This window comes from Curcuma longa, chromosome 4 (assembly GCF_044706935.1).
Source record: "Curcuma longa cultivar G26 ecotype Majalengka, Jawa Barat chromosome 4, ITB_CL_G26_1.1, whole genome shotgun sequence".
NCBI lineage: Eukaryota > Viridiplantae > Streptophyta > Magnoliopsida > Zingiberales > Zingiberaceae > Curcuma > Curcuma longa.
The window spans coordinates 1,729,416-1,792,471 of NC_133864.1; the positions used below are offsets into that span (position 1 = coordinate 1,729,416).

Consider the following 63,056-nt stretch of genomic DNA (forward strand, 5'->3'; position numbering starts at 1 on the left):
GTGACAGCTACAGTGCAACAACAAATCGCTTTTGTGTTAATCATACTTCCATGGATCAATTATTAACTACGACGCACTATAGATTGATTTTTTCTATTGAAAAGATAACCTTAGAATATTAGCTGCAGAGCAACGTGTCATTCACGCTTCCCAATTTACCTTGATGATTGATGAAAATTTTTTTAGGAGTCAGGTTGGTCACTTTTAGGATTAGTCGATTTGAAGAGCTAGACACTTGGATTAATAAAAAATAGTCAAGATTTGGATGAAGAACTTAGAATATGAGTCAACACAAATATTTATTATTGTTGTACAACTTTATTTGGTTTATGCTTTTGTATATACTATCATAGTTGGCGAGATACATGACATAACTTTACAAGAGGTGATGGATGAATGTATTACATAGTTGCTCAAAGGAAAGAGAAAGTTTTTTTAGTGTTTTGAGTGAAAATGTAGCAGTTAGTGCAATTGTGCCTAAGTAGTTGAGTTTGACCATATAATTTTGATGTGTTTGAAAAAGGGCTTAAGTTAGGTTCATATTATTGTTACTAATGTAGTGTGTCAAAGTGTGCAGGTATAGGTTATTTGATATTAACATTATAGGTGCAATGAATGAAATCATATTGGGTAGAGGTAGATCACACATTTGGCAGAATAGGAAAGTTCAACATGTGTTAGTAGATGAATAAGGACCAAATGGATTAAGGGTTGATTGGATGTTTAGTAGAAGAAAAAGTCCAATAGGTGCTAAAAGATAAAGAAGTTTAATAGGTATTGAGAGATGAGGAAGATCTAGAGGTGAGGCATCTCAATAGATGAGAAGTCTCGATAGGTTAAAGGTTGATTAGATACCTGATTCATGAGAAATTCCTCGAGGTTAGATCTTTGGGCATGTTGAGTTGTGAGAGACTATGAGTGACTTGTAATTTGGGTGTTGGATAAATCTCTTATTCAGGCATAGGCTCAACTAATAAACAAGTATTTCAAGGTCAAAGTCAATGACTCAGTCGACTAATAGTCATATACAACCAATTGTTATCATAAGTCAACCAAGAAGTCAACTAAAAGCAAATTGCTCACAAATAGAAATATTCTATTTCATTTTGAGTTAACTAGATGACAATTCAATCGACTAACACATGATTAGTTGAAGGCAATTAATAAGAGATTTATTTTTTTTACAAACAATTAGGTTTTTGTTCCAAGATGAGTCGATTGTATTGGATTGTTTATGACTACTAGAGGGAGAGTGAATAGTATAATAATATAAATAAATAAATTGAGTTATCAAAGTATGAAAATCAAGTCAGATAGTATGTAGCGAGTACAATAGAGAAGTAAGCATACATAACTAATACAGTGGGATAAATGAGCATAGTGGAAATAGTAAGAATGGTATATGTGGTTAAAGCATTATGACAATTTAAAATTGTTAGGATTAAATGCTCTAGAGGAGGTGAATAGTGCTCGTTCTTTTTTCTATCATTCTTATCTATAGATTAGTACATAGAAAAATAGATAAATATAAACAAAACAAGATTATATACACCAAATTTAATGTGGTTCGGCAATCCTCCAAGGTTCATACTCCACGACTATGCCTTTGAACATGAGCACTTTCTTTTTCTTCTTTTCGGACATCTTTAAGAGGTGGAGAAACCTCTTATAGATTTATCACAAACACAAGCAAACAATAAAATAAGTTACTGATCCTTGATCGCCCTTGGAGATCCTAATGTAGAGCGCTCATTCTAAAATCTCCTAGATCGATTGGATAGCACGGAATGAGAGCATAGAATGAGTTACAAGAGAACAGAGATGATGTTATTATTTGAACCTCGAACCCTTGCCTTCCTTTTATAGCCTTTTTCAATTGTTAACGTGTCACCTATCTTGTAGCTTGAAAGTCTTCTGGGCGCCTGGACTCTTGCTAACACAGCAACTGATTTGATCTTAACTAACTTTTAGATCTTGACATCCTTCTTTTTTAGGAATTTGTTTTTCCTCATTATCCTCTTAACAAAGTGTGTCATCTCACTTGAAGAATCACTTTTTCTTTCATGTTTTGATTTTGAGGATGATGTAGTTTCTTCCTTCTTTTTCACTTTCACTCTTGTGTTCCAATTTTGAGGATGATGTAGGTTCTTCCTTCTTTTTAGATTTCTTCTTTCCTACAATCAATGTTGTATTCTTCTATTTTGACTCAAGTTAGCTTACTCATGTAGCTCAATTTCACAAAAGGCTACGTCGATGACACCTCATAATAGTTTAAAAAGGTGAAGCCAAAAGTAAGGAGAGCAAGCATGCAGCTTTCATGGTATTATATGAAGGAGTTGAGAGATCGGGCAAAGAAGAAAGATCTTGTAGATATGAATCTTCAAGTGAGAATGAGGTATATGTTGGGACCAATTAGTGAGATGGTAGGATATGCTAGAAGGGGTGAATAACAATTATACCTACAAATGTGAATTATAACTACTCATGTTAATGTTTAGCAAGGTTACATATGACTTAGTGTAGCAAAATAAAAAAAAACATGCAAGCATACCAAATGATAATATGGGTGTTTATGTGATTCAAAACTTTGGTTTCTCCATGGCCTATGACTCATTAATGAGTCATTTCCAAAAAGCAAATATTTTTCTCCTTCTCAGTAAAATACTAGAGGTGGAGAAACCTCTTATACCATTAATAATTGTAATCACTTAGAAGATCAGAGAGGTACATTTATAATTTTTATTGGTGTAGATAATTGAACCTGTGTTTTGATGATGATAAAGGATTTATTGTTAAGCCTTGAGATTTGATGTGTGTGTTGAGTGTACAAGTCACTAAACAGAAAAAGTTCTAGTGGGTTAGGATGATCAAACACTAGGCAGGGAAGTCTTAGTGGATCAAGTAGACTAGACATAGGCAAAGGAAGACCAGATTGGTTGATGATCTGGACATTTGGAAGAGCATAATTTGTGGGTCAGCAAGACCGGACATCAAATAGAAGAAAGCCCTAGTGGATTGATCAAACACTAAGCAGAGGAAGTCCAAATGAGTCAGCAGGATCAGACATTTGAAATCTAAGAAAAGCAAGGTATAGAAGGCTATGATGAGCATCTTTGCCTTGGGATGGGGGTAATTTTACATCTGGGCGTTGATCCGACCAAGAAACCAACATGTGTTTCAAAGTCGAGTTCAGACATTTTTTACTATCAATTAGAACATGCATTTTACTTATTAATATTTCTATTTATGCAAACTTTGTTTTGCAGAACTACTTCTATTATGTGTTATGCTAACTCTATTTTGCAAGAGTTACACTTTCGGTCGATCGAACAAGAGAGTTCAGTCAATCGATGTCGTGGCAAACTAAGCCAACATGGCATCAGATGATTGGAGCATGCTGCATGGAAGAAGATAAGATCGAAGGCAAGATGGACGATGACCAAACATGGATCCAATCAGCAGATCGAGCGGGATGTCGAATAGACCTTGGATGGAAAGTTTATGATCAGTCTACCATTCCTGTTCATCGGGTGATCAAAAATACATCCAATCAAAGGATTGAGTGGGATGTTTATTTGATCCACAAATGAACCTGGATAGAAAGATAACATAAATCTTTATCGATCGATCGAACCTATTGAACATCATATTGAGTAGGATCATATCTTTATCAGTCTATCAAAAAAGGTTTATCAGTTGATCAAAAAAACCTATAAAAGAACCATGAGCTAGAGACTGATTGAAAAGCAATCCTCAAAGCATTCACATATTCTTTCTCAAGCTATGCTCCTTTGCATTCAAAGCAACTACAAGTCCAAATCCATCAAGCTTTGAAATTCTGTTCATTTGGATTTTGGTAACCTTTATTTTTTTGCATTTCATTTCTAGAGATACAATAACTCTTTACCATAATCTCATTGAATTGTAAAAGGTTTCTTTGCCTTTTAAATATTTTTGATAAAAAGAAGATTCAGAGTTGATTTTCAAGAAGCGATCCACCTGGTAGATCGTAGTTCTTGAAATAGCAATCCTAGGGGATTGTAAACCAAGTAAATCTTTTATCTTGTGCCACCTATTTTCTATTCTTTTATTCTACTGCATTCTGATTTCATATTTTGAAAAAGAAAATAATTTTAAAAATATAAGTGATATTCACCCCCTTTATTGCTATTTTCGATCCTACAATTGATATCAAGTCAGGATGCTCTAAATTGATTTAATCATCATTCGAGTATTCAATTTAAAAAAAACCATCTTATTTCTTTTGGTTTTTATTTCTTTAATTTTTTTGTGTGTGCTACTTACCCAAGATCGTAAAAAGTATTGGAGAAATTGTGTATCAAAATCAATTATTTATAAGAAATGACCCATCAAGTGGGATACATCACAGTATGTCCTCCCCTATTCGACAGAAGTGACTTTGACTACTGGAAAGGGCAAATGGAGTATTTTTTAAAGACACAAATTGAGATGTTGTTCATAGTGAAAAGAGAGTTCATACTACTAGTCGACGAGCATGGAGAACCCTCGGAATGGGAGAAATGGACCTCGGACGTCAAGAAGAAGGTCGAAGTTGATGCCAAGGTTATGACTCTATAGTGAAGTGTAACCAAGGAACAACTCAATTGAGTTAGTCCATTCAACAGTGCCAAGTTACAATTAATAAAGCGTTACCAAAGGCTAAGCAGAGGCAGTTTCGCAGTGTCATTGCATCTTTGAAGCTTGAGCATGTCGTCTCAGAGACTTGGATTCGTAAAGAAGCACTTGGACGATTGAGGAAAGAGTTATCTTGAAGTATTGGTCGATCCCTACTTTTATAAGGTAGTTCGGGCGCCTAGACCACCTCTAAGCGCTTGGATCACTGATGTGGTAGCATCTGGACGAAGCTTTATCCTCGTCAAACTTTATCTATTCCCAGGTGGCTGGAAGCTTATATGTACCATCCATATAGTGCATGCCAACTCATCTTGCTCATTGAAAATTGCCCTTTCAGGTGCTTGGAGCACATCCGAGTGCCCAGACCACTCTAGGTGCTCGAAGCTCCATCTAGGGCGATCAGAATCAGTGATTCCGGCCAACTTCCGATTTGAGTTTGTGCATCATAGAGTTAGCACAAACATAATATAACGAGTATGAATGATAGCTTTCTAGCAATCGGGTCTCAACTTTTGATCTCCCATAAAACTTTAAATTGGATCGACGTCTACTGCTCTCTTTTCGAGAGCACATCCTTACTACTCCCCTCAGGAGAGTTTATTTGATGTCAAATCTTGATCCACCCAATTTGTTTTGACTTTTGCTCAGCTAATCTTGACTCTCGGGACTTTCGCTAGACCTCTAGTCTCCTCGACCCCATCTAAGCTTCCTCCTATTTAGACTAGGATTTAGATCTTGTTAGGTTTAGCTAGTTTGACTCATTTTGATTTGTCTGATATTGACTCATTTTGACTACTTCATATGTTGTACTTAGCTTATTTGTTTAGATGTTCTATTATTCACTTTGACTTGACTTCATTTGATTTCAAAGCTACTTACCTACTTGAGTTTTAATCCTTTTTGATTTCTAGTTTATTCTGCCTTCTTAAGCTTACTTGGGTTTTTACTTGAGCTCATTACTTATTTGATTTTACTTAAGCTCATTGCTTTTTCAAACTCATATATAAGAATTTTACTTAAAGATTCAAATTACTCATTTAAATGTTTTCCTAATTATTCACTTATCCAGAGTCATTTTATTTAGCACTTAACATGCCCACTTGCTTTGTTCAAATGTTTTAAGTATGTTCACTTACTCATTCAAGTTAATATTTGCTTATTCTATTAGTATTTATATTGCTTATTCAATTTATCTTTAAGTCGGTCATGTATCTTACTTAGAACTTGTTTACCTCTACTTACATGACCATTTAAAAGTCTATTAATTATTTAAGTTATGTTAAGATAATTATCATTTAAGCCTAAGTTATTAAGCCTAAGTTATTAAGTCTTGCCTTGATTAAAGTCTAATGCTTACATGCTTGATTAATTCTTCAACTTGGTTTGACTTATATGAATTCGTATTAACTTGTAGTGACTTTTAGTTGAATAATTTTGACTTGTATAGAATATGTTTGAGCTTATTTATATCACTTGCAATCTTATGTTGACTACTCTATTTGTAAATCCTACTTAGTTTTAACTTTTACTTGATTTATTCTTAGTTATACTTGTCTCACTTGCATAAAAATTAAATACAAACATTGACCAAAATAATTTTCATTTCAGAATGTTTTATTTACATTGATAGCTAGGATTCTTGTATACATCCCAACAACATTATTCACTCCACCTCTAGCATTAAGTTCGATCCTACATAGACCCGACCATGGGCCGGATCAAGCCCGGACCCGGCCGGGACTCGGCCCGGACCCGGCCCGGGTCAACGTGTCGGTTGGCCCGTTGACCCGGTTAGCCGGGCCAAACTGGAACCGGCCCGGTAGGATGTCGGGCCGGTTACGGTTCAAGCCTTTTGGAACCGGCGGACTGCCGGTTAACCGGTGGGTTGAACTGGCGGTTCAATCGTTTAATTTTTTTTTTGGTGTTTCCCGTTGGAATCGACGGTTCCAACGGCTCTGAACCGCCGATTAACCGGTCGGTTCAGAGCCGTTTGAGCCCTTTTTTTTATTTTTTTTATTTTTTTCCAACGGTTAGGATCATTTGACCATTTTTTGATCAATGGCTATGGTTTAATATCCGTTATGATCCAAATTCTATAAATAGGGAGTTCATTTCATCATTTTCACACACTTTCTCTACTCTCTAATTCTCATTCTCAACTTCGCAAGTTCGCGTTCTCTAATCTCTACGCGTTTCCGAGTTCTGACTCCATCTTTCGACTACAATGGAAGGAGGCCGCGGTGGAAGTTCTTCACATCGATCTCAGAGGGAAAAAGAAATAGCGCACGAGGATCCCATTCCCAACATTCAATCCACCGATGATGAGATCGAGGCCCAACACCTTCCGACGCCCGAAACACAAGGAAGTACTAAAGCAATTACTTCTAAGGTTCGGGATAATCCTCCTCTAAAATCTTCTATTTTCACTAAATATTTTGAGAAAGTCACTCTTCCATCGGGAGAAATGCGTGCAAAATACAAGTTCCAAGCCGGCGGCGGCTATGGATCGTTAAAACGACATGTAGAAACGAAGCACCCGACGGAATATGGACTCGACTTTTCTCAAACACAATTATCTAGATTTTCTAGCGGTAGTAGTACTGATTTCGGTTTATTTTTATATTCTGATAATAAATTAAGAGAATCATTAGCTAAATTTGTTTCCGTAGAACATCTTTCTTTTAGTTTTGGATCTAAATGCACATTTGAAAATTTTTGTAAAGAATCTCTTAATCTATCTGCTAAACGTGTTCCTAGGACTATACTTACTCGTACAATTAAAAAAATAGTAAAATAAGGAAAAAAGAATTTAATTGATGAATTTAGTAAATTAAATAATAAAGTTTCTTTATGTGTCGATATTTGGAGTGATCATTGGCAAACTCATTCTTACATGGGTGTAACTTGTCATTGGATTGATAGCTCTTGGATCCTCCAAAAAAGGTTAATAGCTTATAGAGTTTTTGATGAATCACATACTGCCCATAACATTGCACAATTATTATGTTTAATTTTAGAAGAATATGGATTAACTCATAAAATATTTTCAATATCATTAGATAATGCTAGTTCTAATACCGCTTCTATAGATGAACTAAAATTTGTTTGCCAACCTGTTATTGGTGGTTTATTTTTTCATATTCGTTGTGTATGTCATGTTTTAAATTTATGTGTTCAAGATGGATTAAGACTTTTAGAAAATTATATTAAACCAATTAGAATCGCAATTTCATATTTATGGTCTCATCCATCTATGATGAAACAATGGGGTAGATTTTGTAAAGCTAATGGAATGAGACCTAAAAAATTTCCACGTGATGTACCAACACGTTGGAATTCCACATATCAATTATTACAAGATTCATTTCAATATAAAGATTTATTATGTTTATTTTTTACAGAAAATAGTAATACTAATATATATTTATTTTCACAACAATGGAATATTTGTAGTAATATTTGTGAAATTTTAAAAGTATTTAATGATGCAACCGAACAACTTTCCGGTGTTTATTATCCCACTGCTCATTTAGTTTTAGTGAATTTTTGTAGTATAGTATTAATTTTAAATGAACATATCAATAATGAAGCTTTAACTTCTTGTATATTAGCTATGAAAACTAAATGGGAAAAATATTTTTATTTAATTCCTGAAATTTATTTAGTTGCATTTGCTTTAGATCCTAGATTTAAATTAGAAGTTTTACAAGAAATGCTAACTTTATACTATGACGCTTTAATTCCTGTTAAAGATCCTTCTTCTCCTGATCCAGCTAGTATTATATATATTATTAGAAATTATTTATGTGATATTTATAATCAATATTATGTGAAATATGGAATACAAACTAATATTTCTGAAACACAACAACAAACTATTAGTACTAATTTAAAACTTTCAAAAGCACAACTTTTATTAAAAGAACGGACGAAACGTCCACGAGGATCCTCAAGTTCCACACAGGAACTTGAGAATTATTTTACCACTTCTTTTGATTTTAATGAAGCAGATAGTGAAGATTTCGATATTTTAAAGTGGTGGTCACAGAAGGCTCAAAGCTTTCCCGTTCTCTCCGTAATTGCCAAAGAAATTTTAGCATGTCCAGTGTCAACTGTTGCTGTGGAGCAGACATTCAGTGCCGGCGGCAACATATTAGATGAACGGCGATCAACTATGTCTCCCGACTCATTGGAAGCCCAAGCATTACTCGACGATTGGACCAGAGCCGAGAAAAGAATCCAAGGAATGCAACTTTCAGAAGACGAAGCCGAAGAATTTGATACGGAAGGAACGAATACAACGGGAGGAACGGGAGGAAATGGAAGTGAGTGATGTAAAAGGGTGAAAATGTAAAAGAACTACGTGGGCTTTGATTCCCCTATACCCTAAGGGGATACGTAGGCAACTTAATAAGTGCAAGCCCTTTTTTTAATAAATTTTAAATTTTAAATTTTAAAATTTTTAATATAATAATCTCGAACCGTCGCGAACCGTGAACCGGCGGTTCCGAACCGTGAACCGGCGGTTCCGAACCGTGAACCGTAACCGTCTTGGGCGGTTAAGGTTAAGGGTCGACCTGCCATGAACCGTCGAACCGGCGGTTCCGAACCGTCGAACCGTCGGTTCTGAACCGTGGTCGGGTCTACATAATACCCTACAAAAGCGCACACTTGCAGATGCCTCCCATGCCACCTATCTGTCATACTTAGGCATGACCTCTTGCGGTTATATGTATGTATGATCTCTTACGTACTTGCATTTATAAATACATAAGTATCCATCGGAATGGAAATAAAATCTAACATATGCTAATACTTTCTGCATTCTCGTTACTTTTGCTGCAGTTACTTAAGATTGGAGAGAAAATTTATATATTCCATAATAAGTATTAAGAGGAATAATAAAAAGATTAGAATTCTGAATAAATATTTTAAGGATTGATTTTTGAATATACATATCTTTAAATTTACCTAGTATGCAAGTCAAGGAAAAGTCATTTACTTTTAATATTAATAGGATGAGCTGCATACCTATTAAAATATATATATAAAGAGAGAGAAATACGACGGGTATTTATGTGACCGTGCGCGACACCCCCGGCCCCCAGCCACTGCCGCCGCAGTCGCTTCGCCGTCCGACCACCGCCGGCCGCCAGACCGAGCCCAGTCGACGTGCCACTCACCGGCGCGCCAATCGACACCGGATTCCGGCCGGATTGTGGCCGGAATCCGACCGAATTCGGTCGGAAACCGCCGAACCAGCACGCAGGCCACTGAGCCACGGACTTTAGCGCATCCGTCAGTGGAATTTTTCTGGATTAAAAAACTGACTCCTACGGCAAAACTCCCTGTCAAAGGGACCCTGGAGCCGCCGGCTATGATATTTTTCTGGATGAAGAAGTATCCATACCAGCAAGAATGCAAACATTGGCACGAACAGGAATTCCGATAGAATTTTCTAATAAAATTTATGCAACGTTAGCACCAAGATCTGGAGCAGCTCTGAAGTTAATGCTGGGCATTGGTGCTGGAGTTATTGACTCTGACTTCCGGAGAAAAATACGTATTCTAATTTTAAACCATTCTCATACAATAATATCTTTGGAGAAAGGTTCATGTGTGGCGCAGGTTATTCTGGAAAGAATTATTACACCCCTAGTCACTGAAGTAATGACATTGGAAACAACAGCACAAGGGAATGGTTGCTTTGGCTCAACTGAAGGCTATCAAGGGTCAATATCACAAGTAATTGATATGCATCCATCCCTCCATAACACAGGAATTCTCTTTTGCAGCACCAGTAAGGTCTTTAATCAACAAACTCTACAATATGGAAATCATACTTCCATATACCAGGTATCCAAGATACAAAAATCAGAGCAATATTGGATACTGGAGCAACTACATGTTGTATTTGTAAAAAGGCTTTACCTGAAGCAGCATTTGAGCCTATTAATTATAAAATAACTTTCTCAGGAATCAATTCCCAACAAGAAACATCAATGAAAGTAAAGAATGGGCTTATGTCTATTGGGGTTCATAAATTCAGGATACCCTTCACCTACCAGCTGAATATGAATCTGAAGGATGGAATTCAAATGTTGCTAGGATGTAACTTTATTAAGTCTATGGCTGGAGGACTTCGAATAGAAGGAACTGAGGTAACTTTCTATAAAGAAATTACCACTATCAACACTACACCTGAAGTACAGGTTTCAGCTTATGCTATTCCGGAACTTGAAATGGAGGAAGAGGATGTAATCAACCTGAATCTGAATGTGCAAAATCAAGCCTTAATTGGTACGGACTTTCAAAATGCATTTTGCACCATTAATGCAAAGGTTGAAGGAAGCAGGCTTTATTGGGGAAAATCCATTACAACACTGGTCAAAAAATAAGGTAATCTGTACCTTAGACATTATTAATCCTGATTTAACCATACAGGATAAACCTTTGAAAGCACATCACACCAGCAATGGAAGCGTCATTCAAGGCCCATGTTGATATTCTTTTAAAGCTCAAGGTAATACGCCCAAGTAATAGTCGGCACCGTACTATGGCTTTCATTGTCCAATCTGGTACCACTATAGATCCTATTACTGGTCAAGAATAGAAAGGGGAAGGAACGACTGGTTTTCAATTATAAGACTCTGAATGACAATACCCATAAAGACCAGTATTCCTTGCCAGGCATTAATTTGATTCTGAAGAAGATTGGTGGTAGCCGAATATTTTCAAAATTTGACCTGAAATTTGGTTTTCATCAGGTCATGATGAATCCTGAATTTGTGCCTTGGACTACTTTTCTGGTTCCTCAAGGATTATTTGAATGGTTAGTTATGTCATTTGGTTTGAAGAACGCCCCTGCTATCTTCCAACGGAAGATGGATAATTGTTTTAAGGGGTGTGAAGATTTCTTAGTCGTCTATATTGACGACATACTGGTTTTCTCTCCCTCTGAAGAAATGCATATACAACATTTAACCCAGACACTGGATATTTGTCAGAAGGAAGGGCTTATACTCTCTCCTACAAAGATGAAAATTGCTCAGCCAGAGATAGAATTTCTTGGTGCTGTTGTGGGCAACAGAAAGATTAAAATGCAACAGCATATTATAAAAAAGATACTGGACTTTGATGAAGGGAAGTTACAAACCCTAAAGGGATTAAGATCTTGGTTGGGTATTGTAAACTATGCAAGATCTCATATTAAGAATCTGAGTCAGTTATTGGGACCATTATATTCAAAGACATCTCCGCATGGTGATAGATGTTTTAAAAACTCAGATTGGGAAATAGTAAAAAAAATCCGAGCGATAGTGAAGAATCTGCCTGATCTTGAATTACCACCACCTGATGCATATATTATTATTGAAACTGATGGATGCATGGAAGGATGGGGTGGAGTTTGCAAATGGAAAAAATCAAAATTTGACCCAAGAAGTTCTGAGCAGATTTGTGCATATGCTAGCGGAAAATTCCCAGTCATCAAGTCCACAATAGATGCTGAGATCTATGCATGTATGGAGGCCCTTTCAGCCATGAAGATACATTATCTGGATAAAAAGGAGATAACATTGAGGACGGATTGCCATGCGATAATCAAATTCTTCAACAAAACGGTCCAGAATAAACCATCTCGGGTAAGGTGGATTTCATTTTTAGACTACATGACAGGTACTGGAGTAGAAATCAAGCTGGAGCACATTGATGGAGCTAACAATGAGCTGGCCGATGCATTATCAAGATTGGTCCATCACCTGACAATAGTCGTATCAATTCCAGAGGACCAAGTGGTCTTATTCCATCAAATCGAAGGGTCCATAGAAGAGGTGGCCAAAGCACCAAAGGAGATAAAGGAATGCCTAGGACATACATTATTGTCCTTGATTCCTGCTTTATCTGTCATCTAGCACAAAAGCCAGATTCCCTGTAAATAAAGTTGTTTAAAGGTTTGTGATCAAAAGGAACTGAGCCTCGGGAGCCGTTCTTTTTGAAGTGTAGTATTTGTAATCAGGGGGTGCGGCACCTGGTTTTGCCAGCTACCCCCAATAATAGTTGTCTGGAGCATCTGTAAAAGGAGATATGAAAAGATGCGATGGGGCCTAAAACGTGCACCCGGTCTTTCATGTCTACCTTCACTCGCTCCTATAAAAGCAACCAAGTGTTAAGCTTAGCAAAGACAGACGAAAAATATCCGGAGTCTTACTAAGAGTCTTAGTTAAAGCCAAGTTTGAGTCTCTGAGTTCAAGAGCTTTTAATAGCCCATACTCTGAAGGTCCTGTAAAAATCCTTTATTCCAGTATGAAAGTTTTATTTGGTATCAGAGCTTGGTTTCAATATGTTTCTTGGCTAAACCTTAAAGATATTCTAGGAAGGCTTCCAATGAGGTAATGATTTCCAATCTCAAAGTTGTTTATGAATTTTTTAAAGGCATTTGAGGCATAAGATTTATTAATCACTTGTTTTCATAAACCCTATATGGAGTCGGTACTATGTTTTAGTAAGGTAGGAAATGGCCAGGGAGCCAAAAGAACCTGAACAAAATAGTGCTGATAGCTTGAAGGGTGCATGAAGCATGTTAATTAATAAAAAGAATGCTTTTGAATGTCGGAAAGATTTGAAAGAACAATTACAGAATGGTATCAGAACTCTAGGACAGCTAACCTAGAGTATCTTAATCTAGAAACTAAAGTTACAGTAAAAGGACTTTTTCATAATTTAGACGTGTTATATGATCGCCTATCATTACATGCTTATGTTTCAAACAAGGAATTTCATATCTTGCTTGAATCCCTAAAACAAAATCATATAGAAGTTACTGAATCCTTGAAAGAAGTTTTGAAAATTCAAAGAAGATTGCAGGAAGCTGTTGCAGATTTACAAAAGGACTACTATTAAGCAAGCCACTGACAGTCTTGGATATCAAAATCTGGTGCTGGAAATTTCTAAACAACCTAAATTGATAGAAGAGCAAGCAATCGGGCCTGATTGAAGAGGTTAAACTCGCAAGTAAGAAAGGAGGAAGTAATGCAAGAAGTCAAAAGGCGTGTTTCATGAGTGCAACTCCACCGCCTGGAGCAGCTCCCCCTTCAACCCTTTCTGAGGACTATGACAAGGCTCTACAAGTTACTCAAAAAATCAGTGCACCAGCAGTCGGTTTTGTGGTAGCAGGTCATGCCACAAATAGTGACATAAACAGACAAAATAATACGATAATCGAGCTTTTGTTAGCAATAAACAATAAGCTTGATTTACTTTTGAAAAACCCAACTGTTCGTGATACTTCTGTACAGGTTGCAGACCTTGCTAAACAATTGCAAGGACTCTCGCTTGGAGCTAAAGCAGTCTCCAAGAAGCAAGAACCCTTCTTTGTCTATAGAGATCCATTGAAGATCTTAAAAGAAGAAAAAGAAAAACTCAAGAAAGCATCTGAAGATGGCAGTCAGAGCTAGACCCTCTATTACGGAACGAACAACCACGGATGCCCTACAACCAGTAACTTCAGCACAAGAAGACCAGATCCGTGATTATCGAAGAATGGCGCGGCTAAGATATCAAGCGCAACGAAGGCTGCCTGAGCCAGGAATGGCCCCAGAACCCTAGAAAGCCAGCTCAATCCTGAAGCTGAGCTAGAATTATCACAAAGAAGACGTGCATCACTTGTACCTACAGAGACATTATATAGCGCGAACTGGTCTGAAGCTCGACATAGGGTTTATCAACATTATTCGGAAGCAAGACTACTAGTAACAAAAGGACAGTAGAACTTACCTTTGATTAATCAAGAAAGTTATGCTATACTAAGAAGAGAATGTATGCAGATTATTCATTTAGGGTTAGTAATGATCAGAATACATGCTCTACATCGCAAGAATGCAGGCACCAATGCCCTAGTTGTCCTCAGGGACACAAGATGGAGAGCTGATTATTCGATCATTAGAATGATGGAAATTGACCTTTCGGGAGGTACGCAACTGGTTTATATAGCTCCCAATATTCTAATCAGTGTGGAGGATTTCTTCCACCACATTGAGTTAGCCATTCAAACACATGGATATGAACAGTGGAATTCCACAGAAAGTAATTTATTAATCACAAGAGGACTAATTGCAAGGCTAACGAACACCAGCCATGCTGGGTTTCGTTATAATATTCAAAATGTAGCAGATTATTTAGCCAGCAACAAAATTCGTGTGGTATCAGCCGCACCCCGTACAACACTAGAACTACAAGGAATGCGATGGATCCTGCAACCACCAACTGTACCCCAGATCCGCAATCCGGAAGCGGTAAGAACAATAACTTTACTAGATGGGTCAATATCTTTGGCTTTCTCGGGATATCATTCTACAGGAAATCCCAGACCCCGAAGAATGAATGAATTTGATGTTGAAGATCCTAGTGAAACCGCCCAAGAAGAAGAATTTGCAGCCCCCTTATTTGAAGAAATACTTGATATTCCTGAAGTAAAAAGTACATGAGATTCTGAAGCATGATTTTCTACAAATCAACACAAGATAGTCCTTGGTCCAAATAAATTAATGGCTTCACTAGGGGAACCTAGTGGAAAATTTGATTATTATGTGGACTATTCAATACCACAAATTGTTAACATCCCTATCATTCCAACAGGATGGGATGATGATGAACCCAAAGACCCAGAAGAATATCTAGTAACATTTCAACAAAAAATTCCTATTATTCCAGAAGGTTGGGAATATGATGAGGTGCCAAGAAACAAGAAAGAACCAGAAGTGAACCTCAACAAACCGGTGTCTCAACCAAAAATACCTCCAGAAGGATGGGAGTATGATGATGAAACAAATAAAAGACCAGAATCCTCAACACCACAACAAAAAAGGAAGTTTCCTTGTTATGGATGGATAAGCGAAAGTGATGAAGACGAGGAGGAGTGTGCTCTTCTTAGCATATAGGAAGATACACCCTGGGAAGATGATCCTGAGTGAGATCTGGATGAATTACCAATGCCAGATTCTCAAAATTCTCAAGTTATATATGAAGAAGAAGAAGATGAAGACCTAGGTGTTCATTTCCTTGGTCTTACTGAACAAGAAATGGAGTACCCTATCTTCATACAAGAAAATGAAGAACTTCAACCTTATTTGCAGCAAGATTCCCAGCAGTATCAACAACCACCAAATTGGGAAGACACAGACATAGATTCAAAAGCATATTGGCAGCAAGTGGTAGAACATGTGGAACAGATAGAGGCACAACTTCAAGGAACACTGCCTCAACACCACATAATTCCTAAGGAAAATGGGTACTATAATCCAATTCCTCAGGAATCATTAATTATTGAAGACTTCCTGCTGCAACAAATAGAAGAAGCCTCTTATTCACACTGAAGAAGAGGTAACCCTACATAATCAATTTGATGATTTATCTATCCAAGAAACACATGTGGATGATCCCCCAGAACAGGAGGAGGTGGCTCATGTCACTACACAAGCTGAAATCATGGAACAGATGGAAAGGATGGAATATCCAATAATGCGCTCTTTAATGGCTACTGAACGAGCTTTATCTTCATCAACAATCTCAACCTACAATCTACCAACAGAACCATTGATGGGGCAAATCAATTATTCCCCAGCTCAATCATCATAATCTCCATATGAAGCACCACGGGGTCTCAATGGCAAGGTAATTTCAAAGGTAGACGTACATACCAACAACCCTGGACTTTACCTTCAGCACAACAAACAACTGGAGCTATTCTAGTACTCCCAGATGATATTGGACAGTATGCAGATGTGATTTCACGATGGGAATCTATTACTAATAATTTGGTAAATGAAAGAACCTGGATAGATAATAAGCAGAAAGTTTAATTTATTGAAAATCTCCTTGGTGAAATAGAGAAGAAGATGTGGATTCAATGGCGCATGGTGTTTTCTAGAGAATATGAAGAGCTGGTCCAAATGGCTGGAGAAACACAAAATATTCTGTCAGCCATTAGAAGGTCAATTCTCCTAGAAGATCCATATCAAGGCTATATATATATATATCCTACGTGATTTATCCTGCGCAACTCGTGCACGACACCTCTGAACCTCCGATCCACTATCGCTGCCGTCGCCCTCACTGTGCCGTCCAGCCACCGTCGCCCGCCACCTCGGGCGCGATCGACGTACTGCCCGTCGGTGCTCTGTCCGACAGCGAATTCCGGTCGGAATCCGACGAATTTGATCGAAAACACGACCGACAGTGTCGAACATCGGATTCCGACCAAATCGCGGCCGGAGACCGACTGAGGAAGGACCGACATCACCTTCCTCGGTTGGTCTCCGATCGCGATTTAGCCAGAATCCGATCGCAATTTGGTCGGAATCCGGTGCGTGCCACTATCGACCGCGTTTCCAACCAAATCGCTATCAGAATCCGCCATCGAACGGAGCGCCAGCGAACGGTGCGTCGATCGCATCCGAGGCGGCAGGTGGCGGTGGTTGGACGGGACGGCGGTGGCGGCGGTGGATCGGAGGTGTCACGCATGGGTCGCGCGGGATAAGTCGCGTAGGATATCAAATTTTCTATATATATATATATATATATATATATATATCAGCGGTTGAAAATCTACAAGGAGTAGAATGGACGGTCCGAGATTCGTCTCTACTCGCCCTGATTCAGTGTGTGTGCCTGTGCAATTGTTTTGAGGCCGTTTCGTAACTGGCCTTGTGATTAGAGGAAATCGTGGGTCCCACATCTTGTCTTCAATGATAATGGAAGTGATTGACTGTGTAATCAAATCAGGTGTACTCCCGTTTTATTATTTATTCCTTTTTCTACTGCCGCTTCTTTCGTTCTCTTCCACGGATTCCCCCGAGCAGAGAAGACGACCCTCGTCCTCGTCCCTGTTAAAAAGTTTGGTTCTTTTCGGATCTTTCCGAATCACTCTCGCAGCCGCACACTGCCCCTTTGGAGCCCTAATTTCGTCTCAGGTGATTGGATTCCCCTCGATTAATCATCCACTCGCAATCTCCCCTTTTTAGTCCCTCTCGATTGTCGATTTGGAAAATTTCTTGAGCATTCGCCTATTGCACAGCGTTTAATTCTCGTTCGTTCGATCTCTCACTTTTCTTTTCAGAATGCGGTTTTGTGCCCCTTGTCACTCGTAGAACGGCGTTGTTTTTTCCCCCTTGTTTGCTTCTCATGCTGGATTTCTAAAGGTAAAGGTTGTTTTCGAGATCTCTGTCCGTTTTCTCCTTTTTTTTCCCTCGGTCAGGTAGCTTGTAGATTCATTTTTCTTAAATCTTAATCTCGGAAATCCTAGCTAATCCTAGTATTTTAAACACTTGTTTTTTTGCAGTGCGTTGTGGTTCCCTTTTTACGTTTCGTTTATTGATGTTAGATAAAGTGATGTGTTCATGGCTTGTCCTTGGTATCTGAAATTTAGGTTCACACAGTCTACAACACTTGATCTTGTCCCGTTGATTATTGTGTTATTTGATACAAGTGGCATTTTTTAGGCGTTTTCATGAAGAGGAGGATGCTGTAGACGATGCTAACAGACTAGTTGGATATGTTATCACCATTTTAAGGGATTATTTTCCCCCTTTGAACTCAAAAATTTTTATGAGCAGTCATTAAATCACTTGGACAATTTGTTTGATAAAAAATCTTGTTAGTATGCGGTCAAATTGCTTCTTCTATCATGCTGATGTTCGAGTTACAAATTTCTCGTTGGTATGCTGGCTCAACTTGCTGCTAGTTCATGTTCTAGTACCTAGGCATTTCATTCATTCTATTGCTATGCATATTCCACTGGATTTTGATGTGCACAAATCTAGTTTTCTAGATTTTGGAAGGTCCATTAATGGTCTTTAAAGTTTGTCCAATTAATCATGTTTTAAGTTTTTTCCAACTGTTACAAGGCACACTCATGGATAAGATATTATATTGTTGTTGCTAAGGAGGAGAACATGCACATTATGCATATAGGACAGAACTTATTTATAACTATTACTACATATTGTATGACTAGTAAATGAAGGACCTTTCTTAAATGGATTAAACCTATTCAACATGTAATTAATATGCTATTTTTTATTCTAACACCTTTCTTAAATGGGATGGAATCATTGTATGACTAGTAAATGAAGGACCTGATTGTGTGCTGGGAGAAAGAGTAAGGAGAATAATACATGTCATTGAAAGGATATGGATTGAACAAATAACAATATTTATTGAATAGGCAATGAAAGATATATAAAGAATATTTTTTTTGAGTCTATATTTGATGTGCACGTACGTACACTATAAATCATAAACAACTTATATTGTTTTGAATGAGAAGTAGTTATATTAGTAATAAATCAATACAATTTTACTCCTTTCTTGATCTTATCTAGGACTTGAGTATTTATAGACTTTTCCAAGCCACCAAGGTTCATAGGCCTTCTTAGTCATATGATGGACTAATTAAATTTAAATCAAATTTAATTAATCAATTTTTTTAAAAAAATATTTAAATTAAATATTATTTTAAACTATTAATTAAATAAAATACATTAATTAAGTTAAAAATAAATAATTATTAATAAATATAACAATAAGTAATTCTTAAATAATTTTTTAAGTTATTACTTGAATGTAATTAATTATTTTAATTATGCTACCTAGGTTGAGAGTATAGGAGATCATCATATTCCTACTTTCATAGAAGTGATAAAACATTGATTGTCTCCTTGAGAATGCCCAAAGGATGAAAGGAAACTCATAAAGAAGATACTCCTTGATAATGCTCAAGAATAGGTGTTGATGTTGGCACATCCGCTTCTGGCTTGTCCACCTCTGCATAATAGTGAATCCCTCACCTTAAGCTCTCTCCCTTTCAAAATCATAAGACTCCATTTCATGTCTAAATCTACACATTTGGACATCTCCACTCCTGTACTTTGGTAAAGATTCTCAAGTTGGAACTGGAGAAACCAAAGCATTACTTGATCTAACTAATTTCAATTCAAGTTGATATCTCTAGTATGCCAACTAATTGTGACCAATTAATTAAAATTGTGCTTTAATTTGACCTTTATTAATCAACATTTCACAAACTCAGATGGGTGCCCAATTTCTTGCCCAAAATTGAATGGGCATTACTTGATCTCAATCCATCTCAGTCGATAGGCTGATTTTTCCCACCATGATTCGAAGCATTTTAGACTATTTAAGATTAATTGATTTCTCTTGCAATTAGGGGATGTGTAGGTGTCAGTGAAAACACTTTAAACATCTTGAGATTGATCGAGTTCTCCACTCGATTAGATGATGGTTAGGCACTAGATGGAGGTACTTTGGATGCCTTGAGATTGATTGATTTCTTCAGCTAATTAGGTGATAGTTGAGTGGCAACAAAATGGACTTTAGGTGAGTTAAAATCAATTGATTTATTGCCCAAAGTAGAAAGTATTGATGGAACCATTGATGAAGTAGTTGAAGTAGTCACAATCTCTTTCATCGTCATTATTATGCTTGGAGAGGGAGGAAGCATAAATGAAGCAATAAAACTTGCACTCCACCTTAAAGGATGTTAGAAACTCAATGGGCAGAGCATCACCATCAAGAGTCTTGGCTTGCATTGGCGACAATGGTGCCAAAGGAAGCAGTTACAAGTAGATCTCAGATATAAGGTTCAGGAAAGAGATTAAGTCTCCTTTTGGTGTTGTAAAATGACATATAGAGGACCTCAGGCATAAGGTTTGGAGAGTAGCCACGAGATAGGTAGAAGATCTCAAAGATAAAACTTGGAAAGGAGATTGCATCTACTGACAAGTACAAGTGGACTTTGCTCTTGAAGGGAATCACGTGAGAAATTTTGCTTGTGAGGGAACCATGATAAGATGTGGCAGATGAGCATCCACTGGTAGGTGGCTGCAGTATGGAGAATTGGTCAAGATCTATAGCAGATTTACTACATCTATGAAGAGACCTAATTGAAGAACCAAGATGAAAATTTGAGAAGTAGTTGGTGATGTGTTGGAGGTGGAAGTGCATGTGGATGTATAAGATTGTCTGCAAAGTTGTTCCTATTTAGAGGGAGGTTGATAACGTGGAGTAAAGACTAAAGAGGATGAAAGGAGCAGGCATTGATCACTAAGCATTATGGAGGAAACACTAGTGATAATGGTGACCGGTGTAGAGATTATCTCGATGAACAAACCAACAGCATCGTGATGTTCACAACAGTTGGTATAAGATATAGGGAGAAGCGAACATGGTTAGCAATGTATGACTAGAGGCGTAAGGATGTGTCTGTGCTTGTGGGAAAGAGGAGATGATTATAGGCCTATGTACTGGGGAAGATAGAAAGTTTGGGAGATGTATATCATGAGAAATAGCAAATAAAGGGAAGAAAATCTTAGGAGTTGTTTTTTTAGGGAAATAGAACATAATAATTGTTAAAAGACCATTTAAACTCTTTTTATTTGCTCCCACTTAACACAGCTAAAACAAGTAGCTCACTCGCTGCATGATTTTACTTGTGGCCAACCCTTGCTATTGTGAGAGTTGTTTGTTGTGGAAAAGAGGTGAGGATTTCAATCCTACATTGTTCATTGCCCGACAATTGCAAGCACTTGAATTCAGAGCTCATGAGCATGCTCATCAAAAGAACAGTCATTACTCAAGACACATGTTTCATGTTGTAACTTAGTTAAGAAGGGTACACTATTGAGGAAGTCTTTAACTTTTGACATAGAAGATTGGGTCAACAATGCTACTAACAAGATTTAAAATTTTGAGTCATGTCAGAATTTCAGTTTATGACAAGAATGATACAGTTTTGGTACCGTATTGTGTTGTGTCGATACAATTTCGATACTTTTCTAAATATAAAATTTATTAATTAAAATTTTTTTTTATTAATATTTGATTGCTATAAATATTTACTGTTGAGTTTATATTTGAGATGTTGAATGTTGAGTTCAAGTTTTGATATTATCTTGTAAAATATTTGATACTTATTGAGTCAAAGTCGATCATTAGTTAGCTAAAGTCCACCAATTAAAGATGGCAGGATCAAATAAGTTTAAATTGTATTTAATTTGGATATATTTTAATCAGTTTAAAATTAAATCAAATTTATATATAGAATAATTTAATTCATTAGTAGTAATATATTTTATAAGGTTAGAAATTATATCATATTTATTATTTTATCTTTTCTAATAATATGTCTCCTTTTTTCCCCTCTTTGTTTACCTCATGGACAAATAAAGGAGGGAAAAAAATTAACCATCCTTGAGGTTGAGAGATTTTTTTTGTCTCTATTTACCCTTCTTGATGGATGAAAGAGGGAAAAAATAATAGATGTGAAAAAAATAACAATGAAGGAGAGAAAAATATTAATGGAGGGAAAGGAATTAACTGTGGAAAAAATAAAAAATAAAGAAAAAGATGGAAATAAGGGGAAAAAGAAGAAAGGGAAAAGACAAATGGGGTTTTGGTGTTTTCGGAATGAAATGAAAATGAAAAATGCAATGAATTAACGAAATGCAATTGAAATCAAGTTACCTCCTAATCTTGAAATGCAAATTCAAATCAAATTGATGGTTGAAACCCAAATGCACAAATAAACCAAAACTATCATAAATCCTAAACTATCGGAAACCCTAAAAGCTTAAATCGTAACCTAAGCTTAAATGCATCCTAAATGAATTTCAGTGCAATGGATGTAAGTAAGGAAACAAACCAACTAGAATTACTTAAAACTAGTTAACTAACTCTAATTCTAAAATGTAATCGAAAGAACTAAACTAGCTGAACTGTGATACATTAGAGAAATTGGCACGGAACAGTGCAATTTGGCACAAAACAGGAATTCAGATATCACACAAGAAATGGAAATCAACCTTAAAACAAGGAAGCTAAGCAAAATAACACTAGAACACATCCAAAACAAACTTGTCTAGTAATAGGAGTTAACCCTACGAAACCAATTTAAGAGTTGTATGGTAAATCTGTCAACTACAATAACAAGCAGAAATGAGAAAATCGTAGAAACAACATCAGAAACATCCCAGGATTCCTCTTCCCTTGCTCCTTCGATTTGGTGTCAAACAAACCGTTGAATTCAACAATGTTGGCTTCAACAATTCCTTTGGAATCTTAAAGGTGGTTGATGGTCTTGTTGCTCGCAGCCGAACCCTAAAAAACGCCGAAGAAACCCTCTGTGGCGCGAACAGAATCTGCGTGAAGCAATTTGAGCTGCAAAACTGGGATTCCTCGCATCCTCCTTGCTCTGATGGTCTTTCTGAAGCCTTGGACGTGCCGCGCGATCTTCCGAGAACCCCTCGTCTACGCGCGGTGTCAAAAGATGCAACAGCTCACTAGAACTCAAAGGAACAGGGGTGGCGACGTCGGAAGAACCCCCGCAGGCGTGCGCCTTCCAGCCGCCGGAATTCGCCCAAAGAACCAGTTTAGGACTCCTCAGGGACCGAAGAACGCAATGGAATCGAAATTTCGGGATGGGACTGGCCGTGGAGGTACGTCGCGCAACAGGGGAGGAGTCGCGGGGACGATGAACAGTGGCACAGCCACTGTTCATCGATTAAAATTGGGTTTATATGGTCTGATTAATCAGTGGATCCCAGCCGTTGATTTCTGATCTGATGGTCTGGGCTTGATCTAGGCTTTAGGGCAGTCTAGGGCTTCCAAAAATTTTAGGGATCTTGATCGGGCTTGATCTAGGTCATGTCCTCCATGTTGGCTTGATCAATTTGGGTAAATTGGCTTGATTTGACCCCGATTGAGCTCGAGCTTGATTCGATTTGAACCCTAAAATCAATTAAAACCCAATTAATGCAAAAATTGTCATTAAATCATGAAAATTATAATCAAGCTTCAGATTATGCAATATAGGACAATTAAGATCAAATCGATTCATTTTATAATTTATTTTCATGTAAAAGCCCAAAATTGAATCAATTAAAATAAAAACTCTAAGCCATCAAGACACGATTGGTGGCATCGACCTCTCGTTGCAAGGCCATGGTTAGGCCTGCCTCTGCGGTAGGCCTCTTGTTGATCGTGGAGCCTCCTCCATAAGACCGTTGCCGCTTGTGGCTTGAGCCCAATGTCGAATGGTTTTGGTGTTGGTTAGCTCGACGGAAAAAATAAGAAATTCCGCTCGTGCCGACCGGTATGGGTCAACATCTTATTTTGGCTAGTAGTGGTTAATTAAAGATGAGGTATGTAGAGGACCTTGTCATTTAATTGTTATGAGAGCCATCCACACTAGAAAAATGTGGTAAATGAGATAGATGAAGGGGAAGAAATTTACAATTACTTGTTATATGTGAAGATGCACCAGAATCAAGTAATTTTACTAGGAAAGTAAAATTTAACTGTAAGGTTGTTGTAATAGATTCTAGAATTTCTCATTTTCAACAAAATTACTAGATATTGTTATGGCTCCAAGAGTAGCTTTTGAAGGTGAAGATATTGTGGTGGCTTTTATAACTGCATTTGTAGTGAGTGGTCATCCATACTTATTCTGACAACAGTCTGATGGATGATTAATGCGACCATAATGTACATAAAGAGCGTTCACATCCACATCATTGTCCTCTACCTCTATGTCCTCATCTAGCTCAATGAACTAAATGAGTTATGGGTTGGGTGAAGAGGTGGTGGTAGTTGATGATGTTGCTTGAAGGTTTGTGCTAAGGCATTTAATAAAGATGGTACACTTACATTGATAAGGAATTGCGAGCAGAGCAGATTGTACTAATAGGGGTTATCTATCTGGGCAAGAATTTTGCCACTTTAAATTCTTTATATTAGTGTTTTAATATTTTACGATCCATAGAAATGGATGACATATGGCTAATTCATTCCATTTGCTACTTGGAGAGCAAAATATTTATGCACGAAATGAGTATCTTATTTCAAGTTAAAAATATCTTTATATACCCAGTGTATGTAGTTGGCATTTTGTTTGTGAGAGACCATTTGTCGAAGAGCTCTTAATTTTTTTTGCATGTAGAGAGAAATATCACAGATAAGGATATTGTTGGTTCTATACTATTGAGGTGCCATGTAAAATCAGTTAAAGTGTATGTTTCCAAATTGAAAAGGTTGCATCTTTCTCATATGGAGGTGGTAACGAGATATCACTATCCTCCCTATAAGAGCCAACGAGAGCTTTGAATGCTCAAGCTTGTAAAAAATAATTGGAGTTGTTAAATCTAATATTAATTCCAATAGAATTATTTGATTTAGAATCGATGGTAGAGGAGGACATCATTTTGAATGATAAAATAACCAAAAAAATAGAAAACTACAAAAGTCATCATTTTCTTTCAAATGCTTTTTTACATTTTTGTATTTTAATTACATGATTTGCTTGGAGAATGATTAGGTGGCAAGTTCGCTACATCTCAATTGTGAAGTGGAGGCAAGGATTGCGATGAAAAGTTCTGGTTACTAGTTTTGATCGACAATGTGTGGGTGGTTGTAGTTCAGGGGTCCCATGGATGAGCCAACCATGTGTAGCTGGCACCATAGAAAGCTAGGGTTTATGGCAACAGAATTGCATGAAGACAAAGTGAGCATAAGTGTCGGTAATGCCTTAGTCGGAGTAGGAGAGAATGCAACACGACTACCATGTTGAAGTGAGAGGAGATCAAATGATGGTAGTGCCCTAACAAAGCATAGAGGAAACAGAACAGTGAGTGGTAGTATCAAGTCATACCCGATCGTAGGTCAAAAAGGATTCATCAAAAGAGAACAACTCATGGGCAGCAAGCGATAACAAATTGCTGGGCAATAAGGGTTTATTGGAATAGACAACTGTAGGCCTTAGGTGGTAACGTACAGTGTCGAATGCAATAACGACCTCTGATTGTATTTCCTCTTATGGAGGTGACAGCTATAGACAGGTTGAGAGGGAGAGAGAGAGAGAGAGAGAGAGAGAGAAGACGGGTAGGCCTTAATACTAAATAAAGGAAAATTGTATATTTCTCACCTAGAAAAAGTATGTTTATTTATCGATCTCAAAGAAGTCTATTATTCCTAGACTGGGTAAACATATGATTATGTAAAATTTAACCTATTTGATTATCAAACCTTATCCTTGCTAACAATGTTATAATTATTTGTAAATCATATATATGGGGACACAATCATAACATCCTATAACTAAATATAAGATGTGATACTAAATCGGCTCAACATGCATTTAAAACTATAGTTGTCAGCCTTAAGTGGTCTTGATACTGTTTGGTTGAATTGAATTGGGATCAGTTCTTGTCGAACTGATTCTACTCGATATCTCATATATGGGTCCAAGGATTGGTTAGATTATTAGGATTCATCTAGATCAGGAGGAATTAAGAGGAATTGGGAGTAGTCGAACTTGGTATTAGGAGAAATGAGTCTTTCTGGGTTTGAATGTCACTGTCAGTGACAAGATTATTCTATTTGTGATGTGTGGGAGCCATCAGATTGCTTGGGGTAGTTCTAACTGCAAGAGTAGTTGCCAACTAGCAATGCCATTTGTTTGCATCGGAAGAAAGGAGATTTGCTTCTTATTTGTACAAGAGGAAGGAGTCCAACTTAGGCTTCAATTTTGTGTGATCCTGAGGATAGGAGCATGGTCACATGAGATTCGAGAAGGTGCTTTATGAGCAAGATGGAAAATAACAAAATAAAACAGAATGAATGAGCATTTTCAGAAAATTTTATATCATTAATTTATTTATTCCTTAACACAATATTCTGATAAAAATTACTAATTTTCTAAGTAAACAACAACAAGAAAGTTTTCGTCCCACCAAGTGGGGTTGATTATATGGATCTTCCAATGCCATTGAGCTCATTCCCTACTATATTCTCATCTATATTAGATGAATTTTATCATTACTAATCCAGTCTTCTTTGGTCCTCTTTCTCAATTAATGTGCATATTTATTATGGTCTCACATCGTTTAACTTGAACATCGTTTAAGTATGTCCATACCATTTTAAAATGTCTCTCAAAGTTTTTCTTTAATAGATAGAACTCTGACTTTCTCTTTAATGTTCTTAGTTTTTATTTGTCTATCTATTTTCCTACACATCCACATCCACCTTAACATCCTTATCTCTACGATTCTCATCTTTTGTTCATGTGCTCGCTTCGCTTCATATTCTAACATTTAGCTCTATATAGCACAATAGGTCTAACTATTATTTTGTAAAACTCTCCTTTAAGTTTTAGAGGTACCTTACGATCACAAAGAATACCTGACATCCTTCTTCATTTCAATTATCATGCTTGTATCATATGTAAAACATCTCTATCAACCCCTTCATCCTTTTGCAAAAATGATTCCACATGATTAAATTTAATCAAGAATAGTATTTGGTGATAGCAAATACAATAAGTGATAGGCTTAATACCATTTTTAGTCAACAACTAGGGTTAAAGATTTAATGTCATATTAGTATTAGCTAATAAATTAAAAAAGGTAATAGAATTGATAATATGTAATAGCTAATAAATTATTTGATTGATTATGGTAATACCTAGTGTTATTTATCTCAATAATAATTTATATTTAGTGAAATAAAAGGTGTATCATTCTTAGATTTTAAAATCTTTTATTATCTCATATATTTATTTTTTAAATCTTTTTTGGATTTGTATTTCTTACCCATTTTGATCCATGGATCCTACCAATCCAATATGGACCGCCTTGGAACAACCAATATCAATAATGATTTCAATATTGACAACCATGATTACAACAACTTTTCAACATTTATCATTATGCTATTGTTGATTCTAACACCAACATTGATTCAACTTTTACTTATCATACACAATATTCAGGGATTGTTTATCTTTTTGTAGATTGGTATTTTGCACTATTATGTGGTGTGAACCTGGATCGAGTTTTGAGGATAGCTATTCATAAAAGTGTATGATTTTTATATCGCATGCAATTTATGTTGTGGGCACCTGAGTTGAATGGCATCACGCAACGATTTTGTCTAAATGTTTTGAGCTAGAAGGATGTAAAATAGCCATATAAAATGTATGGTGGCAAGATCTGAGGAAGAATATCAAGGTATGATGTTTATTAGCTGTACTTCATCTAGATAATTCTTCAATCTTATTTACGTTAATAGTGTTGATTATGTTGCAGGTTTTCTTCTCAATCATCAATCCAAATGCTGAAGTTGTTAGCTGTCGATTTGGATTCATGATTTGTAAATGTTTTTTGTTATGAATAGCTGCTGGTCTTGTTGTTTTGCTCTGACTTACTGGTACAATATAAAATAGCTAAGACGGGTGCTCTCTGTTGTGTGGCCGCGGGGCCACATGGACCAAAATCTAATACTTCTGGAAGAGATTGCTCCATGGATCCAAGTGAACCTCATTGGCGAACCAATTCAAGCTTCTCACCTTATTTATCAAGGAGATGGGACTGCAGTTCTCAGTCAGATGAACTATCAAATAGAGTTCATGAAGCTCCTCTGACTGGGTCTTCATTGTCTCTGCATAGTAAAAGTGGCAGACAAACTAGGAATAATGACCTAATTCATCACCATTCTGTGTCTGATGGGGCACTATCTTATTCAGGGAGCCCATCTGACTATCTTCAAGCACGACACTGGATACCGTGTGTGCATAGATATGATCTTGGGGAATTTTCTACACCTTCAGGAGGTAACTGATTAGTTTCTCTTACTGACCTGATTATGAATGCAAGTTAGTTTGTTTCTTAAGTCTCTCCACCTTCCTCTTAAATTTCATTCTTCTCTTCAGTAGAATTTTCTCCTTTTCATTTTAGATTTCTCTATTTTGTTTTGTAACTCATGTTGCATGCAAAGGGTACCTGGATTAGGTGGCAAAGAATTTTAGGATGTTAATGTTCTTTAAACTGAGATTAGTTATCAAATTATCATGTAGAAGCTGGGGAAGATTATTACAGACTTCTGGAAACTTCATTGTAGCTTAAGATCCTAACAGGTCCTGGAATTATTGTGGATTTGGAGCAAGAGAGTGGAGTTCAGTTACCTACAGGTCTTGACAGAAATTGCTGAATATATGTACAATTGATTTTTATTAGATCTGAATGTGTTTAAGTGCTAGGATCTGGAATTACTTTTTCTTACAAAGGAACTGCAACTGTTAGATCATATATTGCAAGTACTTGTCTTGGTAAACTAGTTTTAAGTTATCTTTTGTTGCAAATCTACCACCCGAGTACAAACTCGGCTATGCTCGTGGGGGCTAGTTTTAAGTTATCTTGATTATATAGGGTATTTACCATTTGAAGTAGTCATCCAGGAACTAACATATAGTATGCATTGCATTCACATCACCAGTAGCAGGATAGTTTTTCTGTACTTGTTTTGGATCTTTTCTAGAATTTTATTTTTTAGATAATTTAAAATTTTAAATCTAGTAAAATCTTCCTTCGAGAATGCTGTACCAATTAGGAATAATCCTATTTAGAAATACAATACTGGTGTTGGAGAAGTTTACATTTTTATGTTTGTATTGGTTAATGCAATTTTTGACCATTGAACTAATGTGTTTATTTTTGCATTGTAAGAATAAGTTTTAACATGTTTTTTCAGAAGTAAAGACAGAAGAAAGGGTATATGAATTCCAGTAGTGGTGCACTGTGCTCACCCTCTAGGATTTGTTGGCAGGGTTTTAAAACCCCTCATTCTATTTTGGTTGGCATGGCCAAGACTGTTCTGTTTGTGTACTAAAACCAAAATAGAATTTGCACAAGTGAAATATGCTTGTCTCACATGTGCTGCTCAAAACTAGGGTTGTAATTTTCATGTTGTGCATCTCTCAACTTATATCAGCCCATACAAACAAGGATTGATGAGAATTAAAGCCTATTGTGAAAGGCTTCAGACACCTAATATGATCATATCTGATGTGGCAATTAATTCAAATCCCAAAGAACAAACATCTTCTATCAACTCCTTTGATTGCCTGAACTTCATCATGAGGGCTTTGTCCTTGTTGTTCTCCCAATTTGATTACATTGCCACTGGGAAATACCATATTGTTGCTTCTACCCAGCAGCATAAGTTGCATCTATTTTTACGGTGCTTGTTTGATGTGTGATCGCCATAAAATGCCTCTTTGCTTCAATCTTTGGAACATAGATAAAATTTGTCTATTATACAATGCAATCCCTGAAAGTGAACTAGTAGCTAATGTGCATCTCTATTTACCTTGTGAAGAGAGAAAGGAGAGAAAAAATTAACTATCCTTAAAGAGGTTAAAGAAGTTTTTTTTCTCTATTTATCTTCAAGGATAGATGAGGGGGAAAAAATTAATGAATGAAAGAGGAAAAAAAATTAATAAGGAGAACAAAAAATTAATGAATGAAAAAGGAAAAAAATAAGAAGGGAAAAAATTAATAGGAGATTGGAATTATACGTTTAAAAAATAAAAAATTCTGTCTAAAATTTAAAATTAAAGGAAAAAAAGAAACAATAAAGAAAAAATAATAAAAACATAGGGTGGTAGTTGCCTTCACGACCTCACAAGTCTACCACAGCCTCCGCGACCTCATTGAGGAGGTGGCCACGACTCGCGACAGCCTCGTGGTGTCAGGCAGAATGGTAGGCACAGTTCAATACTTAAATCCATGTATTCAACAAATCCATCAAAACATTAAGAACATTTAAGAGTGGTTTTGGAAACGTTATGATAAAATTCATTATTATTCTACTAGATTCAACAAATGTGAGTTTTGGGTATGATAAAATTTCTTTCTGAGCTATATAATCCAAAAATGGGGTTGTAGTAAATCCTCAAGAAATTGAAGTTGTAAATTGAAAAAGGCTGAACAATGTGTTAGAAAATTTATAGTTTCTTGGGATAGGCAGTATTGGATCGATTTGCTAGATGGATGCCGATTTGCTAGAGAAAAGGAAGGGGGGGGGGGGGGGGGGGGGGGGGGGGGGGGGGGAGTGAATATCACTTATTTGCCTATAAGGTTAGTTTTCTAGATAAAAAAACAATAGCAACAGAAATCAAAGATTGCAACAAGGCACACCAACGTACACGTTTGATTTACTTAGTTCACAATTCCCTAATATTGCTATATCTTAGGCTTATGCACCTGTAGTCCGCTATTTTTCTCCTCTTCGGTAAATCATCGAAGGTGGAAGGTGGAGAAACCTTTTACAATCAACCAAATAGGTACAATATAATAAGAACAATGAAAGCTAAAGACAGTGACGCTTGTGGGTGATTTTTTTGGATGGAGAGTTGTTCTTCTCATAGTCTCTTGTGCTCTTTTTATAGCCTTCAGATTGAATCTGTTCGTTGGCTGATCTGGTCACCAACAATCAACTTCCTATTTCATTGGTTGATTGATCTTTAAATTCTATTCGAATCGTGCCGTTGATCTTTCCATCTTCAGCTCCAATTCAAATGGTGGCGGTAGTCGCAGTTGATTAGTGATGCATCCAATCAACTCTTCATTCAATTTCTGGACTCACTGCACATTTGTTATAGCCATCAGTCGATTATGCCAGTGGACTACTGAACTTTTTGTTCGGCTCGTTGCAATCCTATCACCAGTAGTCGACTAATCCTTACTCATCAGTCGACTGCTACAACTGTTATACCCAAAATCACCTAATCTTGGGGTATTCGAGTTACCAGTCAACTGGAATTCAACTATCAGTCGACTGATACCACTCTAATACCTCAATCTAGGCTAATTTTGGGGTATGGAACAGCAATCAATTGTTGCCCCGATTTCGACCAGTTCAAAGGTTGAGTTTGCCTAATACAACTGTCTACCTTCAACCCAGTTGTACATCTCACTCAACTCGATTGACATAGAGTACATTTTAGTCGTGAGGCCTTCTATTGCCAAGCTTCATCCCTCGGATGTTTTGAGCCCGCAACTCCTCCTTAAGCATCCTTCTTGCCTTTGTTTGCATAGGTTTCCTCCTTGACTTACCATACATAAATGCTGCTAATCCTGCTGGCCCTCGGATACGCCATCCTTCTCCGATCTTATAGACCTTTAGCCATTGAGCCCTCAACCCTGTATACTCTGCACAACTTAGTAGGCATATTAAATTATCCAAAACTAACTTAAACCTTTTGCCAATATCATCAAAACCATCAATGGGAGTCCTAATAGGCTGGACTTTTAGAAGAGTTTATGGAAGGAATTTTCAGTGTTGCTACCCCACTCACCCAGTTGACTAGGAAAGAAACTTGATTTTCAGAATTGTAGCATAGATTGATTTCAACTCTCTCACATTACAGATCTATGTTAAAGATTTTACAATTTACAGTGGTGCAGTAAGATTGGGATGTGTTAAGTATTTGTCAGTCAAGTAGTAGATGTATCTGCATGAGTCTCACAAAGAGTAGCGTGGGATGATGTAGTTGCCACAGCTTGAAACGAGGGGAAGCAAAAATATTCCTCAGCAAGAATCATGGTATAAGAGATGGTTTGTACACTAACTGGAGGTGCTGCTAGTGGAGGATCAAACTGACTTACATGGGTAGTGCAAGGGGTGTTCAGGTTGATATCCATGTAGCATATAATAGGTGTCCCTTGCATGTCCCAGCTTCCCACAGTGTACACTTGGATTTGTTCTACATACCTCCTCAGCCTCCACATCCCTGTTGAGTGTCCCCACCCCCACCCCACCCACTCACATGTGATTCATCTCGTTAAGGCTGGACCACAAGATCTGAATGATTCCACCTATTCTTGAGATGGTGGAACCAAAGTAATAGAGGCATTTGCACATAGGTTTCTGATAATGAGAGTATGAAAGTGCCCCCAAGTATTTGAGTCATGATTAGTTAAAATTTTGGACACATGATATGGAGTAACCTAATAGTAAGAAATTTGTTAAGTTGATCCTACATGATCCAAACATCATACTGATATGAGGATACCAAAAGTGATCTTTGCAATCAACAGCATGATGTTTGGATCATGCTGATAATGAGAGTATGGAATTGCCCCCAAGTATATGAGTCATAATTAGTTAAAGTTTTGGACACATGATATGGAGTAGCCTAATAGTAAGAAGTTTGTTAAGTTGATCCTGTATGATCCAAACATCATACTGATATGAGGATACCAAAAGTGATCTTTGCAATCAACAGTATGATCCAAACATCATACTGATATGAGAATTAGCAGTATATTGAATCAGATTGATTCTAAACCATTTCTGATTCAAACCAGTGGATCAAACCATTTAGTGAGTGAATCAAATTGAATCATGAATTGTACGATTTTGGTAACACTAGATTAATCCGTATAGTCTTCAGGTATCCTCTTTTGGTCGAGTAGATGCCAAATTTTAGTCTTCTCTAACATCCTCATCTCTTGGAGTAAATATCAATCTTTACTGGTCTATCGCTTGATAACAATTCATGTGAAAAATAGATGATGCACTATAATTCATTCTGCAACCTCTCCCAAATTAGCATCCATCCTCACAAATTTCAGAATCAGTAAGGATCTCAGTTTGATGGGGAGTAAAGGAAGAAGATAATAACAAGAAATATGTTACTAACTTATCCTTATATTTCTCTCTTGTGGTTCGTCATGAACCATAGTCCAACCACAAACCCTTTGTGGATTAATCCAGCTTGTATCATCAAACTTCTTTGCTGCACTAATATCGTGTCTTCATCTCATTGTTACCAGTATCTTTGTCAATTTCTCTTTATTTTTGAGATCCGTTTCTAATTTATGTAACAAGATGGGCATTAGAGATAATACTTCTATTCCAACTTGAGGAAGAGTGTTAAAGAGTTATTGGACTATTTGGGTTGCTAGTTATGTATGATGGGTTTAGTTTCACATTGGGGATTTTAGTTGTGTTACTCATGTAATAGTTGTCTTTGACAAAAAATAATACAATGTTCCATTACTCCCAACTATGAAGGGACAAAACTGTAATTGTCAGGTCATCACCCTTGATAAGATCTAACAGAACCTTTTTTTATTAATAAAATAATACATTAAATCATTACTGAACAAAGTTACAGGTTGATATGTGGATCTTACACACAAGGATGGCCATGGTAGAGTCAAGAAAGGATTATAGGTGATCTTGCACTAGCAAAAATTTAGCAATAATTCTACTTTCTATATATTTAAAATTTGAACTGTCGTCGACACCTATATAGACAATTATTGACTTTGAGAGTGCAGAGTGCAGACCATGTAAATGCCCCAGACCAATCCAAGCTTGGCCTTGTTCATATAAGAAAAAAAAATCAAGCTTTAGCTAAGCCCAATGTTAAATGAGCTCAAATTTGTGTTCAAGATTGTCTATTAAAATGCGTGTTGATGAACCAAGTTCATGCTTTTATAAGATCCAACAGATACATATTTGTCCCTATAAATTAGCTACAGGTAGATAAAAAAATTGTCATAAAATATAATACATAATATATTTTCTTCATGGTATTCTTCATATATTTAAACAAACAAGCTAAAGAAATAGCAATCATAAACGACTTATATAATCTTGTAAAATTAGACTGGCTCATGAAGTTGATTGCCAAGTATTTTTAAACTTTCACATGCAGTTCTTTAAAATTTGGTAGTTCATTGATGAATATAAAATCAAGAATATCAGTTTATTAAGGGCTTGCTTGCAGTTTCTGTAATTGTTCAAGAAGGTTTTAATGCTAGGTCAACTGATGATTAATTGTTAACAATTCATTTTATGATGTCAGGGGCAAGGCCTGAAGCTTCCTTCTTCTCTAGGGGAAGTGAGGTAATATTCTTAGTGTTTTCAATGGGTTAATTTCTTTGAAATTGCTATTATCACTGTGCTCATAGCTGGGTTAACCATTTTTTTTCAATGGCTTTCAGGGATGCGTCTCTGTAGCAAATGGTATTGGTTCTCCATTTTCTCCATTAGAATCTAGTAGATGGACATCCTCTAGCAAGCAGCCTCGTCACCTTTCAAACAGGCGATCATTCATGTCAAAGCCTATTTATCCACTTATGTTCCAGAATCCTGTCTCAGATTCTGATATCCGTGGAATGGCTGAAGCAAGTACTAGCGGTGCAAGAATGCATCATGAGGATAGTGGGGCTTCACCTATGTGGGCTGAGAGAACATCGAGTCCTGAGCTTAAGTTCCATAGAGCCCTAAATGAACTTCGGAAGATGGAGGCTTCTCCAAATCTCAGCATGAGTTCGAGGAGGGAAGGACTCAGATGGAGTAACTCAAGCAGCTATGATTTCAGGTTTGATGGAGATGCTGTTGATATCACAGAAGCCATTGATATCGAGAACCAGAGATGCCCTATTTACACAACAAGATACCAGAGATGCGAGCTTTGCAAGAGGTTATTGTGTCAAAAGTCTCCATGGAGTTCTAACCGAATTGTCAGAAGCATTGATATGCCAGTCACTGGCATTCTCCCTTGTCACCATGTATTCCATGCTGATTGTTTGGAAGAGACCACTCCAAAGAGTCAAATTCATGAACCTCCATGCCCGGTGTGCCCGAAATCTCTTGGACAAGAAAAACAGACATCATCAGAGCATGCCCATGTGGCTTTGAAGTCTGCTAGCAGCAAGGGTCAGGGTGCAACAGTGTCCAGTGGATCTGGCACTAGTAGAAACTTGAACCCTCATCAGACGGAGGATGACATAAGGAGAAACAGTTCACTCGCAGAGCCACACCACAAGAGTTCGTCGACGAAGAACCACATCAAAAAGCGTTTATCTTTCAAGGGCAAGATAGGAAAGGATCTCTTAGGGGCCAAAATGTTCTGGGCTGGCAATTGACAAAATCATTGAGTGCCCGGTCATTGTCCCATTTTTACAGTTGGTTTGTAATAGTTGGCCTTGTATATCATCAGTGTTGGCCCTTTTAGTGTCTGAAAAGTTAAGAGAATAATTACACATTCCAAAACAGACCATGTCACCTTTCACTGTGCTGACTCTGCTATGGACCATTTCTCGAACTTCTACATTCAACACATCAGCTCTGTTTGCTCTCTGGTGTATCGGGATTGGTTTTTGTTTGTGCATTATTTGAACAATTGCATCAACACGGAAGACTTGTGCTAGTTGATATTCTGACTTTAACACTAATGGTCGGTTAGTTGGATTATGAGAAGCCCAACATAGCATATGTTGATTTAATGCCATAGAACAGTCATACTACCCCAGTGAGATCTTGTGAAAGCTCCTCCATCTGTTGTCATGTGATGGCTTTTACAAGCTTTACCAGCTTTACCAGCCCAACCCTCTCAAATTCATTTCCTTCACGGTTGTAGGTAGGTGGGGCACCTCCTTTTAATGTCCACAATTCTCTTCTTCCCCTCATCTTAGGCTGTCCATGTTCATGAAGGACCTTTCGCTTTTTCTTCTCAAAAACGACTTTGGATCCAAGATGAAGAGAGGATTCAGAAACTTCTGCCATGGTGTGAACTCCACATCCACCCTGAAGCAGAAAGCTGAAGCCGATATGTCCTGTGTCGCTGCTTCATCAGTCGTCGGTTCCTACATGGAGGAGAGCCATGCAGCAGGCAGCCCTATGACACTGGAACAGATGATCCTAGAGCTGGACATGGAGGAAAAGGCCACAAGAAGGGATGGGGTGGATGAATTCGGCGAGCTCCACCGGAGGATGTCATGCGTGAACAACTCCGACATCCTCCGAGCAGCACAGAGTGCTTTGAGCCAATATCCACGCTTCTCACTCGACGGGAGAGATGCAATGTGCCGGTCATCATTCCGAAACTTGAGAGCGAGGCCCAGCGACTTTGAGGGAGGCCGACGAATAGGGCCCTGCTCTGGCAAGTTCTTGGGTGCATCTTGTAGGCCTGGCTATCAGCTGGACCTGGAGAGGAATTTGTGTCTGCCTCCGACTGTGGCTGGGGAGAGTGTCGTTTGGTGCAAGCCCGGAGTCGTTGCCAAACTGATGGGGCTGGATGCTCTGCCAGTGCCGGTCGGAGGTTGTAACGGCAGAACTAGTAGACGGACGGTGAGTACTGCTTCTGCTAGCAGGAAACATTGTCTCAGGAGGAATGCAAAGCATGAGCTGGAGAGGGAAAGGCTTCACTTGGGACTTGGCCATGGTTGCATGGGGAGAGTGGAGTCGTCGGGATCTTGTCCAGCAGCCGGAAACCACTACCGGTTGATGAATCCAATATCTGTTGATCATGGCCGGAGCCTGGAGGATCACAAGTTCGGGCATGCTCGATAGTTGGGCAAAATTAAAGCTAACGAGCTAATGCTTAATCTATAATTAATATTGTTAGTTCCTTTTCAAGTATGAAATGTTAGTTTTGATGATTAATATAATAAGAATAATAATAATATAATTTTCAAGTATGAAATGTCATTATTATTATTATTTATTTTAAAAAATTCTATAATTAATTCGCCTCTAACCCTTTCAAGTTGATGAATATAATAATAACACGATTGTCCCACGGATGTAATGTGATGGTAAAACGTTTAAAGAAATAATTAAGAGGATCAAAATTAAAATTCTAATAGAGATAAATATTTTAAAAAGTAAATTTCTAAGTGTGATAAACAAAATCAGAGAAAGATCATCTATTTAATATAAAAAAGATATAATTAATAGAGATTAATTGAATTGGCATTAATGTGTGTTTATTGGAGGCAGGGACCGAGTATAAATTTGATGAGGGTCGATTGGAATTAATTCATTTTAATGCATTCAATTAATGAATTTCATTTAGTTAATTTGATTAATTGAATAATTTTTTGGATGTGGATTTTATCTCTTATAATAGTAAAAGACATGAATAATTTGTCCTAAACAAAGCCGCATATACCTCTCCTAAAACTATAAATCGCCCTTCTTGGGATGTGACAACGAAGAGAATACATTGGCACAATAAAAATTCTCATTATTTTTATTTTGTACATATTTTTCTTATGATGTTTAATTAAACCAATATATCAAATAAAATGGCAAAAATAATTTAATATTACTCATGTGAAAACGCAGCATAACGATTCATCCTCTATTTTGTCTACGAAACATTTTATATTTGACATCGTCCTCAATAAGCACAAGGGGTGACTGAAATTGCATGTGGTAAGTGCAATATGATGGCTGCGGCCTGCGGGAGCAACCAAGGATGAAGTCTGTTTTATCCCTAACAGCCACTCACTCACACCTCAGGCAGGTCACCATACGCAATGTACATGTCGGGGAAGTTTAAACAGACTAAAGGGGAGTGTGGTGCAACTATCTATCAATTGCTTCGACAGTGCATTGAAGACCGACATTACATTCATCATCATCGGACCTTATCAATCTTTTTATGGTCCGACAAGAAGGGGATATGTGATTTACCCTAGATCCTAATATATCCATCCGAGATATAAACCGTGCAGAAAGTACACATTGCTCGGGGATATCTGTTTGGGAGCATTGTCCAACGGGATCAATGCCTCGAGAAGATGGTACGTTAATAAGTTATATATATGACTTCAATTGTGCATTCACTTTCAGAACATTCCTGATTGTAAACATCTCTAAAATATGTTACATAGGAATTATGCACTCACTTTGAGAATATTTTCGAAATAAATTACACAAAACTCCAACCATGTACTCACATGTACTCACTTTAAGAAAATAACTAACCGGGAACATCCCCATAACATGTTATACTATAGGAGTATCCCGACCAAGAACTTTTTTAAGGTGGTGTGTTGGAGTTACAGGAACATCCCTGATCGAAAATATCTCTACTGAGTTGGACCCCTCCAATCTGAATGTCTAACTATAGCCATCAAGTTGGGTTAGACCCGCCGGGTTGGCCCGCCCCGCCAAGTAATTTAGGCGGGTTGGGTTGAAATTTTATCAACCCATTTTAAGATGGGTTGAGGTGGGTTGGCCCGCCTAGGCCCGCGACCCGCGTGGGTTGGCCCGCGGCGGGCTTGGGTTGGCCCGCGGGTTGAGAAAATTTATTTATTTATTTTAAAATTTAAAATTAAAGTATAAAACTTAATGTATTAGTGAATTTCATCTATTTAAAATACAATTTAAGCTTGAAAATTATAATTCAAACTTAAAATTTTCAACTTAATCAATTTAAATTATACTTTAAACTTAAAATTTTTTATATTTTTAATATTTTTTTAATTTTTAACAGGCCCGCGGGTTGACCCGCCTAACCCGTGGCCCGCCTTGAATTGGGTTGGGTTGGAGATTTTCCAACCCGCCAAATTGGTGGGTTAGCCCGCCCCGACCCACCAAATGATGGGCCCGTCATGGGTTAGCCCGTCCCGCCATGGGTTGGCCCGTTTGACAGCTCTATGTCTAACCACACTAACAGTTGTGGCTCTGATATAAAACCACCAGTAACTATCATTAACAAGACTGATAGTGATCCATGTGACTTGCGACGACTATTCGGAGGCTTGATAGTATAAGAAGGTAGGTGAAAGTGGTTAAAGGTAAGTTTTTTCCGCAAGCACACAAGCTCTCATTTGTGTTTTTGTGTTTTTCATCTTCTTTCTTTTCAACCCAATGCTAACTAAACTGTAGAAGGGGTTACATCAGCCACATCAATGCCCGTTGATGCGTATTGACGAGCAGACACAGAAGCTATTCGGGTAGAAGAAAGCGGAGGTTGTATTGGTCTGAAATACAAGGAACAAGTACTATCATCAATTAAGAATAATTAATACTTTAATATTAATAGCAATAATATAGTTCAAGTACAATCATGAACCTGTAATTAACAGAGCCGGCTCTAGGCATAGGCCACTAAGGGCCCATTTTTTTTAAATTTTAATTATTATATATATATTTATATCTATATATTTTAAAAGAATAATAAATTTTTAAAATGTCTTTATTAGATTTTGGAGAGATTTGACATCATCATTAGATTTTGTAGAAATTTGACATTCATTAGATTTCATAAAGATTTTGGCATGATTCCAATATATTTAATATTTCTCAATTATCAAAATTATAATTTATTAGTTTCTTTATATTCTTCTTCTTCCTTCCTTATTAATCTAATAATCTATTTTGCCCAACTTCAAACATTATACTTATTTGATAACATGTTTTTTTTCCTCAAGACATTTTCGAGATCATCACAAGGGGTGCAAGAAGAAGAACGATCTTTTATTACAGATTTTTTTTCGGTGATCTTATCGTCTTCCTTATTTCCATATCAAATTTTTTTTTATACTTCTGTTAATTTCTTATTTTTTATCAATGATTCCCGTTATACACTTGTAATCTTATCAGTTCACATTAGAAACTTATGATTTATCTTCATATTTCATCTTTATTCTAAATAGTTCATTTTTATTCTCAAAATTTTAGATTTTTTTATTCTAAATATTTCATCTTTATTTACTAAATTACTCTCATATTTTAATTATGATGATATTTTATCAATATAATAATTCTAATTTCACATTTCACAGGTCATTTGTCAAACTTTGAAATATTATCAGATTAAAATTATAAGACATAAATTAGGTTTTATTATTATTTAATTTTAAATTATTTTTATTTTCATAAAATAGTAGCGACTTATATTATTATTATTATTATTTGAATATAAATATGTCTGCTAAAAAATATGATTTTGAATATATAAAACATATGAAAAAGGGAAAATAGAAGAATTTAATCAATCTCAAAAAGGTACACTTGATAAATTTGTTATTAATAATAAAAATTAAAATCTTAAAAATAATATAATTAAAAATTTAAATGAAAAATCAATTGAAATAAAAGACAATACTGTAGGATAAAAAATAATTTAGCAATGTTATCAATTGAAAAAAATTTATTATTAAAACTTGAATATGAAAATTTAATTAATAATTTTGCATCTCAAAAAGCTAGAAAATTTAATTTTATATAAAAAATTTATTTTTAAAATTAATATTTTAATTTATTTTAAAAAAATTTAAATCCACCATTGTTAATTAGTCTCAAGTCCGAATAAAAAAGGATGAGAGAAAATTTTTTAAAATAATAATAATTATTTTTTTTTAAAAAATTCGCCTAGGGCCTCCAAGAGGCTTGAGCCGCCCCTGGTAATTAATTTTATATTCTAGAATTAATCATTTGCAAGAAACTCACATGAACTGGTTCAATATTTAATTGAAAGAAATAGCATACATAATATTTCAAATGTCAAGAGGACTAGAAACTTCAACGAGTTTGCAAGAAATAGCATACACTATAAAGTTCCAACATCGGTGAAAATCACCCAGAGTGCGGGTGCCAGACCTGCCTCGTGCTGGTCGTGGGAGTCCTAAAACCATCACCCCTGCCCTTGCCGTCCACTGTGTTCCTCTCTTCTTTTGAGGCCATTCTCTTCTCCTCGATCGCTCTCATCTTGCCCTAACATCGTCTCCTTACTCCTCCAAGATGACCGGAGGTATTCAATCTCACTCTGACGAATATTTGGAATACATAGAGAAATAGCGGTGAGCAAAATATCAATTAAATCAAAATAACTGACTAAATTTAAAAGTTTGATTAATTCAGAATTTCATTTTTTTTAAAAAAAACTTGGTTATTTTGATATATTTGGTTTGGCCTAGGTTTTAAAATTTAGAAATATATTAAACTGACTAAAGCAAATCAGTATCAATCGATTGCTATATTGTGAGTAGTTAACTGATGTACTTGAATCAGTGTTTAAAAGGAAAAAAAGTCCTGATCGCCTCTCGACTCTCTTCTGCAAAAAGGTGGAAAAATCCTACGACCATCTGTGAAGAGGTAAATCGAGAAAGTGCAGTTGGTTCAGGAGGGACCTCTCGACTCTCGATCGGTGGTTGGTGGACTTAACTGTACAATATCAATTAATTGATATGCAACAACAGTTGTTTGATAAAAATATTTTGATTAATTCAGTAACTAATCGAATTAATCAATTTTTTTTCAATTTGATTTGTTTGATTTTAGTGATAAAGTTCAATTCGGTTGCTCTGATCTCACTTGGACGTCGTCTCCTCGCTCCTCGGATATCACCTGAGGTATTTGATCATGCTCCCATGAAGATTCAGAATACAGAGAGAAGAATGAAGAGACATTGAGAGGAGTGGGGTTCTTAAATTCTTGGGTTGTTTTGGTGAGCAGATCAGGTGGGCAATGCTTAACTGGAGATCTTATGGGTGATAAAAATCATTTTGTGTTATGCTACAGTATCAAACAAAAATTGAATCTCCCACTACACTAATATAGCATATGGAATGATCCAGATCGTCTTTTACAAAGAATGAAATCGAAATATGAAAATTATAGGATCGAAATTGTTATTGGTTTTGGGGTTTGGGTTTATGATCCCTAAGCTAATGACAATTAAAGTAGATCTAATCTACAATTGCAAGGAAATTAAGGACAAATTGTTATTGGTTTTCAATGATCCCTAAGCTAATGGCATTTAACGAAGTCTAGTCTACAATTGTAAAGAAATTAAGAAGGACACAAAGGATTCTACTTGCATCGAATAGAAAATAAAGAAAACTAAACTACAAAGGCAACTCGATTCATGTAATTGAAAATAAGAAATCTAAACTAACCTAAACTGCTACATTGAAAGAAACAAGAAAGAACATCAATCAAACATGAATGACAGCATGTAGATAAGCTAACCTATGAAATGATCAAATCCATAATAGATGGCAAGAGCAAATTATCACATGAACATCCAAAGGTTGAAATAATTGAAAATTGAACTACACAATGTTGAAGAAAGGGTTTAACAACTAAAACGAAGCTCACAAGTCAAGCTAGGGCATCCCTTAGCTTGTTTCCAATTCTGATATGTAGTGAAGAACTTGACATCGGCTGAGGACTAATCAGAATGCATGTGAAGTCAAGATTGAGTATGATCTAGGCTGTGGCAATGTGAAGTTAGGGTTCTGGCAATGCTGAGAATCCTCAATTCAGCTCCTGTGGAAGAACATCTTGGTGTTGGGATGTAGATGAAGAGATGGGCGGAGCTTCGGTGGCGGCACACGGTCGAAGTAGGGAATCCCTTAAACTTCTCCGGTGGTAGATGATGTTAAATAGATGAGGAAAGAGAACCCCTTCACCTCGATGGATGAAGGTGGCTGAAGCTCTAATGGTTAGCGGATGATGGAAGAAGAAGTCTCGGTGGATTGCGTTGATGGAGGGAAGGTGGATGGATGATCGCTGGAAGAAGGGAATTCCCTTACCTCTCGGTCGTCGATGTCGGTGGAGAAGATGGAGTAGAGATGGCCAGCAGTGGACAATGGAAGAAGATCCCCTGCTCTCGTGCATGCGTCCTCCCTCATTGTTGATCCAAAGTCGCAATTGAAACACTATAGCTTCATCATTTGAATTGGATTTAAATGAACGACTGACAACAATCCATATCTAATCCAAGAGCTAAGAACATTTTTCAGATCTAATCCAAGGGCTCAGATCTTCATCAATGATCATGATCTTCTATCCCTTGACTCGGATAGCTTGGATCCTAATGAATGACTCAGATCGCTCCTGATCTTAGATGAACGGTCTAGATTGCTTCAGATTGGTTTCCTCACTTAACCTTGATTTTAAGCTTAGATGGTTTGATTTAACTTGGGTCTGTCTCTCTCCTTGAGCTCATACAAAATCAATTTATAATTAGCATATAATTCCACAAATATAAAGTAAATCACATCACAATCCTACAATAAATCCAATCTCGTAAAGTATGGTATAAATGTGGATTTAAACTAATGAGTGGATTAAAATCATGAATTTAGGAGCCTAATTAATGTGATCAAATGATGGTCAAATCCTCTACATTTATTTTTGCACGTCTCGGGCAAGCAAACAAAATTCAAAAATAAAACAAAACTCATCTCCTAAAGAAATTCCTAGTAATACTTCGAAAACAGTAAAAGATAATTAATTAAGACCATCTAAAGATTAAACATTCATGAACTCAATCACTACAATAATCAATAAACATGATGATTTCAATCCATTTGAATAACTAAGAAAGATGCAATCTCACAATGTAGGTATTTCCACTTTAACTCGCATAATCATGCATGAAAATGGAGATTCACTCGATGTCACTCACAATATTTCACTACCATAGCTTGCTTATTTTCTACTTTTCCACCATCAAAACATAGCATGAATCAATCAAAAGGATTTATAAAGAATAGAAATAGGAATAAAAAAGAACTAAGTGAAGTACACAAAATGTTATGAGAAAAAGAATGAGGAAGTGAGAGTATTGGAAGAATAAATCTGATGAGTTGACCAATTGATTTATATAGAGGAATGTCTCCACATAAACTTCACCATATCCAAGGGTTTCAACTTACACACTCTTTGATGAGAAACTTTATTGAGTGAGAGATGAGACTCTTCAATACTTGCAAGCATTCCTCCAATGAAGATAATCTTGTTAAATCCAATTTGTTTCACACTTCAATCGATGATTAATCCTTAAGCAATTTGGTTTCAACTTCATAAATTCAAATTCAGTTCTTGGCAAGAGAATTTCTGCATTTTAGAATTCCAAAAACAAAATTCAATAGGAACTCACTAAGTTAAACTGCCATAGGTTTCAGAATTTCAAGAATTTGGACAGAACAATCAGATTCACAGAAGCTCAATCTTTGGGATTCTTGCATTTCTGAAACTTAGAAAACAACTTCATAACCTGTGCCAAAGGATTCCAGAAATGGAGCTAAATTTTGACATTCTGGTTTCCAGAATTCAATTTCAGAATTTCTGAAGCTGAGAAATTTGAACAGGTCATCAGATTTAAAGAAGTTTCAGAGAATTCTGAGAATCAGTTCTATAGCTGTAGTTGTACCATTCAGGGAATGAGAATTAGAATTCAGACTCAATGGAGTTTCAAGAACTCGATAGCCAAAAGATAACTGAATTTTCTTTCATTCAGACTTCAGAAACAACATTCAGAAACCAGCTTCATTTCTGAAAGCTGAGATATTGTTGGTTCTATCAGTAGGTTACCCCCCCCCATCTGAAAACCACATATTGTCTCCATTCACATTAACCAGCAATATATTTGTAGATTCTACTGCTAATGCATCTTATGATGGTTCTTAATTTCTAAAATATCAGGAGTACCAATTTCAGAAACAGAATTACGGATAATGGAGTATTGGATTTTTTTTCATGAACCTTGAGCTCACAACGTCAAATTTCAGTGCCACCTCTCTTCTTGATAGCTTAAAGAATGCATTCATGTTACACAGGTGAAGAACCAAACAAGAGTGGATCGACCCAGCAGCTGGTTGAAAATAGATAATCAAAATCAGTTTCCTGCATTGTAACAGTTCCAGAAATCAGATTCCAGGGTTTTGTTTCAGGATTCTGATTCTTGGAAATTTCAGAGTCTTGTACACAAGAAGCTTAAGAAGAATTCTCATTTATTCAAGAAATAGATTCTGATTCAGATCTCAAACAACTTCTGCATTTCAAGAATTCAGTACCCAATTTTAGAATTTCTAGAACTGAGATAGGTTCTGAAATCCGTAACTTTATGTTGGTGTAATCAACTTCTAAGGTTTTAATTTTTGAAAATATACCTGTGTCTAGTCAAGTTTGACCAAGAGTTGATCCAAACAGAACCTGATATTTGGAAGTGAGCTAAGTCTAATCAGATCAAGGTTAACCGGATGACTAACAAGGGAAAGTCCAAGCAGGTCAAGAGTGACTAGATGATTGGCAAAAGAAAGCCCTAGCAGGTTAAGATGGAATCAAATATTAGGCAAAGGAAAGTTCAGACAGGTCAAGGCAATTGGATCTAGAAAGGGTGAGAAGTTTACCGAGTGACTAGTAAGTCAAAGTAGGTCAAGGTGACCGGATGCTTAGCAAAGAAACAATCATAGGGGAGTGAACCCTAGGTGGTTTTTAAAACATGATTTTGAAATGGATTTTCAAATATTTTTCAAGGGTTTTTCAAAGATTTATAAAAGATAACTTTAAAATAGTTTTGCTCTATTGATTTAGACCTCCTCTTTAATTTGACACATCCTTAGAGCTCATTGTTACCCACAAGGCAAGCTCCAAGCTCCTTATGTATCTAAGAGGTTAATTCAAGTCAACAAAATAAATAACTTATGACTTAAAAATTTTTCAAAATATGAATTTTAATTAAATCTTCAATTTAGACTTCTCCCTATCCCTGACACTTCCTTAAGACTACTTGTTAACTACAAGACAATCTCCCTATGTGTCTTAGGGGTTGTTCCAAGTCAAAAGACTAATTTACAAAATATTTTACAAAATATGAGTTTTCAAAAGAGATATTTTCAAAAAATTAGGATTTTAAAAATTAAATTTTAAGGTCTTTTAAAAGTAAGATCTTTCAAGAATTACCTCCCCTCAACTAGACACTCTCTTAGGACATACTTGTTAATTATAAGGATTTTTTGCCTATGTGTTTTAGGGTTCTAGACCTAGTGTTGACCTAAAGGTTGTGTCTAAGCCTTGGTCAACCAATTTTCAAAGATATAGAGTTTTGAAAAATTTAGCATATAAGTACACTCAACAAGCATGATTTCAAGTAATTATCAATTTTTAAAAATAGTTTTTACAAAATAATTTTAATACTTTAAAAAAAATTAAAATTTTATACTTTAATTGTCCTTATCATTTCATCCTTTTTAAGTGCTTTAATACATGACATACAGGGGTAACCTTATAGGTTTTATGAGATGTTGTGTTAATTTTATCTTTATTCATTTAAGTTAATTCTACTGAGTATTTGATCTTATGTTAGATTTAGGTTTAATCATTAGTTAGTTAACTTCACACTTCTAAAATCGGCTTCTAGATCATGGCGAGGCAGGGGCCTTCTTGGTTATCGGAACAATGTCCACTTTCTTAGACAAAGTCTTTTTAAGAAATTATGATCTTAATCAACTTCTTGAGAAACTTGGTCTAACTAGTATAAGATGTGGCGAGGTAACTTCAGTTAAGTCAGCTTAGCTAAGCAGACCAAGCAAAGTACTCCTTACCCCACTTGAGTACCTAGACCAACCTTTCCTAATATACTATCATCTCGTCCCACCCTAGTACTATGTTGGGCAAGTGTCAACTAGTCATTTATCCTTAACTAACGTTCTAAATTAAGCAGTAAGTAAACATGATGACATGACATTTATGTGCATATAAAATAAAGCATATGCATGTACATGTTAGATATGCACGAGTCAATTAAGGCAAGTAATTTTTTAAATTTCTAATAATGTATCAAATTCTTGATTTGATACATTTCATATATTGATCCGTGAGTGTGTCAATCCACTTTGACATATTTTAAATTGTATTCAGTTTTATTTCATTTGGTAATATTTTAAATTAGTTTCATAATTATAAGTATTTTATTATAATTAATTTTATAAATTTTAGTTATGTTTATTTGAATTATTAATTTAATTAAATTATTAATTTATTTTAAAATTATTAATTTATTTTAAAATTATTAATTTATTTTTGAATTATTAAGGATTGGTGATTTAGTTTTAGATTTGAATTGTGTTATGCTTCATAATTAAATAAAATTTGATGATAATTAATTTTATTATTTAGATTTGAGTTTTTAAAATTTAAATTTAACTTGTTAAAATGTGTAGAATTATTTTCTTGAATTTTGGGATTTAATTTCATATTTTTTAAATTTAATTTAAAATTATTAATTATTTCATAATTAAATAGTATCTGGTTGTAACTAATTTTATTATTTAATTTTAGATTTTTTTAATATTTAAATTTAAATAATTATTTTTAAAGTTTAAAAATTTGTTATAAGAATTTTTAAGATTTAATTTTTATTAATTAAATTAGAATTATTTGATTTATCTTAATGATTATTAATTTTATCTTATTTGATTAAATTATTATTAATTTTTAAATTTATTAAATTAATTAAAATTGAATTATTCAATTATGAGTTATCTTGGTTGAACAGGTTAAAGAATAGATTAATTTTTTATTTATTAAAATAATATCTTGATTAATTTCATTTTTAGAATTAATGAAAATATTAATATTGAAATTAGTTAAATTATTTGAATTAGTCCAATTAGATGAGTTTTATAAAATCTAAGTTTAAAATTTCAAATTATTAAATTTTTTATTTAATAAAATTTTAAATTTATTTGACATTTTTAATTTATTAATTTTGATTTTTTTATATTTTAAAATTATTTAAATTGGTTAAATTATTTAAATTATTTAAATTAGATAATTATAAATTTTTTGAGTTTAACTAAATTTTTTAAATTAATTAAATTTTCTAAATTATCTAAGGTTGAATTTTTAAAATTAATTAAAAATTTTAAATTATCTAAATTTTTAGCAAAATTAACTCTAACATGCAAAACCATAATTAAACATACTTATCGGAATCACATCTCCTAATTTTGATTTTTTCTTTGCCGTTTTCCTCTTCGGGAATCGATTTTTGTAGTGCTCATAGTTCTGGCACTTGAAACACGTGATGTATTCTTTGTTCCTTCAAACTCCTAGCATCGGTTGCTCCTTTACCATTGATGGTGTCGTCCAAGTCTTACGAGTAGAGCATTGATTTTTTAATGTCTTCTCTCCTTGCACTTAAAACAAATAATATTAAATTTAAAATGAATTTGACATTTTTACCTTTCTCCCCCTCCATCTTTGTCGTCTTGCTCCCGTAGCGGTTATTCCTATCGAGAGCAGGCCTACTCTGATACCAATTGTATGATTATGTTAGAGCGTTAGAGCAGGGTGAATAACGCTTCATCGCTTTCATTCGTTCTTTCTTTCTATCACATATACTTGCAGCGGAATTAGTAAATAAGACAGGGGACTCGTAGATTTTACTTGGTTTTTAACCTCCTAGGGTTAGTACGTCCAACGCATATGCACGGGAAGATGCCAGTTCACCAATGGTCTCCTTTCCGGACCTTTATCGGGAGGTGGAGAAATCCGTCTTATAGTCCAAAATAATAATTAAGAATAAGTACAAATAAGATGAATAAAAAATTCACCAAATACTTGTGTAGGTCGATCCAGAAGTCCAAAGTGCAGCGCACCCTTCTTGGAGCTTCCCCGGTCACATGAGATTGGCTTCGTTCACATTCAGCACCACCGCAGTAAAAAGACTGATGGGAATTAGGGTTACTCCTTGTGGTGCACATTAAGACCCTTATATAGACTCTTTCGGGCGATTGAATTCTTATCCGGGCGCCCCGATCTGATCTCTTTGTTCTTCATCGAGGTCGATTCTTCTTAATTCGGGAGCTTGGACCATCCAGGGGTGCCTGCACTGTCCGAGCGCTTGGAGTAATATCCGGGCACCCGGATCCAATCAACTTGGATTTGACCTGAGTTAATCCCGGACTTAGTTTGGCTACTTCGATTTGCTCTTTTTATATTTTTCAGTCTTGCTTCCAGCTCCTAGTTCCTACAAGATTAGCATACAAACAAATAAGCAACCTTAGCCTACATGTAGTCTGTCTAACCTACTAGGCTTACCTAAGTCTTACCCTATAGGTCTAACCTACTAGGCTTACCCATGCCTAACTTCCAGTTAGGACTAATTACTTTCATAGGTAGACTTCCCACTTGCCAAACATTTAATCACCTTTGACCTGTTTGGACTTGCCCTTGCCTAACCTCCAGTTAGGACTAGTCACTTCCATAGGTAGACTTTTCACCTACTAAATATTCGATCACCTTTAACTTGCTTGGACTTTCCCTTGCCTAACCTCCAATTAGGACTTCCTTGTCCAACTTCACTCATTAGGACTTCCTACCTAGCTTCACTCACCAGGTCTTCCTTGCCTCCAATTAGGACTTCTTCTGCCTAGCCTCCAACTAGGACTTCATCTTGCCCAATCCAACAGACTAAGACTTCTTTATCCAATCTAACTGACTAGGACTTCTCGTTAGTCTTCTGATCAAACTGACCTGACTAGACTTCATTTACATCTAAATATTAGGTCCTGTTTGGATCAATCCTTGGTCAAACTGACCAGACCTAGGTATATTATTAAACATCGAAATCTTGGAGGCAGATTGATGCTCCCTGCACCAACAGATTAGTCAGTATAAAAGATGACCCAAGAAAAAAATAAAAGTCTTACTCAGCTGATCTTCCAAAGGGATGACATTCGGGCTTAGACCGGCTTGGTACAAGAGGACCTCATTATCCACCAAAGTGTTCATGTTAAATTTCAGGCCTGTTAAGACATTAGTTGCAGCCAAGTAGGCAGACTCTAGTCTGTACTGACCGAGGGCTAGCTGTGGGGGCAACTCAGGACGCCAAGCTATGAGCCAAGTATAAGATTGAGGAGGTTTGATGAAAAAGTATGTATTCTTCCATCCCTTGTGTGAGGATGGGTACTTATCCAAATAATTGCAGCCCTACCCCGCTGCAAAATAAAATACCTTGGGCTCTCCTCTCTTAGAGTAGGTAGAAAATGCTCGCAATCCCCTTCCGCCTCTGAAAAAATGCAAGCTAACTAACCTTGAAAGAAGGTGAAGCTTGGTGGCGATGACCATAATCCTAATCTGATAGGAGAATATCATATTGGCAGAGGTCATCACTTGAGATATAAGAGATCTGCAGCGGCCATGGAAAATAGAAAATGCAAGATGGATGGGAGAAAGGAGAGATGGTGGTACAATAAAACATACAATTGTTGCTGGACATTAGAGGAAGAAGAAGACACAGAGGAAGACGAACGCAAGTAAAAGTGGTGCGATTCAATGATGGTTTAATATAACTTGACGATCACACAGTAGGGTTATCGCACCTCCTCCCTAGATCGTTAGATGAAGATAAAGAACGGTGAGATCTCACTTTAGCTGTTGCATCGTATGATCTATTCAACAGAATCATGGTATAATCTCCCTCATAGATATTCAATCCAATGACGCTTCGAATGATGCGACGATTCAAATTCAACCGTCAGATGCAAAACTGTATGGGTAAGGAATCAACATCACCACCATATGATTTATGATCACATCAGTAGGGTCATTTTTCCACGTTTCCACCATTAAATAGCAGGGTATTCTCGCGGCTAGAGGAGGATAGCGTACGCCTCTATTAATGCAGTTGCGAAAGGCACTAATGATAAGATTGATAAGTGATTTAGCGTATCACTAGCATTTAAGGCGATATCTGATCTCCTTGGGAATAAGAACCTAACCCGTAAGGCGTCTGCATCATGAATCGTCAAGATGGATATCTCTCAGATAACTCAACATAGTCCAGTCACTCAGTCTATCGGACTACGTCTCTTTCGACTAGACTAAGTGGGGGGCTTAAGATACGGCGAAAGCCTAAAGCTGCCACGTAGCCCTAGACTTGGAGTGATGTAGAGCTCAAGAAGGATAAGATAAATCTTGGAGGGTGGCCCGTTGGTGACCTCAGCCTCGGGTCTTGATCTCGGCGTCTATTCGGTCTTGTGGGCCGACCTTATCTCAGTCTCAAGACTCGACCTTGGCCTCTACTCGATCTCATTCGTTGACCTCATCTCGATCTCGAGATCCGACTTCGGTCTCTACTCAGTCTCATGCACCGACCTCATCTCAACATTAGGTCTCGACCTTGACCTCATGCATTGACCCCATCTCGATCTTGAGACTCGACATCGGCCTCACTCGATTTCATGCACCGACCTCTTCTCGATATGGGATCCTGACCTCAATCTCTACTTGATTTCATGTGCCCACCTCATCTCGTTGTTGGATCCTGACCTCAGTCTCTACTCGATCTCATGCGCTAACCTCATCTCAACATTGAGTCCGAAATTCGATCTTTATCTGGTCTCATGCACCGACCTCATCTCGACATTAGGTCCCGACCTCAATCTCTACTCGATTTCATGTGTCGACCTCATCTCGACATTGGTTCCTGACCTCAGTCTCATGAGCCGATCTCATCTCGACATTGGGTCCTGACCTTGATCTTTACTCAATCTCATAGGTCGACCTCATCCCAGCCTCGGATCCCGACCTTGACCTCATGTACCGACCCTATCTCGGTCTCGGATCTTTCATCATTCACTTCAAGCTCGGGCCATAAAGTCGGTGCGTCCTTAAGATCAGGAAACCCTAAAACTGTTTCCCCTAGAGAACAAGAAAAATATCCCGGAAGATATGGACTATTGGAATGCATATATCAAAACGCAAGCACGTATTTTAGAACATTTTTTAAACGAGCATCGATATTTCAGAGAATAACTCTATAAAAGGTTGCTCATACCTATGAGCATGGGTATGCACACATAAAATCCTAATTTCTCCAAATTCTTAATCTCTCTAGTAAAACTCTAACTTCAACATTGGAGTGACTTATCGGGATCCACTCCCAACGTCATTCTAACTCTCTTTTTTAGTGCTTTTAGGTTCTTTCATCTTTTCCGGTGACTATCTTCAGGGAGGCTGTATGTCAGCTTATTTGTTGACTAGTAATTTGATCATCCACGATATTTAACCGGAACACTCAGAAAGAAGACTGAAATTTTGATTACTACGAGACTGAAAAGGTTAGAGCAGCAACAACACTAATGCTTTGAATGCTGAATCACAAATCAGAAAAACATCAGCAAATCCTGCACAACACTGTTTCAAGAATCAAATCAGAGTCAAGTTTTCATGAATTTCTGGATTCTCAACCATTGGAACTTGGAGAAAGGAAACACTACTTGTCATTGAAGAAACAAAGTTTTAATTTGCATCTTTCACTGATCAGAGAATAGCAGAAAAAACTTGGCACGAAACTGATACTTTGAATTCACTACCCCATAAACTGTTTTGTTTTTTTTTTTCCTTACTCTTCTGTCTAACATCATTGTTTTAACCCATTGGAAGATGCATTCCTGTTGCATTGGTAGAGAACCAAATCAAGTTCTATTGAATACCAACAACAACCTTGATCACAGAGTTTAGCAACAGAATCTGATTGCAGAAATCAGATTCTATTACTTCTTTGTTTTTTTTTTTTTTTTTTAAGAATCTAGAAATCTTTAGATCATTGCAGAAATGAGAGTTAATTAGCAATCACTTGTAGGTTCCATCTCCGACTCCACACAACATCAACTGATTTAGTTCTGTTAAAATCAGAACAGTTCATGCAATTCAATTCTGGAAGATGCTGAAACACAATATATTTTCAGCAACCAGTGAAATCAGTTGCTAAACTCAAGCTAAGAAGACTGGATGATTGAACCTCTATGAACTAGTTTCCAAGCCCAATTGAAGTTTGCACCCTCATCTATTTGTGAATCAACTCAAACTAAAGCGATAATACATAGAATTTTCTCTACCACTCAAGTACTTAAACTTTTAGATATTAACGTTTTTATTCATTTAAGAAAACAATCCATTCTAGCTATAATGAGGTATGCTCTTATTAATCTCACTAGTTCCGATTATGTAGGTTAGTTCCGCTTATAGAAACACATACAGTAAGTCTGATCTTTCACACATTTTCTTTAGGAACTTAAAAGGATTCTCCCCTAAGGTTGCTGATGTCAAATCTGTCATTCGAATGGGGAACATGCTTGGAAATGCTTCCTTGTTTTAAATATACGCCTACTACTGCTAAGGAATTAAGCCAACTACTAGCTGGCAACTAGCTAACGACATGCATCTTGAGTTGTACAGTAGTGGAAATTAATTAAGAATAGAGCTAGGACAGAATCAGCAGTGAGGAGTGAGCGAGCAGTGTCTTCCGTGTCAGGTGGAGTCTTATCTGTCAGTACCCTAATCAGAGGAGGGAGTGTTCGTCCATGCATTCCATGCAGGTACGGTTGACAAGATAGGACTACGAGAAGATGTGTGCAGCGGTGGTGGCATGCACAAAATCAAGAGATTGAGACATGCATGCATATATGGAGGTTGTGTGTGCGCGAAGAGAGTGAGACATGGATGGGGCTTGTTTGCTGTGGGCACTAGAAAGATGCATGAAGGTTGTGTGCCAGCGATACAGTTTTTGATCATCGAGTGCGCGACGATGGTGAGCTTGGAATATGAAATAGTAGTGATTCGATCTTAAAACATATATATGCCACTGACAAAGAGTGTACCCCTTTTGAAGGATTCAAAGACAGTGGCTCTCACTATGTTGAGAGCCAACTACTCTAGTGTTGATTGTCTCCTCAAAATTAGTCATTCAAGCAAAACCCACACTCATGATCTCCTAAAGATGACAAACTAGTCGAAGACGCATATGGGTTGGGGTGGGGGTGGCAGTGTAGGTCATATTTGTACAACCTCACTGATGCCCTTAATGGAACTTGACATTACCCACCCTTGAAGATATTGATGTCCAATGATGTCAAAAAATAGCGATGATATTGCTAGTATTAGAGTCAATTATGAAATGATTGACAAAGAAATTTTTGTATCATATTTCATTTATAAAAGATAAAATTTATGGTTATTATATTTACTTTAGATCTGTGCCAGATGAATAAGTATAATAATGTCCTAAGATAGTAGATTCTAGACTACAACATATCAATTAGTTGAATTGATAGTAGAAGATTGTATATATATATATATATATATATATATATATATATATATATATATATATCAAATTGACTCATATGGTATATATTAGAGAATATGTACTGAATTGACTCGCCATGAGAATGTTTCATAGATCATTATATGAGTATCATAAACATTCTCGTAGTGACTATTAGTATAAATAATCTTTAGATCTGAAGTCACTATAGTTCCCTATATAAATAGTTATATACTTTAGTATCGACAAACGTCACCTGTAAAAAGGTGGACTATAAAATTAATCACTGAGTATGTAATAAGTTATGTGGATGAATGTGAGTGATCCAGATGAGATATATCCATTATATATGACCGAAGTGATATCTGTGAGCCCCTTGATTAAGTAGGACTACTAAAATGCATGATCATGCTCAAATAAGTCAATATGAGATATTGAGCTCATTTGGATATGTGAGTCTACTTGGATATCAGAAAACACAAAAATTGATAAGGGGATGACACGGTCTATGCCTTATGGATCAATATAGATATCAAAAATAAAAAGACCAATTTATACAAGATAATAGACACAGAAAGGTTAGGTCAGATCTTGACATTCTCATCACTTGAGTAGCATTAATAATGCATTGCTAGATGTCACTTATTGCTTATGTATCTAAAATATTATTTTAGATACATTGTCAACGTTATGAGAATCAATTGGGTCACATACAAAGAACATATTGATTTGGAAATGAGTTTATTTTAGTTTGACTAAAATATGATAGACCCAAAGATTATAGGGTTAAATCTAATTTGAGTTAGACTCAAATGAATCCAACTATTGAATTGATTCTAATCCGAATTAGACTCATTGGATTAGATCAACCACTAAAGAGGATTAATGTCCATTAATAGAGATTAATGGAGCATTGATGAAAAGGAGAGCAAAAGGTAAAAACTTTTTGTATTCATTGGATGACCCTTCATATTCATTGGATGACCCTTTGTATTCTTTGGATGAGTTCAAAAAGTCATTTTTATGCATTTGGTGAATGAGCATTATTTTAGTCTCCTCTTCTTCTCCTCTTGGCCAAACCATCCAAGTTGCGAGCACAACGAGGTGGTTATTCTCTGAAGGCTAAGTTCATGCGACGAACAAAGGAAGTGTTCATGTAGATACCGAAGAGGCGTGATCATTCTGATCATCCTGAGATCTACTGAATCAAAATTGCTGCCAAGATTGTTATGTTCACGTAACAAAAGTGACAACTAGATAACAAGCGTATATATACTATATTCATATGGATCTTTGGAGGGATCAATTTTTCCACTGCATTTATTTTTTATTTTTGCTTAAGATCCCTACATGGGCAATGTGTATTAGCTACATTTGTCTATGGACTACACAGTGTGGTTCAACGAAGACTGCTATGGACCTCCCTTAAAGAGCTAGGGGAGCATATCAATGAGCCTTGGACGCCTTAATGTCAGCTCAAGACAAGGTTAGGGGCATGCTAGTCACACATTATGAACTACAAGTTTTGGAAAGCATGGTCTAGCTCTATGACTTAGTGACTTACAATCAGTGGATTGTTGGTTACCATGGACAAATGGTTCAATATCATGCAAATTGGATCGGGCTTTGGTTAAAAACCAGTGGCTGCTGAAATTCCTATCGCTTGGATGTTCTACAACATGTTATGCAGAATTCCTATCGCTTGGATGTTTATTTGATCACTCCAGCTATATGGTGTCATTGCTTCGTGGTGAGCATCGGGGGCGGCGACCTTTTAAGTTGTACAACATATGGATGCTTGATAACCAACGATTGACATATTATTTTGTGTTCCTACTTGACATTTTTAATCCTCTTGTGTGTTTAATTCCGTGTTTATATCATATTTTATGAGTAAGAGTTTATTTTAAGTTTTATTCCAAATTCTTTCTAATTAATAGAATTTTTACTGATATATGAGTGTATCTTATTTTATAGGGACTCAAGGGAGAAATCAATGGAGTTTGAAGCACACCATAGAAGCCAACATGACCTAGCCGTGTCCCACTCTATTGCTCCTCGAAACTCGATTGAAGGCTCATCTTAGTGGCCAATATGGCCTGGTCGTGCCCTCTGGCACAACCATGGCCCATGGTGGCTTATTCACTTGGACATTAATTCAATGGGGGCATACAAAGGCTCCATTCAAATCTAGGGCAAGGGGAGTCATCTTCTTCCTCCTCCTTCACCATCCTCCATCCAAGCCCTCATCCCAGTTGGGAAAGACACTTCCATCTCCATCTCCGATGACCACCATCATCTACAAGCTCTCATCCTAGTTGGAAGAGTTGCAATCTATTGGGTTGCAAAGGTACAAACATAGTGCCACATCTAAAACACATGGAAAAGATCATGAATTTAAAAGGATGGAAAGTATCTCCATTGGTATGTGACCTTTTGGGTTAAGCTCAAGAACAAAACCATGAGGGCTTAGGCCCAAAGTGGGCAATATCATACCATTATGAAGATATTTTGATTCCATCAGTATTAACATGTGGTATCAGAGTGAGGGTGCTCTTCACCGGACTAACCGCCGGATGAGTCATGATCCGGATCTAACCATGTGGGTTGAACCTTAAACAAAGGAAGTGGGTGCTCTCGTGTTTAAATCAAGAGGACTAAACACCAGGTAGGAAGTCCTAGTAGGTCGGATGGACCGAGGGACAGGAAGTCCTAATAGCGACTATGCAGGAAGTCCTAGTAGATCGAATGGACCGAGGGGCAAAAAGTCCTGGTGGGTCGAGGATTCAGACATCAAAAATAACGTTTGAGGGGGACATGTGGTCCTTTGTTTGAGGGGGAGATTGTTGGGTTGCACATAGTCCCACATTTAAAACACATGGAAAAGATCATGGGTTTAAAAGGATGGAAAGTATCTCCATTGGTATGAGGCCTTTTGGGTTGAGCCCAAGAACAAAACCATGAGGGCTTAGGCCCAAAGTGGATAATATCATACCATTGTGGAGATATTTTGATTCCATCAGTACTAACACAATCATCCATCTCCCTCCAGCTGGGTAGGTTTCCTCACAAGGGAACACATTGCTTGAAGAGGAGAAGAGGGGTGTGGAGGTCTTCCACCTTCTTAGTTTCCACATGCCAATCAAGATGTAGGCATGGAGGTTTTCTACCTCTTCTTGTTTGCATCAATCCCTTATCCCGATTAGGAGAGGCGCATCCATCTTCATCATCAAAATTCGCCATCAATAAGCCCTTGTCCTAGGTAGGAGAGGCCCTTTCATTTTCATCTTCGAGCTGTAGGATTCTAGGCTCATTCTCCATCTTTCATTTGATCGAAGGGAGAGCCCCATCTTTAGTGCTTAGCTTAGTTTAATTTTTATGCTTACAATGTGTTTGGTTAAATTCCTCTTAGACTACTTTCATTACAATCAATGCATTTCAATTCATTTAATTTCTACAATATTTCATTGAATTCCTTGTATGCAATTAGGTTAGATTAAATTAGGAATGCTTTACATTATATTTTCATTAATTCAATTGCAATCGTAGTTTAGATTAGATTAGAATGTTTTTCATTTATTAGTCTTAGCATCTAAAACCCAAACCCTCATTTACAACACCAAAAACCAGAAACATTTAATCCTGAGATTAGTATAGAGGGGTTCAATAATTTGAATTATAACTGTATCATAATATATGATGTTATCAATGTTCCATGAAAGCTTTCACAAGCTAGTTGTTGAATCTTGGGCTGAGACGATCCATGGGAATGCACAATTCATCCTAAAGAGGAAACTAACTAGTCTAAAACCTTGATTGTGCAACCTAAACAAGTTGCACTTCCAGCGCATCTCACAACAAGCCTTACAAGCGAATGAAGATCTGACAATCGTGTAACAAAGAATACTATCTAGGGAGGATAAATTGGACAACTACAATCATCTACAAGCCAAAGCCACTCAATTAGCCGAGGCGGAGCAGTCATTTTATCAACAGTGAGCAAAGTGAGCATATTTGAAACAAAGTGGCAGGTGTACCAAATTCTTTCATGATCTAGTCAAGAGGAATAACAAGAACAATACTATTGTGGCAATCACAAATGAGTCAAGGGAATAAACAACTAGCACACAGAAAGTTGTAGGAGTGTTTGTTTCATACTTTCAAGATCTACTAGGCACACCAGTGCACCACTTAGAATTGGACAACAACAAGCGACAAGGAGGGCTGATTTTAATAATGGCTGAACAATAGAAACTAACCTACCCAATCACCTTGGAAGACATACGAAAGGCGCTACTGGATATCGACAAAGATAGGGTATCGGGGTCAAACGGATATGATGCAAAATTCTTTAAATCTACATGGGATGTAGTGAAGACCGACATGCTCAATGTTGTGCAAGAATCCTTCACATTAGGTTGCTCCTCAAGTAATGGAATTACACATTGCTAGTGTTAATACTCAAGTCGGAAACATACTCCACATGTCACAAACTATCGACCAACTCGTGCCACCATGTATGTATACTTCAAAGGGGGCGTGGTCTCCACTAAGGTGACTCTCTCTTGCCATTCCCATTTGACATATGCTTGTAAGTCTCCTTGAGGTCCCTAAAAGTCACATTGATGCGTTTATATTTCCACTGTCATTCGATGTGTGCAGGCACCAGCATTATCCACTTGACCTATGCAGATGACTTACTCCTTTTCACTAGAGCAAATAAGTCTACCATTGGTTTGTTTGTGGATTATATTACGAAATTTGGTAGCACTACAAGGCTACAACCAAACCTCAAAGTCCAGAATATACCTCACAAGAGTTAATGAACGCACAAAGGGCAAGTTATTGGAGCTCACAGGATTCTAGAAAGGCTTTTTCCTGTTTCGTTACCTTAGCATCCCATTAGTTGTAGAAAAATTACATACCAACAATTATGGGACCTTAACGGATGTCATAGTGCATAAGCTTACATCATGGTTGAAGCATACATGGTCTTTGTTGGAAATCCTATGCGACAAAACAACAAAAACACAGCAGAAAATAGGATCCCTTCCATGATCCATGCGAAAAACTTGTACAATTTAGATCTATATTATAAAGTACTATCTAATAGGGTATACCTTTATTGCGTGCCCTTCATTTATCCTGATCGTTTAAAGGTTGTTGGATCTCTTGCACGTTCAAGTGTCCGTGCCTCTATGCGTATCCACACTAACACTCCTTTAGAAAACTTGGTTGTGCTAGCAACCCTAGCCTGTGGGTTTCAGCCAAGAAAAGGAAGTGCCTTTGTGGGTTCGGCCAAAGAGAAGAGGAAAGAAGATCAACATCCAACCCCAATCTTGGGTAAAAAACTCTTTTTATACCCAAGCCATGAATGTCAAAGGTTTTTAGGCTTTTGGTATTCTCTCATCAATGCATAATTAATCCTATTAATCATGCATAATAACTTCCTCTCCCATGCATGATAACTTCCTCTTCCATACATGATAACTTCCTCTTCTTCAATGCATGATTAATCCACATTAATCATACATGATGAATCAAATTCATTCATCAACTTGATTTAATTTGAGTCTAACTCAAATTCAACCAACTTGAGTCTAACTCAAGTATAGGTCATCCAATGAGCTTAATTGTTCCTTTTAGTCAAACTAAAATGAACTCATATCCAAAATAGAGTGTTATTTGTGTGTGACTCAATAGGTTCTCGTACCGTTGGCAATGTCTCTAAAATACATTTTAGAAACATAAACAATGAGTGGCATATAGCAATGCATCATTACTACCCAAGTGACAAAAATATCAAGATTCGATATAACCTTCGTGACTATAATAATATATGACCATGTCCTATCCTTGATATCTAGATTGATCAATATGGCATAGATCATGTCATCCTCTTATCAATCTTTATGTTTCTTGATCCCCAAGTAGAGTCATTCAAGCAAATGAGCTCAATATCTCATATTGACTCATTTGAGCATGACCATACATTTCGTGGTCCTACTCTATCAAGAGGCCGCAAGATATCACTCTCGTTATATGGGAGGGATAGATCTCATCTGTATCACTCACATTCCTCCGTATAATTCATTACATACCCAGTGATCGCCTTTATAGTCCACCTTGTTACGGGTGAGATTTGACGACACCAAAGTACATAACTCCTTATATAGGGAACCGTAGTGACTTCAGGTCTAAGGACTATTCATATCAATAGCCACATGAGAAAGTTTATGACACTCATATAACGATCCATGAAACTTTCTCATGGCGAGTCAATTCAGTATACATTCTCTAATGTATACCCATGTGTCAACTCGATATCTCATATCCATGACTTGTGAGATCAAGTCATCCAGTTGACCTACATGCTAGTCTCAACGCATTAACATCGTCCCTGAATATTAGTGTTTGACTAGTAATGATTAAGAGTAGTATTTTCTGTATCATCTCACTATCAATTCAAATAGTCAATATGATATAGATTAGAACTAGCTACCAAGGACATTATTATACTTAGTTATTTGACACAAATACAAAATAAGCATAATAATCAAAAATTAAGCTTTTATTAATAATAGAATATGATACAAAAGTCTCTAATCAATCATCATATAATTGGCTCTAGGGCTTCTACTAACAGTCTTATGCCGGTAAGCTCAAATTGGTGAAGATCGTCTTGCAAGGAGTTGAATGTTTTTGGCCCTTCATTTTGCCAATCCCATGTGTTGTGATTTACAAGATCTATGCCATATGTCATTCCTTTGTGTAGAGCTCCAAACATCCACCAATTTCTTAAGCCACTATGTGTTTACCAAAGGAGGAAGGCAGAAGGCAGAAGGCAGATACGGAGTTCATGATTTACGAGCATGGAAACTGCTTTATTTTGCAAAGCATTGTGGAATGTGTAGTGGAAGAAAGACTCTTTGGATGAAATGGCACCACAGTACCTCAGGAATGCCAACTTGTGGGATTGGAAAGCCAAGGCCTCAAATTCTCCTTTGATCAAGCAACTATTGCAACTCAGGGGCATCATTCGAGATAGGACAGGATCGACACAACATGGACTGGAGACATTGACTAGCTAGTTTACTGTAGATCAACAAGGTTCAATTGTAACTTACCAATTTTGTAGGTTGCGAAGTGAACCCAAAGAATGGGTGAAGGTTGTATGGAAGTCATACCTTATGCCAAAACACCAATTCGCATTATGGCTCCTTGCTCAAGGCTGCCTATGCACAAAGGACAGCATATCGTATGAGTCATGCAAAATCTACCCACTTTGTCGTATTGATGATGAAATGCTGGACCACACTTTCTTTGGTTGTGTGATAAGCAAGGATCATTGGGACAAAGTGAAGACTTGGCTAAACATGCGTCACGTGATGAACACCTCCAAGAGGATGCTAAAGGTCTTTCATCGGAGCTACCAAGGTAATAGCAAGGTGACCAAAGCTCGCTACCTGACAATGGCTTGTATGATTTTTTAAAATATGGCAAGCTCAAAATAGGTGTCAATATGAGGGTGACCTTAGCGGCCCCACACGGTCAACCCCACGACCATCTGTGAGGAAGTAAATCGAGAAACTGCAGTTGATCACGACGCAGGAGGGTATTGCCTATGAGGGTGATCTCTCGAACATAGAGAGGATGTTTCTTAAAATACAAATACATGTATTTCATTTTTTAAACGTCTAATATTTATTCTCACTTAAATATAATGAAATTTACTTTTATCCAAAAAAATGGAGAACTCATTTGAATTTTTCTTTTGTCAACTTCACTATCAAGTATCCAGTCAATCTTGACCTACTTAGCATCCTCACTCAACAAACTAACATATTAATCAAATATCAAAACTAAACTTGAGTCAACTCGAGCTTGGTCAAACTAATCAACCTTGACCAAAGGTCGATTACACCAACAAGATCGACCTTCGACATCTGAAGCAACCAACGTCAAGCTAAGAAAATGGAGGGATGAGATACTAGTCTTTCTTAAGCATGGCAGGCTTCTCGCAAACCAATGACAAGCATAGAATCTAAGGAGAAGAGCGACGTGTTTTACTTTGGTTGGGGATGCCCTCAACAAGAGTCTTCTCCCATCCACTACTACAATGCCTAAGTCTGACAAAAGCTAACTATGTAATGTAGGAGATCCACGAGGGCAGCTGTGAAAGTAATGTAAAAGGTAAAACCCTATCTCAAAAAGTGCTACTAATAGGTACTTCTAGCCAACCTTAGAACGAGATGTAGCTCGGATGGTTATTGTCTACCTCAGTTGCCAAAAACATCACTCGCTCCCATGGCAACCAATTTAATTCCTAAAGATGTGACATCTTTTTTCCCCTTTGACTAGTGGAGGCTAGACATAATAGGTCCTTTCCAAGTTGGGCCCTCACTTGAAGTTACTCCTCGTGACCAAAGAGATCAAGATAAGTTATTGACCAAGATTATAGAAGAGGTGGTCTTGAAATTCCTGTGGAACAATATTGCTACATAAGAAGTGTCCATGAAAGTTGGTGTGGTCCAAATTCTAAAGTAGAAGCAAAAGTAATTTATATGATTTCATTCATAATATAGTTCACTTGTATAAATTATATTGCTCCTATGGACTAATACATATGGTTCCTGCAAAGATGTTGCTATCAATAGGTCAAGGATCAAGTTCTAACCTGTGCAAAAGCCCCACTGGTTGTCTTATCTCCTTGCAAGCGCTATTGTTATTAAGACAGCCTCCGTGATTTACTTCCCTTTCAAAAAATGAGGGTCACTTTGGAGGGACCGTTGAGGTGACGGATTCACTTTTTATCACCGACTTGTATATATTAGACACATTCTTCTCATATCCAAGCTAGGAGCCACCTAAATGAACACATGATTAATATACC

At 36.8% G+C, this 63,056-nt stretch overlaps 2 protein-coding genes and 1 pseudogene across 5 annotated transcripts; all 3 read left to right on the plus strand.

Annotated features, from left to right (window-relative positions):
- Window positions 1–14,474: 14,474 nt before the first annotated feature.
- LOC141826343 (uncharacterized) lies at window positions 14,475–16,659 on the plus strand (annotated as a pseudogene).
- Window positions 16,660–17,496: 837 nt separating this feature from the next.
- On the plus strand, window positions 17,497–35,668 carry LOC141828320 (uncharacterized). Of its 4 annotated transcripts, none has more exons than XM_074715728.1 (6): window positions 17,497–17,624; window positions 17,771–17,858; window positions 27,518–27,734; window positions 27,813–28,336; window positions 34,382–34,422; window positions 34,521–35,668. In XM_074715728.1, exons 4-6 carry the CDS (start codon window positions 28,027–28,029, stop codon window positions 35,445–35,447), a joined length of 1,278 nt encoding a protein of 425 aa, XP_074571829.1. In that variant the 5' UTR covers window positions 17,497–17,624; window positions 17,771–17,858; window positions 27,518–27,734; window positions 27,813–28,026; the 3' UTR covers window positions 35,448–35,668. The 4 variants fall into 4 exon arrangements, with proteins under 4 accessions (XP_074571829.1, XP_074571828.1, XP_074571830.1 ...); XM_074715727.1 differs by having other exon boundaries at window positions 17,771–17,852; XM_074715729.1 differs by lacking the exon at window positions 17,771–17,858 and adding an exon at window positions 18,153–18,369.
- A 295-nt stretch (window positions 35,669–35,963) lies between these two features.
- On the plus strand, window positions 35,964–36,998 carry LOC141825974 (uncharacterized). Its single transcript, XM_074713239.1, is given in 2 exon segments — window positions 35,964–36,002; window positions 36,004–36,998. Coding segments are annotated over 2 exon segments (909 nt in total). The 3' UTR covers window positions 36,874–36,998.
- Window positions 36,999–63,056: the final 26,058 nt, after the last annotated feature.

Excerpts from the sequence above, each read along its gene's own strand:
- LOC141828320 (XM_074715728.1), top strand. The coding sequence starts at position 28,027 with ATGGATCCAAGTGAACCTCATTGGCGAACCAATTCAAGCTTCTCACCT. Across the intron at positions 28,337-34,381 it reads ATTTTCTACACCTTCAGGAG|GGGCAAGGCCTGAAGCTTCC; the intron begins GTAACTGATTAG and ends TTATGATGTCAG. Across the intron at positions 34,423-34,520 it reads TCTTCTCTAGGGGAAGTGAG|GGATGCGTCTCTGTAGCAAA; the intron begins GTAATATTCTTA and ends AATGGCTTTCAG.